Source organism: Pinus tabuliformis, chromosome 9, assembly GCF_031772625.1.
Source record: "Pinus tabuliformis cultivar Carrire ecotype Pingquan chromosome 9, CPIR1, whole genome shotgun sequence".
Classification (NCBI taxonomy): domain Eukaryota; kingdom Viridiplantae; phylum Streptophyta; class Pinopsida; order Pinales; family Pinaceae; genus Pinus; species Pinus tabuliformis.
Genome location: NC_142307.1, coordinates 1,220,571,754 through 1,220,643,842, shown reverse-complemented (window position 1 = coordinate 1,220,643,842; position 72,089 = coordinate 1,220,571,754).

The following is a 72,089-nucleotide window of genomic DNA, read 5'->3' as shown; positions in this document are numbered from 1 at the left end:
AATTTGGTGAGCTAGATATTCCTTCTTAAAGAAATTTTGCAATATATCCCAATCTATCAGCTTTCGAGGATGGAAACACCAAAAAACGCATGCGTAGATATGGTGGAAATGTTTAAGAAGTTTGTATGGGGAGGAGCCAGGAAAATCAAAAAATGGGCACTGGTATCCTGGCCAAGATTAACAAAGTAAAATGTGGATGGAGGCCTAGGCCTATGAGATTCATATATCCTAAATCAAGTAATGGGGGCTAAACTCTGGTGGCATTGGATGGGAGGTGGGACCGATCTTTGGAAACAAATATGGATGTGCAAATATAATATGCCTGTCAGAACAAAATATATATCAAGATATCGAGAGGCCCCCAAAGGATCGATGATATGGAAGTTGGCAGCCCAAAACGCACCTTATTGAACAACACATATTTTGGGAAATCACGATGGGAAAATGGCTCTAGTTTGGCAAGAATCTTGGAAACAACGGGACAAGCTTCTAAGAAAACAAGACCTAAGAGATGTATTTCCATATACAACTAGGAGGAAGTTTTATATGGTGGAACAATTCTGGAAAGAAGACCAAGCACAGGAAGGCTAGCAAAGATGGAAGGAGAAGACAGACTGACCACAGGCCATGGAATCGAATCAATAAGATTAGTTAAATGAGGAGTTAGCATCAAGGAAAATAATTATCCTAAATGGACTAGATATTCTCAAATGGGGTATACTACCAAAGGGACATTCACTATCAATGAAGCATATAATCTAAGGGTAGGTCAAGAGCTAGAAGACCAAAATAAGATTTGGAAGAAGATATGGGGATGTATATGGTGGCCAAAGGTGGCCTATTTCCTTTTTCTTGTGTGTAGAGGTTGCATTCTCACCTGGGATTAGCTCCAAACAAGAGGCTTCCATGGGTCATTGTTATGCAAGCTATTCAATGAGAATAGTCAGGACCTTGAACATATGCTTAACACATGCCCACTTAGTGAACAAAAATGGAGACATATGGAGGACCTCTTTAAAATAATGGGTCGGGACTGGCAAAGCATTTGATAAACCATCCTCTTATGGAGAAAAAATATTTTGTCTAGCCTAGTCATAAATATGGCTTAGGGACTAGCACTGGGACTAACACTCTCGACCATCTGGAAAGAGATAAATCATCGAATATTAAAGGATTAGCTTATTCCTTAGGAGGTGGTATAGGAAGGGGTCATACAGAATATCAGAGAAACAATTCTAGCAGAGAAGTGGTATCCGAAGCACTAGCAAGTTCCACCCCATAAGGCTAGAATAATGAAGAGATTGAACATAGCTCCAACAATGATAATGCAGTCTTCCTAGAAGGTAATCTTGAGGGGAACAACTTCCGTTAACTATTACACAGACCCACTAGAGGGATTCATGAAGTTAATTTTCCATGGGTCCTCAAAAGGAAATTCGCACCCAACAGACATAGGATGATTGTTTCAAGGCCACAAAGGCAACACCACTCTTATATATGTGGAGCACTGTGGATTTGATAGCAACAACAAAGCAAACTTTGTAGCTATAAGGCAAGGCCTTCAAATAGAAACACAAATTGGATACAAGAATATTGCAGTGGAAGGTGATTCGAGGTTAGTAATCAATGCGGTGAAAAAATTAAATCAAGGAACTAAATGGGAAAAGTTGAGCCACAGCTGGAGAATGGTAAGGCTAATACAGGAGATATGAACCCCCATCGGCAACTTCACATATATAATTACGAATGACATCAAGAGGGATGGTAATAAAGCAACAAATTTTCTTGAAAATTGGGGTTGTAGTTATCAAAATTCACCTCTTGAGCAAGTATGGTCGACGCAACTAGAAAAGGATCGATTTTGGCCCTTGAAGGAGATCCTAGAGAACGGCCAGAGAAAGAACGTTTAAATCATACATACCCCCAATCAGGGTGTGAGCTAGCGGACAAATCCATTAATGTTGTCATACTAATAAGGACAAGAAGGGATGGTGCCACCGCCTCCCACATGCTTGACGCGTAGGGCATGGTGGCCATCGACAGGCTTAAGGCAAGTAGGAGGAGGGAAGGTGGCATTTGCATGTAGTTTAGTTTACTGACCACAAAGAGAGAGAAAATTTTGGAGGGTGTAAGCACAAAGGTCATGACGATGAAAGAGGAGCGGCGACGTTGAGAAGGCGAGGAGATACGATGTATTCAAACGTGGATAATCAGGTATGTTAACTGGCTCAACCTACATTCCATTATACTTTCTTATCTCTGGTCTAGTAGTTGGGGCTTGCATGGAGGCACAATGTTTGTGTGGGTGAGTAACTTCGATGGGGGATAAGCTTGGAGGAGGTGGTTAGTGGGAACAATCCCAGGTCCAGGGGGTTCGCTCAGGTGTCTCTTAAGTTTGACATTTTGTTATCTCGCATGGGGATTATATGGATGGGATGGGAGGGAGTCTCATTGAGTGAACTATTGTTTATGGTATGCTTGGAAAACCAAAGAGTTGAGGGTAAGGAAGTGGTAATTATGGTTGCAGTCAGACCACTCCAAATACTAAAATGTTCTAATGCCAAGCCCCTAAGGAGCGTTAGATGGGGGAATACTGTTGAGAGTTGAGGTCTTCTCAAATACGGGAATTGGCACGTAGGGGATGTTTGTCGGGCTAGCTTAAGCCATTCACTGGGAATGGGGGTGGTGACTAAGCTATGGGCAAGGTGCCTTGTGGGTGCTAGGGTTTAGATGGTAGGTCACGGGGAGGATATGAACCATGCTAAGTAGAGGCTAAGTCAGGGGGAATGAGGGCAGAGGTAGTTAGTGAGGACTAAATGAGATGAGGAGCGTGGTTCCTACGGGCTTGACCTCTGGGTTACAAGTTTGGTGGGTGGCCATGCACCTCGCCTTCAAGATCATGTCGCAGCCCAAGCAAGGAAGGGGTCATGCAGGGGTGTCTTGGGAGTCTCAGGTAGATTGAATTTTATGAGCATAAATCGTGGGTGATGGATTTGTTTCATTATCAGAACCGTGGGATGAAGGCAATTCTTAAATTAACATTTTGGAAATTATGGTTTCTTGCCCCCACAACAGGTCAGCTAGGAGGTAACATTCCTTGGCTAAGAAAAGCACAGAGGTTTGTTTCTTAATAATGTTTGAAGATGGCTAGAAGGTACAGGGTATTGAGGCTATGGGTCTAGTAGCGACTGCCAAGGGCCACGGGAAGAGACCGTGAGGGAGCGAGGCCGAGGCTGAGACGAGCACCGTGAGGAAGCATAGGGGAAGGAAGTCCATCACCACCCTAATCCAAGAAGAAGCAGATGTGTATGCGGGGGGCACCAGAGGGGAAATGAAATGGGTCATAAGTGAATGGGAGGAAAATATAAATCGTCAAGCGAGTGTGGAGGCAACAGAAATGGAGGATTGGAAGATCCTGATTCTAGACCCAGGACACACCAGAGGTCAAGAGAGGCAATACAAATAGTCCATTTATCTATATTGGCTCATGAAATACCTCCTCAGCAAGGTCTTGGAGAAAATATGGATGACTATTGTCTAGGACTTTCCAAATTATAAATAAGACTTTCAAAAATTGCAATTTCAATTGCAGAAGTAGGATGGTCACCTAGATCCTATAGAGAAACATTTCCCATGCCTATTCGTGTTGACTGAGGTGCCAAGATCCAACACAAAAGATCTGGCCCTGGTGGCTTAAACTCCACTAAATAGGAGGAATATAATGCTGACTCAGTCCTTTTCTTATTTTTTTCATGCGGATAGTTTTTAATTTACACTTTGCAGTCATATATATGTATAGACAACTAGAATATGGTTCTGGACATGACAATCAAGTTTATATAGCTTGGATAGATAAACTAAGTATTTTTTCTACTGGACAATTTATAATGTGGTTAGGTGGTCAACAAAACTCGTTTTCTGCTGGGCAAGTTGAGACCACCTAACCAAGATCTATATGTTTGTACTTTGCTTACTTATTTTATAATGAAAAAGAAGGATCTACCAAGCTTAACAAAAAAAAAAAGTATACTATATGGCATAATTAAAAAATTACATATGAATCAAAAAGGAATTCATTGTACCATATAAAAATAAACATCAATTAAAGATCCAATATACATTCTATGCCTCGTTTTCCTTTTATCTTGAAATCACTTAGGGTACAACATATTTTTATTGATTCAAATATTTTAGAGAAGAATATTCACATTTTTCTTTCATCATTATGTGTACCCATCTGTACCCAAGTTGCTTCAATGATATATGATTCATATAAATTTGCTTGTTCATATAAAATAAAATTGTACTTTGCGAAGGAATTGTTGAGTAAACATTGAAAGAACATATTTAAGAAACTAGATTTTGAGGCAAAATGCAATTTCACAAAAAAACTTGTTTAACAATGGTAATAGGAAATTATTAAGACATAAAATATAATAATTCATTTGTATACAATTGAAACAATGTCATCCCTTGAGAAAACATTGAAAGAACATATATTTCAGCTTGCCTCCTCCGTGGAGTCCTTCCATTTACTAACACAAGGCAAAGAAATTGAATATGCTCAGTAGAAACAAAAAATTGTAGTTCGGTGAAGATCCACATCAATGAGATTGAGATATCCCCACATTGAAACACTTGACTCAGGGAAGTCCAAGTGTTCATGTAAATAAGACAAACAATTTGAAAATGGAAATATTGCCACTCAGGTAGAAGGAAATGAACAAATAGAGAAGGGAAACATGGCGAAGCAATAATTGATAGAGAAGGTGAAAGAGTTTGATGCTACTGAATGTAACGAGATTGATGTTAATGGTGAGAAACCATGTTAATAGATTAATGCTACAGATATTAAGGAGATCAATACTATGAGTGAGATGTAGGATGTAAATACAGGGATGTTGGATATGAATGAACCTAGAGGAATAATAAGCAATACAAACTCAGGGATTCATCCAAAATTAGATAACTCAAACCACAAGATTGAAATTTCAAAAAGTATGAACTTTATTATACTCCTATATTAAACAAATCAGGTGTTGGAAAGTTTGGTGGGTCCACCATATGATTGTTGAAGATCAGTGTTGGCCAAATCAATGGTCCATAGCCATCATAGGTTTCCAACTAGTCTGGTCTTTAATGCCTTTTCCAAAACCCACATTCACCAGGAATCATTGCGTCGCTTTTGCAAATTCCGTGCAGGATAGTCTTGGTGATTAACGGTCCTTCACTTTGTAGTTTCCACACTAATACCAAATGTTGGATTGATTCATCCATCTATCTAATATGAATATGGGCATAGAGTTAAATGTCGATCAGGCCCGCTAAATCATTTCCCCATCATGACTGACAGTGACGTCACCTCTGAATCTTGATAGGATCACATCAGTAATAGATATTATTACACCAACAGGATTAGAGGAACACACGACACAACAAAAAACAAATGAACGAAAACAATGCATGGACCTCATGGGAGGCACTCTTCCCTTATCTATGTGTTGGTGAAAAAAACTACTCAACCAAAACAATCCATCCTATCTATTAAAAGAAAATAGGGTGTGCCTTTTTTTTATCTACACAGAAAGGACCAAATCGAGACTAAAGCATCCAAAATTTTCCATCCATCCATACCACCAATTGACAGACCAGACTAGGACTACAACCCAAATCCCAATGCATGATATGAATGCTCAATCGATCACAAAGTTGATACACTCTATCCATTATCCAAGTTTCCTCATGCGAGATGCTCCTCCATTAACTATTTTTTGTTTATTTTGATGGATTATTTTTTTAGTGTAGATATCATACAAATTTATACAAGGGAATGAGACTATAAATGTAACAAAACCCCTTAAATATTGGATGAATTCAACTATAACCGCAAGAGAAATAGTGCCTAAGAAATGCCATTTCTAGAAATTGGGGACTGATTGGAAGTAAATGAATATCCCACCCGCATCGTTGTGCATGTAAATGATTTTTTCAAGGCAAATCGAGGCTTGGAATGAGTTATGAGCAATTCCTAGAAATCCAAGGGGGGTGATTGGAAGAAAATCCCACCCACAAACAATTTTTTCAAGGCGAATCAAGGCTTGGAACGAAAAATTGGAGACCAGAACTATGTTTATCTCTAACTGTTTCCATAATATTGGTGGTTAATTGTTTTTATCTCTAAATATTTCCATAATTTATGGGTGAACGATAGAAAAAGGGTGTAATTTAAAAAATTCGCCCATCGAAAATAGAAAAACCCTTAAATTTCTTCCATGGGTGAAGATCCACCCCTAAAATTTTCTATGTTGCAAAGACTAGGGGAAGAAAACTAGAGAGAGGAAAGCGTCCAAGAAATTGCAGTAAGTCAAGGAAAGGTAGATCCAAAACTAGATCAGGGATAATGAGCTAGAAACACAGGAGGAAAGGACACCTGAAGAAAGATTGTAAATCTTGGAACTGAAAAGAAGGATATGGAAAACAAGATAATAATCAGGAAGTGAATATGATAGATTATGTGTTATAAGATGCTTTTATTTTTTTATTAGAAAATATTATTGATGTCTAGGTTGTATATTCAGGGTCTTCATTCCACACTACACCCCATTAGAAACATTTTCATGATTATGTTCAAGGAGATTTTGGACAGGTTCATGTAGGTGATGATAAACCTTGTAAAACCATTGGGATGGGTAAGGTTCTTATTAAGAAATAGAATGGAAGCAAATGTATATTAATGGAGGTAAGGCATGCTCCAGATCTAAAGAATAATATAATTTCAATAAGGCAGTTGGGAAGTGAATGTTGTGTAACTACATTTACAGACAAAACTTGGAAGGTCACTAAGCGATCCCTGGTAATAGTAAAAGGAGAAAAGATTGGTACGTTATATTTATGCAATGGTATTTATGATTCAGTTATTGATTTAACCTCCAAAATAAAATATATGACATTGTGGCATCATAGGCTTGAGCACATGAGTGAGAAGGGGATGCAAATACTTCACTCAATAAATTTGTTGCTAGCTTTGAAGGTTTGAAGCAGATGCAAATATTTCACTCCCTTTGGTTCTTATCGGGAAGGAACTCCAAGATGAGCTATCCCGTGGGATCTCCTCTCAATATAATTACACCAATGAAAATTATTGTTGCTTGCTCCACTATTATGTGGATTGTCCATGCAATCTCGCCGGTTAGTCACGTCAAAACCTAGCTCTTGTCCGTCCATTTGAACCTTCTAGGATAACCTTCATCGCAATTATATGTTAAAAGGGGTTCGCCAGTGACTAAAAAAAAACGCTATCTGCCACTATGTTGTCTACCCATATCTACCCACTCCTTCACTTAGCTACTCCACTTGAACAAATTGCCAACATTGGCTGGCTGCTAGACTTGGTCACCACCACAATGCCACTCCATATGTATTTCTACAACTTTGAACTTTGGGGGTACCCAAATTTGACCATCAATAACTTTCTATCTAGGATGTCATTTGTGGACTTCAATTTACCATTGGAAAGCTCTTTCCAAGCACCATCCAACTATGCCATGATCAGGTAATCACATTTTAGTTCAAAACTGAAAGTGCCCAGAAATTCTTGAGACTGACGTCAAGTTGAGGTTCTCATTGTTCTGAATCCAACGACGTTTGTATCACCTCAATTTGACACCGTATGCTCAAGTTATCATGTGTTGAACGTTTGGACCAAAAACTAAAATTTTAGCAGGTTTGTTGACTGGGTAGTTGATTGGGTGACTGTACCGTTGAGTCAGAATGGTGACCATGTAGGGTACAAAGAACTAGTTCTTGACACATTTCCTTCTCTGGTTATTTGATTGGAGATTGATTTTGATTGGTTGTTGTGATTTTGTGTGGACCAATGAAATGGTGCCATGTGGCCTAGTCATGGGTTACCACGTGGCATCCGGTTGCATGTTAAAATTTTGGCATGGTAGGAATAAGATCTAGGATGTTTGAACCACGCACCTCATAGAGATCAATGGAGGGCATTACCAATAGGCTACATGGTGGGTCTTTTCATACAAAGGCCGAAAGTGTTATTTTTACGTTAACACATTATATGTTGGGGAAAGAGTCTGGGCTATTTCCCTAGCCTTGCATGCAATGGCACCCAACATGACCGCAGAGCTAATACGAAAGGGCCCGGGGCCTAGCCTCGGCCCATGGTCATCATACAAGGCACGTGACCAGAGTTGGAAAGGTTGGTGCTACAAGAGAGGGGTTTGGGTTAAAGCACTAGCCTCTAGTTCCATTCTATACCACAGAACTAACAGAAAAAGGAAAGGAGCTAGAAGAGAAGGAATTCGATGGAAGTGCTAGACCTAGGCATATGCCACACCATGAAACCACGACATATGGAGTTAAGGCAGTAGGTGATAGGCGCTTTCAGTGGGGGTCAACCTAGGGTCCTTTGGATAAACCATGTGACCGGTGCACAAGAGTTAAGGAGGTCGATGGGAAGGTGGGGGGGTTAGCTCGACCCATGGTCCCATGGCAACCGATAAGACCACATGCCTGATGTTTAAGAGGTAGGTCGGCAGTGGTGAGCCTTAACGCCCATCCTGAAGCCTTATGTGGCCATATGACCTGATTTTACGCCCTTAAGGGGTTATTAGCTAATTTAAGTTTCCTACAAAATACACTGGTGGAGGGAAAATTTGTCACTCTATTACCGAAAAATAGGGTGGATTTGTAGGACAGTTAGATTGTTGGTGTAATTTATGGACATTTAATAGTCAAACTCAGGGGGGAGCTTGGAGAGCGATATATTTTTGGCTTTTCGACCAAATTGAGCTCAAGAGGAATCTACCTAGATGTTTTTGGATTATATAGATCCAATTGTGACCTCTAATTTCTTATTTGAGGATATCTAAGGAGCCTTTTTTCAAGTTGAAGACAAAGGGTATATGTATCAATTAGGTTTTTGAAGTAGTTCTGGAAATTGTTTGCACATGGAGAAGGCCTTGTAGGGGTTTTCTCACCTTCATAAGTCCACTACACTAGTTGTTACTTGCATGGTTCATCTCAGGTTTACTTTTCCCATTATGTCATGTTGAGGGAAGTTTTGTTTATGCTCTTCAATGTGGAATTGAAGTGCTCATATGCTCATGTGAGCTCATTTTAGTTGGAGTATAGGATATTTGTAGGAGATGCCTTGTCTCCTTTATGTGAGAGTTCTTTGCAGGAGAACATTACCTTATAGGGGTGATAGCCACATGTTTTCACAACCAAAATTTTATGTACTCCTTTTTACACTAAATATATGTGGTGGTCTATTTATGTTGGTAGGCTCAGAGATGTAGCTCGGGAGGGGTGAAATTCGTCAACAAATCATTTGTTATTCTCTTCATGATGCCTATATGAGTTATGTGATATTATGTTGCTTATGTTAAGTTTACATGTGAAGATTAACTCATGACTTGAAGAGACCTTAAGAACAAGGTCGTTTTTTGTTAGGACCCATTATTATCTTGCAAAGTGTCGAAACGGTCCTTGTTTATTTTTCTGTTTGATTTTGGAGAAGAGGAAACAGACACTTCCTCCATTTTTAGATCAAATTGGTATAAGAGCTTCATCTGACCAAGTTGCAAGAATGGGAAAAAAGATCCTCCAAGAGATAGAGGAGTATAATTTAGCTCTTCGTATGGAGAACAAGAGGTGGCAAAGAGGACTCATAGCAATCCTAAGAAACATCCATGGAAAATATGATGCAAAAAAGAACCCATAAGCCTAAGTGAGGCAGAGATTGGATAGACTTCTTTGTAAAGTTTCTTTGTAAATTTGTAATTGCTTGTTGTTGTTTACTTGTTTAGGTACTTTTGTAAAGTGAACAATAATTGTCACTATGTGTAACAAGTATGTGTTTTTCGTTGATGTTATGTATTCTATTTCCTATATGTCCACATGTCCAAGGACGTTTGGAATGTACAAGTTTGATGTTCAAGTTTTTCTACACGTTTCTCATGTAATCAACGATGCACGTATTTGAGATGAAACTTGTGTGAATAGAATATTTGTTTTTAAGATTGTACAAGATGGATACGTTGTTGTAGGAAAAACCAATCGTATCATTGAAATTTTGCAACAATGTACTTTTAATGTACAATCACAGCTTGAGGATGCTAAAGCAAGTTTATGTTGCTTTTGAATTCCAAGATGCAGTCAAGTTTGTCTTCAACAGTTTAAATTGAAGATGAAGTTGTTTTTGAGCCTTGCAAATATGAGATTAAAGAGAACGTTCAGATTCCACTCATCATTATTTTATTCATGCATCAATGATAAGAATGTTGGATCAATTCTTAATAAAACAATAGGCCTTCATGAAGAAGAAAGGTGAAGTGCCTTGATTGGCGCTTGAAGGGAACCAACCAAAAAGTAATCATTTTGGATTGATGTTTTGGATGATTTTGAGTTTCAACCTCATTTTATTAACTAGTGAGATAAACTTTTGGATTCCAAAAGTTCCTAGTGGGGAGGTGTGATTAGGTGATAAAATTTTAGCTCAAAACTAAAATTTCCCAAAAAGTCTTGAAAAAACCGTCTAGTTGAAGCGCTCATCATTCTAAATCCAAATACATTTGTTTCAACTCAATCCAACACTGTATGCTCAAGTTATTGCATGCTGACTATTTGGCCCAACAACAAAACTTTTAGCAGGTCTATTGACTAGGCAATTGACTTGGTGACCATACTGTTGAGTTAGTAGGATGACCATGTAGGGTACAAGTCAACTAGGTGTTGACACTTGTCCTTCTCTATTTTTTTTAGTCGAGGTCAGTTTTGATTAGTTGTGATGTTTTTCAATGGACAAAGGAAATGGTGGCACCCCGGTGGCATGTTAAAATTTTGGCATTGTAGGACTAAGATATGGGAGGTTTGAACCCCTAACCTCATGGACATCAATGATGGGCTTTACAAATAGGCTACATGGTGGGTCTTATTATACAAAGGTCAAAATTGTTATTTGAATGTTAAGACATTATACGTTGTTGAAAGGGTCGATGCTAAGCCCCTAGCCCTCTATTCAATGACACCAAATGTGACCACGGAGCCAAGACTGGAGGGCCCTAGGCTTAGCCCTGACCCATGGTCATCATACAAGGCACGCGACCTGAGTTGGAAAGGTTGGCACTATGGGTGAGGGGTTGGGTCAGAGCCCTAGCCCCTAGTCCCATGCTATACCATAGAATCGATGGACAGAGGAAAGGACCCTGCGGAGAAGGTATTTGACAGAAGCCCTTGACCTGGGCATATCCCACACCATGAGACCACAATGTACGGAGTTAAGGCACTAGGCAGTAGGCACTTTTGGTGGGGCCCAACCTAGGGTCCTTTGGACCACCCATGTGACTGACATGCAAGAGTTAAGGGGCCCGATGGGATGGATAGGTAGTTAGCTTGGCCCATGGTCCCGTGGCACATGATAAGACTACATGCCCAATTTTTAAGGGCTAGGCTGGTGGGGGCGGGTGTTAAGGCCCAACTCGTAGCCTTATCATGCCATATGACCTCATTTTCACCCTTAACGGTTATTGGCTACTTTAAGTTTCCTACAAAATGCACCAAAGAAGCGTGAAAATGTCACCCTATTAGCGAAAAATATGTGGATTTGTAGGATAACTAGATTGTTGGTCCAATTTGTAGCACAATTAATAGTAAAACTTGAGGGGGGTCTTGGAGAGCAATACCTTTTTGAGTTTTTGATCAAATTGAGATCGGGAAGAGTCTACCTAGAGGTTTTCAGATATCCTGGATCCGATAGTGACCTCTAGTTTATGATTTGAGCACATCTAAAGAGACATTTTGCAGAATGAAGAACAAGGGTGTATAGATCAATCAAGTTTTTAAAGCAGTTCTGGAAGGTGCTTGAGCATGGAGAAGGCCTTCTAGGGGTTTTCTCACCTTCAGAAATCTATTGCAGCAGTTGTTACTTGCAAGCTTCAGCTCAGGTTTACTTTTCCCATTATGTCATGTTGAGGGAAGTTTTGTTTATGCTCTTCAATGTGGAAATGAAGTGCTCAAATGCTCATGTAAGCTCATTTTAGTTGGAGTATAGGATCTTTATAGGAGATGCCTTATATTGATGCTTTATGTGAGAGTTCTTTACAAGAGAACATTACCTTGTAGGGGTAATAGCCACATGTTTTCTCCAGCAAAATTTTATGTACTCCTTTGTACACTGAATATATAGGGTGGTCTAGATATGTGGGCAAGCTCAGAGATGTATCCCAGGAGGGGTGAACTCCATCAAAAAATCTTTTTTTATGCTCTTCATGATGCTTATATGAGTTATGTAATATTATGTTGCTTATGTTAAGTTTACACGTGAAGACTAAATCATGACTTGAAGAGACCTTAAAAAGAAGGATGTTTTGTGTTAAGATCCATTATTATCTTGTAAAGTGTCATAACGGTCCTTGTTTATTTGTTCGTTTGATTTTGGAGAAGAGGAAAAAGACACCTCCTCCATTTTCAGATAAGGTTGGTATCATAGATTCATCTAACCAAATTGAAAGAATGGGAAAAAGGAATCTTGAAGAGCTAGAGGAGTAGAATTTGGCTCTTTGTATGGTGAACAAGAGGTGGCAAAGAGGACTCGCAACAATCCTAAGAAACCTTCAAGGAAAATATGATGTAAGAAGAGAACCCATAAGCCTAGGAGAGGTAGAGATTAGGTAGACTTGTTTGTAAAGTTTCTTTGTAAATTTGTAATTACTCGTTGTTGTTTTGCCTATTTAGGTACTTCTGTAAAGTGAAAAATAATTTTCACTATGTGCAACAAGTATGTATTTTTCATCGATGCTATGTATTGGCTTGTTTATAAGTCCACATGTTCAAGGACTTTTGGAATGTACAAGTTTGTCGTTCAAGTTTTCCATGTACTCACAAATGCAAGTATTTGAGATGAAACTTGTGTGAATAGAATCTTTGTTTTTAAGATTGTACAAGATGACTATGTTGTTGTAGGCAAAGCCTATTATATAATTGAAATTTGGAAGCAATGTACTTTTTCTGTACAAGTTCAGCTTGAGTAAAGTAAAGCAAGTTTATGTTCCTTTTGATTTCCAGGATGGAGTCAAGTTTGTCTTTAACAGTTTAACTTCAAGATGATTTTTTTTTAAGCCGTCCAAAGACGAGATTAAAGAGAAATTCCATATTCCATTCATCATTATTTTGTTCTTTCTTCAGCGATAGGAATGTTGGCTCAATTCTTAACAGGACAGTAGGTCTTCACGAAGAAGATAGGTGAAGTGCCTTAATTGGGGTTTGAAGGGAATCAATTGAAAAATTAGCATTTTAGATTGAGTTTTTGGGTGATTTTGAGTTTCAGACTCATTTTATTAACTAGGGAAGTAAATTTTTGGACTTGGATTCCAAAAGTTCCTAGTGGAGAGGTGTCATCAGGTGATCAAATTTTAGCTCAAAAATGAAAGTTCCTGAAAAGTCTTGAAACTAGCATCAAGTCGAAGTGCTCATAATTTTGAATCCAATGATGTTAATTTCACCTCAACCCGACACCATATGGTCAAGTTATCGCATGATGAGCATTTGGCCCAACAACTAAAATTTTAGCAGGTCTCTTAACTGGGCAGTTGACTGGGTGACCATACCGTTTAGTCAATGGGGTGATCATGCAGGGTACGAGCCAACTAGGTGCTGACACTTTTCCTTCTTTGGTTCATCGATTGGAGGTCAATTTTGATTGGTTGTGGTGTTTCTATGTGGAACAATGAAATGGTGCCACATGGTTGAGTCATGGGCTACCACGTGGTAGCCTGATGGAATGTTAAAATTTTGGCATGGTAGGACTGAGGCTTGAGAGTTTCAAGCCCCTAACCTCATGGACATCAATGCATGGCTTTACCAACTTGCTACATGGTGGGTCTTGTTATACAAACGCCATAATTGTTATTTAAACGTTAACGCATTAGATGTTGGGGAAAGAGTCGGGGCTAAGCCCCTAGCTCTCAGTCCAATGGCACCCAACTTGATTGTAGAGCCAAGGCCAGATGGAACAGGGCTTAGTCCCGGCCCATGGTCATCATACAAGGCACAAGACCAGAGTGGGAAAGGTTGGCACTACAAGTGAGTGGGTTGGGTCAGAGCCCTAGCCCCGAGTCCCATGCTATACCATAGAATGGATGGACATAGGAAAGGAGCTGACATAGAAGGAATTTGGTGGAAACCCTCAGCTTAGGCATATGCAATACCATGAGACCATGACATATGGAGTTAAGGCATTAGGCAGTAGGTGCTTTCGGTGGGGGTCATACCAGGGTCCTTTGGACCACCCATGTGAGTGACGCACAAGAGTTAACGGGCCTGGTGGGAAGGGAGGGAAGTTAGATTGGTGCATGGTCCTATGGCACACGATAAGACCACACGCCTGATGTTCAAGGGCTAGGCCTGCGGGGGTGGGCGTTAAGTTCCAACTCGTGACCTTATTTGGCCATATGACCTGATTTTTCACCCTTAAGGGCTTATTGGATAATTTAATTTTCCTACAAAATGCATCGGCGAAGGGTGAGAATATCACTCTATTAGAAAAAAATGGGGCAAATTTAGAGGAAAGTTACATTTTTGGTCCAATTTGTAGGACATCTAATAATAAAACTCGGGGGGAGCTTGGAGAGCAATATTGTTTTTGCGTTTTTGACCATATTGAGCTCAAGAAGAGTCTACCTAGAGGTTTTTGGATATTCTGGATCCAATGGTGACCTCTTTTTTTTTATTTGAGAACATATAAGGAGTCCTTTTATAGGTTTAGTACCAAGGGTGTATGGATCAACCAGGTTTTTAAAGCAACTCTGGAAGGTGTTTGAGCATGGAGAAGGCCTTGTAGGGGTTTTCTCACCTTTACAAGTCTACTATAATAATTGTTACCTGCAGGGTTCAGCTCAGGTTTACTTTTCTCATTATGTCAAGTTGAGGGAAGTTTTGTTTATGTTGTTCAATGTGGAATTGAAGTGCCCATATGCTCATGTAAGCTCATTTTAGTTGGAGTATAGGATCTTTGTAGGAGATGACTTGTATTGTTGTTTTATGTGAGAGTTATTTGTAGGAGAGAATTACCTTATAGGGGTAATAGCCACATGTTTTCACGACCCAAATTTTATGTACTCCTTTTTACACTAAATAGATGTAGTGGTCTAGCTATGTTGGCAGGTCCAAGATGTAGCCGAGGAGGGGTGAAATCCATCAACAAATCCTTTGTTATGCTCTTCATGATGCCTGTATGAATTATGTGATATTATGCTTCTTATGTTAAGCTTACATATGAAGACTAATTCATGAGTTGAAGAGACCTTAAAAATAAGGATTTTTTGTGTGAAGACCCATTATTGTCTTGCAAAGCATTGGAATGGTCCTTGTTTATTTGTTTGTTTGATTTTGGAGAAGAGGAAAAAGACACCTCCTTCATTTTCAAATTAGATTGGTATGAGAGCTTCATCCGACCAAGTTGCAAGAATGGTAAAAAAGAGTCTCCAAGAGCTAGAGGAGCAGAATTTGGCTCTTTGTATGCAGAACAAGAGGTGTCGAAGAGGGCTCATAACAATCCTAAGCAACCTCCAAGGCAGATGATGCAAAAAGAGAACCCATAAACCTAGGAGAGGCAGAGATTGGGTAGACTTGTTTGTAGATTTGCTTTGTAAATTTGTAATTACTTGTTGTTGTTTACCTGTTTAGGTACTTTTTTAAAGTGAGCAATAATTGTCACTATGTGCAACAAGTATGTGTTTTTCATTGTTGTTATGTATTGGCTTGTTTATAAGTTCACATGTTCAAGGACTTTTGGAATGTACAAGTTTGTTGTTCAAGTTTGTAATGTACTCACTCATGCACGTATTCGATATGAAACTTGTGTGAATTGAATATTTGTTTTTAAGATTGTACAAGATGACTATATTGTTGTAGGGAAAGCCAATTATATCATTTAAATTTTGAAGCAGTGTACTTTTTATGTACAAACTGAGTTTGAGTATAGTAAAGCAAGTTTATGTTTGTTCTAATTTCCAAGATGGAGTCAAGTTTGTTTTCAACAATTTAACTTCAAGATGAAGTTTTTTTTTGAGCCGTGCGAACATGAGATTAAAGAGAATGTTCATATTCCACTCATCATTATTTTGTTCCTACGTCAGCGATAGGAATGTTGGCTTACTTCTTAACAGGACAGTAGGTCTTCACAAAGAAGATAGGTGAAGTGCCTTGATTGGGGTTTGAAGGGAACCAATTGAAAAATAAGCCTTTTAGATTGATTTTTTGAGTGATTTTGAGTTTCAGCCTCATTTTATTTATGAGGGAAGTAAACGTTTGGAGTCCAAAAGTTCCTAGTGGCGAGGTGTGATCAGGTGATCAAATTTTAGCTCAAAGCTGAAGATGCCCAAAAATTCTTGAAACTAGCATTAAGGCAAATTTCTCATCGTTTTGAATCCAACGACATTTGTTTCACCTCAATCCGACATTGTATGCTCAAGTTATCGTGTGCTAACTGTTTGGCCCAACAACTAAAATTTTAGCAGGTCTGTTGATTGGGAAGTTGACTAGGTGATCATACCATTTAGTCAAAAGGGTGACTATGCAGGGTACGAGCCAACCAAGTGCTGACACATTTCTTATTCTAGTTTGTTGATTGCAGGTCAGTTATGATTAGTTGTGATTTTTCTACATGGACCAATGAAATGGTTCTACGTGGCCCAGTCATGGGTTGCCACGTGGCACCCTGGTGGCATGTTAAAGTTTTGACATGGCAGGACTAAGGTTCGGGTGGTTCGAACCCCTGACCTCATGGTCATCAACATAAGGCTTTACCAACAGGCTACATGGTGGATCTTGTTATACAAAGGCTGAAACTGTTATTTAAGGATTAACACATTATACATTGGGGAATAGGTTAGGGCTAAGCCCCTAGCCCTCGTTTCGATGACACCCAACATGAATAGTGAGCCAAGACCGTAAGCCCTAGTGCTTATCGCAGGACCATAGCCATCATACAAGGAATGCGACTGTAGTTAGAAAGGTTGGTGCTACATGTGAGGGGGTTGGGTTAGAGCCCTATCCCCCAATCCCATGTTATACCAACAGAACCGACAAATAAAAGGAAGGAGCTGACAGAGAAGGCATTCAATGGAATCCCTAGACTTGCGCATATGCCACACCATGAGACCACGATGTATGGAGTCAAGGTGCTAAGTGGTAGGCGCTTCAATGGGGGCTAGCCAAGGGTCCTTTGGATCCCATGTGACTAACACACAAGAGTTACGGGGCCTGGTCGGAAGAGCAAGCAATCTTCTAGACCTATGTTCCTGTGGTACCCGATAAGACCGCACACCCAATGTTTAAGGGCTAGGTTGGTGGGAGTGGGTGTTAAGGCCCATATCGCGGCCTTGTGTGGCCATATGACCTGATTTTTCTCTGTTGAGGGGTTATTGATTAATTTAAGTTTCCTACAAAATGAAGTGGTGGATGGTGAAAATGTCACTCCGTTAGCGAAAACCAGGGCATATTTGTAGGACAATTAGACTATTGGTCCAGTTTGTAGGACACTTAACAGTAAAACTTAGGGGGGGGGGCTTGGAGAGCAATATCATTTTTACTTTTTGAACAAATTCAACTCAACAAGAGTCTACCTAGAGGTTTTTGGATATTTTGGATCCAATGACGACCTCTAATTTCTAATTTGAGAACATATAAGGAGTATTTTTTGAGGTTGAATACCAAGGATGTATGGATCAATCAGGTTTTTGAAGTGGTTCTGGAAGGTGTTTGATCATGGAGAAGGCCTTGTAGGGGTTTCCTCACCTTTGAAAGACTACTGCAACAATTGTTACTTGTAGGGTTCATCTAAGGTTTACTTTTCTCATTATGTAATGTTGAGGGAAATTTTGTTTATGCTCTTCAATGTGGAATTGAAGTGCCCATATGCTCATGTAAGCTCATTTCAAATGGAGTATAGGATATTTGTAGGATATGCCTTGTATTGCTACTTTATGTGAGAGTTCTTTCTAGGATAACATTACCTTTTAGAGGTAATAGCAACATGTTTTCACCAAAAAACCTTTATGTACTCCTTTTTACATTGAATATATCGAGTCGTCTAGCTATGTTGGCAGGCCTGGAGATGTAGCCCATGAGGGGTGAACTCCATCAACAAATCCTTTTCTATGCTCTTCATGATGCCTATATGAGTTATGTGATATTATGTTGCTCATGTTAATTTTACATGTTAAGACTAACTCACAAGTTGGAAAGAGCTTAAAAAGAAGGTTGTTTTGTGTCAATACCCATTATTATCTTGCAAAGCATTGGAGCGGTCCTTGTTTATTTGTTTGTTTTATTTTGGAGAAGAGGAAAAAGACACCTCCTCCATTTTAAGATCATGCAACTTCCACGAGCCTTTGAGCTAAACTCCCGAGGAAAAATATCCTTCAAATCCTGAGCCAATAAACTATCATATCTATAAGATTTATAGCTTCTTTGCATATTCTTCTACTATGATGATTCTCTACAAAATATTACAACAACCATGGAACTCCCCTTGTGCTTGACAGTTCATGTTCATCAATATTAGCTCTGTTGCCATCAATTCTAGCCTCGTTGACATCTGTTCTAGCCTATTTGACATCAATGCTAACCCACTTGCTACCACCAACCAACCTAACAAGGCCAATTGTGCAACATGGAATAATGTTTTCCTTGAAGGAAATATGTAGAAGTACCTTAGCCTTGGTCTATCTGTGCTCCCAATCGTGAACTAAATTTGTTTTTTCTATTGGTTCGGTTTCATCTCCTCGTACTATTAACCATAGCATGTAGCTTTCCATTAACGTCCACAACTTAATTTTCCAATTTGTGTAATTTTCTCGATCTAGATTTGTGGATTCATTTAAATATGAATCAACAAGTGTATCTTCCATTTTCTTTAAAATACCAAATACCCCAATTCTAAACAATAAATATCCCTTTGATAGGAATTTTAAAGTGAGCAGCAAGCGATTACACACAACACATATCACACATTGTATATTATTAAGCACATAACAAATTACATATATAGTTGTAAATCACCAACTTTTAGATGATAAGATCTAAAGAGGATGGATCTATGACTCATAATGACTCAGAGATGACTCACACACATAGGAAAATAACTACTTCTAAAATAATGCCTCAAGACTCACAAACACAGCCTGTAAATCACATGACACACATGTGTTATAGGTCAAATACCCTTTAAATCTAAGGGTCCATAAAATATCCAAACCTCCATCTTAATGCAAATAAAATATAAAATAATATGTATAATGTTCCATAATAATGTTAAAAAAATCAAAATTCTCACGCAACTACACTTAAAACAACTGTTTGACCTTTCACGAATTTTTAAAGGGGATTCTTTCTTCACCTTTAAACATTCTTGGTAAGATTTTTTTATTTTTTAATTAAAGAAATCTTGTCGAGAACATATGTTAGGCATACATAGTCCTCCCACGGTAATTTGGACTATAAAGCCTGGAGGGACTAAACCTCCCCACCTAACCATTGGACCACATCCTCAGGACTTAACTTTCTTGGTAGGCTTACGTTGAACTCTTATAGAAAAATTTTGTTGCTCATGTACTTTCATCAAATATGCAGCAAGTCAATCGAAAAACACCGAACGAAGGTCCAAGTAAAAATAATTACACGCGAGACTATATTGAACATCGAAACCCATAAGATAGCTTAAATGATGACCTAAAACACTCAAGAAACTGAAAATGATGGCTCAAAACATAAGAATCACCCAAACAAATGCTAAAAACTTCAATATAGTTTGAAATTAACCCCTCAAATCTCAAAACAGGCCAATATTGTTATAGAAGAAAGAAATCACAAGACACCACTCACTAGTCTACACATCCAAAATAACAAGGAAACTCTTGCTTCCATGCACAACCTATGAATCCACACAAGCTTCAACGTAGAGCATATGTTGATAGATTACTCCATAGTGAAGATTATATAGATATTTCAACTCCATCACTCACATTGGCACATCACTACCAAAATACATGACATTGTCTACTTATAAATCATAATGACTCCTACTCAATGACAACTCACTATTTCTCTATTAGCTCTAAGTGCTCCTTGCGTCTGTGTTTTATGGAGTATGTCTTTCACAATAAAACCTGCAATTCAATTCTGCTATCCGGTTATGTTATGAAGAGGTTGGAAGTACCACTTCTACCTATATTTCCTCCGCTAATACCGTCTTACCCTACTATATTTACAACTAGATCAAATGGTGGCCACTTCATGACCTTGGATTTTTCTCAGTTTCATGCAAAACTCTCGCACTAGATCATCGTCTCTTTCTCACCCTATAATCATGTCCCACCTCTATCAATGACTCTCATTCTCCTGTTTCAATCAACAATGTAAGCTTCATAATGTACAACGAGCCCATTTCTTCAACGTTAGCACTTTGATTGTCATTGAATTTCTTGATAAGTCTCCCATGCCTTTCAATTTGGTCATGCTTGTTAGCGCTTTGATTGCCATTGAATTTCTTGATAAGCCTCCCATGCCTTTCAATTTGGTCATGCTTATGTGTGTAACCGATGCAACCGTATTTATAGTATCGATTTTAGATATATCATAATAACAAAAATTCAATCCATTTATTCCTTTTTTTAGAGGAAAGACCAAATGAATAAGCAAGAGTTGAGATGTACCACGGATAGAGTGAAAATTCCATGGTGTCGCCTACCACGGATGGAATGAAAACTCCCTCGGGCATCGTACTCCTTGAACCTAATGAATACATGCTTACAACATGCATGGAAAGACTTGAACCTAGGTGGGTGGGGTGACATGCTACAATCCCAACCACTTGAGCTAAGAACCATTCACATGAGTTGTTAATACTACATGTTTAAACAACCATAAAACATATACATATGACATATTTTAATTTATTAATTAATTTAATTAAAATTATAAAAAACCTATTTCAACATTTAATTTGTAACTATTTTTTAAAATATTGTAAAATATTCACAAAATAAATTTTTTAACATTTACTTAATAATTAATAATAATTAAATTAAAATTTAAAAACTCTATTGCAAAATTAATATACCTACACTTATATTAAATTCTATAAAACACTTGCTAATATAATAAAAAATATAAATACGTATAATTTATACCGTATCATTACACACCACTTATAAGCTAATCTTTTGAAAAACGAGATAGACTTCCCCAATTGAACCCATATTGTTTCCTTACCAAGATCTCCCGAAGTGGATAAGATCGCACCATGCTTGCTGAACCAGATTTAAATATCTTTTATCTACCGACTCAAAACTTTGTTAATCATATTGCGAAAATGCAAATGTTTTTTACTTTATTTACAAAAGTTTTTCATCATTCAATAAAATCAAATTGTTTTCAATGTTTAGGGTTAAATTGAAATTATTTATTGAGTTTAAAGTTTATTTTACAATTTAGTATGATGTGTTGTCTGTTCATCATTAAAATTGAATTGAAAATAATCTAATATGATGTACTGTTTTTGAATTGAAAATAATCTAATATGATGTATTGTTTTTCATTAAAAATAAACTGAAATTTGCTGTCTTCCAAAATAAAAATTATAAAAAATTAAAAAATAATTAAATAACTGTATACAATTTAAGTAATGTTAAAAAAAAACTTAAATTAACTCTACATGTGAAAAAATTAGATCCCTGGTTCATATTAGATCTATATTTGTTTAACAATTTTATTACTGAAAGCATTTTGCATTTTTCATTACTTTATTTGCTGTTTTAAATTGCGCAGGAGGTTAGGAACAAAGAGCAGTCCTGCTCACTCTACTTTATGGAATAGGATTTGACCTAGGAAGGGTGGCTCTCATCTCTCGGCCGCGTTGATCATTTCTCGACCACAAAATATGTATTTAAAATAACATAATCATGCGCGGTCTTAAAGGTGTCAGCAGCTGACGTCAATTAGATGACGGAAGGTTACGATGTTGAGCCCACCCCGGGAATCAGGTGCGTCGATATGCAAGAAGCCATTTCTTTATTTTGCCTTTTATTCATTCCACAACGCTTAATCATTGAATTATATGCTTCTATTGTACATTTTCTTTAATATCTCGACTCAATCTACGGTGGAAGTGCTGGTTAGTTTACCCTCTTATTTATTTGTTCAACCCAATTTCCCTATAAATAGAAGTGAGACGTGTTACAGCCGCAAGCACATGAGCATGGAAATTTTCAGTTTCCATTTGCCTTTCAAATCGAATCAGTTGTAGCAATACTCTGGTGAGATCTAAATTACGAAAGATCCATGTCCTTTGCCTACATATCGACTGTACTTTGTTAATTGCTTAGATTGATTAATTCATTGCGCTATAGGATTTCCTGCTGTGGAAATGAATTCTAAAATTCCGAAATGGATGCCGCTGGAACCAGCAGTATGCTTCCCAAACCAATCAGAGGAAGCTTCAAAAAAGAAAACTGAAGAAGAAGAGGAGGAAGAAATGGAGAGATGCAAACGCCCCCGCACAACATTGGACAGTGAAGGAGGCGTGGAGGAATTTCTGGCTTTGTTGGACAGAATCGAAGAATCGAAGAAACTCTCGAAAAGACAGAGCGTGAATTTCAGTGGTAGTAGTATTAATGGAGTAGAAGGAGATCAGATGTTGATGGCGATGGCGATGCCCGGTATGCAGCAGGCACAAGGCTCGTCAGATGCTGTTGCCGCGACTGCATATAATAAAAGCAGTACATCGCCCTGGAAACCCTCCTTCCAATGGGAGGACTTCAATAAAACTAATTCCCTTTCTGCACAAACAGATTTATGCGGTCCTGCAGCTACTGAAAAGAATAAAGACGCAGAAGAAAGCGTTCAAAAGGGTAACGTCCTTTTTAAAACGAGAAGTTTTCTGGATAGGGTTGCGCCCGCTGAATGCTCGCAAGGTCACGGCGATGATGTAAACAACAAGAAGGAAGAGGACGTAGATGCCCCTCCAGATCAGTTAGAGCTACAGCTATTTCCCTGTCTCTGATCTGATCTAACTGTCTACTGTGTCTGCCGGCAGACGCTTCCCATCATCCATCACTGCCCTGCTGTGTTACGTTGGCGATATGATATATCATTGAAACAAGTTGTGGAGAATTCCTGCTGGAACTCCGCTCCTTAACTCGTGTTTTAGCAAATTCCTTCTTCTCGTCTGGTTTGGTAGGTACGCACTTGGATTGGGTGCTTCGTTAAACCTTTCTTTTCTTTTGGGTTTCAATAGCAACAATTGTATTCCAAAATCTATTAGAGTAAGTTAGTGGGATTAGTTAGATGGATTAGCTGAAAGCATCCTTTTTAGTGCAGTTTTACTTTCCATATCTATATAACAAATAAAAGAAACACGGTTAAGAGTGATTGTATGCTAAGCTTTATTTATATGTTTTTATGATGGTGGGCTAAGACTTATTTTTTCATTTCTACAATATAAAAATATCAAATAATAATAATTTTATTTGTATATTAATAATTGGACAAAAGTACATATTTTTTAAAAGAGTTTACATTTAAAGAACCTCAGGTTTGTTAAAAGGAAAATTAAAGATGTGACTAAGATAATTTATAAAATTAAGAGGGAAGGATTCCCAATGAAGTGATTATTTCAAATTGGGCTTGTTATGTTTGAAAGCCTTGTAGATGGAACAAAACGCATGTATGCCCACACAACATTACTATGGGATTCTTCCTGTTCCAATGCAATCCTTTACATTAAATTAAATATTGAATTGTGTTCCATGGAGAAGAAAAAATAGCCATGTGGTCCTTAAATAATGGATACATGATTTCTTACTTGATAAATAATGCAACTTTCTCTTTGTTGATAAATAATGCAACGTTCTTAACAAGTGTGGGTATATTTTTGAGGCATGGATATGCAATTTTGGTTTTCCATCCAATCAATCATGACCCCTTTAATAGGAATCATTTATGAATAAGTAGAACATTTCTGTTGAAATTCTAAGGTAAGTGTAGTAGAATAATGTTTTTTGTCTGATAATTACTTTCTAATGATTTTCAAGCAGTGATTTTTATGCCATTTATATTATTGAATAATTATACTCAGAAAATCTCAATAGTAAATGTAGCATAAATATTAAAGATCATAGAAATATAGGCTTGCACAATAGGTACAAATTTTTTTTCACCTGATAAACCCAACCTTGCGAGAAAATCCAACAATCTTTTCTTGAGGAGAAATTTCCTTTTAGCATGTCTTACAAATTAGATATTTGTCTAAAAATTTGTGCCAATATACAAGTCAAAATGCGAGTCAAACCTGGCCAAATAGTAGCAAGTCAACGTTGGTCTATTGGTTTCTTTCAAAACTCCTACACTATAACAAGGTTGGTTAACGTTGATCAAGGTCTCTCTATTGGTCAAGGTTTCTCCGTTTCTTGAAAAACTCCTGCACTAGATCATTTTCCTTTTCTAACCTTGGAATCGTGTCCCACCTCTTTCAATCACTCTCGTTCTCCTATTTAAATCAACAACATAAGCTTCTTTATCCCACACAAGTCCATTTCTTCAACATTACATCTTTGTTTTATGCAATCTTCTTTATAGACCTCCCATGTCTTTCAATTATATAGAATCCACACCAAAAGACCTAATGACATTCAAAGACACCATACTCGACGAAGCATTTGGTATTTCCATGACATGAGAATGCTGGTAGTCGAAAATCATCTTGTCCATCTTCATGGTTTCAATTTCAATTTGGTCAAGCTTGTGAATGTGACACAATGCAACAAAAAGATTTTAAAAGGTTTTTTACCATTTTCATTATTTAGAGCATCATGTCCATATTCATGGTTTCAATTTGAATGTCATGCTTATGAATGTAACACAATGCAACAAGCGCATTTTAAAATATTTTTTCCATTTTGAGTATTAATTTCATATCTATCATGATAATAAAAACTAGTGAAAAATCATTTTATTCAATATGTATGATATTTTCTTTTAAGTTAAAAAAAAATTATAATTCTAAGAAAAATGAAATTTTGGATTAATTAGTTTGAATCTTATTAATGTATGATAAATTTACAATTAAAAATGAATTACGTTGATTATATATGTGTGCATAACTTCATATTAAATACTTAAAAAAAAACTAAATGTGTTTTCAAATCTTAAAGAACACCATTAAAAATAATTTTTGAATATAAAAAATATTTTTTTAAATATTACATATGAACTCAATTATTAAAAAATGTATACATTTCTTCAGATTAAGATTTAAATTAAATGTGATATCCATTCGTTGCTGTAATGTTGGCTCTTTTTTCACACTGAATGATGTTAGTAGGAATGGTGGTAAATCCATAAAGTACATTGAAATGTTACGTTAATAAATAAGTAATTGTATTAATAAATAAATAAAAGGAATTGAAGTACGTGGGAATGAAACACTTGAATATGAGGCTCTTTCCAAAGAAAGAAAAACATGAAAATCTCATTGGTAAATGAGATTACGATAGTTCTTTCATGATATAGATTCTAGATAACATTCTAGATAAGGTTAATGGATAGGAGAAAAAATACATTAAATCTCTTAGCTAGGGAAAGATTCCAAGCTTATATAACTATAAAGGGTCGTAGGAGAGAAAGGCAAGGTTTTAAGGAAAATCCTAGGCAAGTGGATAAAAAGGACCACAAAAGTGGGTCACCACTAAAGGAAATTAATCATGAAAGAAAGGTATTAAATACCTATTAAAGGGATCAATAGAGGTTGTTGATACCCTGGCAAGTTCATCTGAGCTCAGGGGAAAACTAGAGGAACTCAGTTCATGGTTGGGTGGAAAACAAAAGTGTAAAATTCTCAAGTGAATTACTAACAACGATACTGGTTAGACAATTTTCTGAATTATCGTATTTCTTTGTGCGCTATTATTCTAACTACTATGTCATGTTAATCCTCTTGTTAGTGTTACACTATCTGCCATGATTATCTTATTCTTTGTAGAGGGATAGAGAATATGTGGAAAATGAAGCTATGTCCTATTTTCCTATATGTAAGGGGTATAGGTAATTATTGTATGTAGAAGGTTGGTACTAGACATTCGAGTGACATAGTAACTATTTTGGTAGTCAAGGGAGTGGAATATTGGGAACATAGTTTTATTAATTAGCGTTTGTACGCTTTATGTGATTTTAGAGTTGGCATGTTCCTTGAAATTTTAATATTGCATACTTTGTCTAAGCTTTCTTATTATAGATTAAATTCTACAATTATAATGCATGTTTTGTTGGGAGAACATAATATGCAACATTGAAAGCCTGGTATGAATATTTTGAGTTATGATTACTGTAACTATTAACTTAGTGAATTTATAAATAGGTAGGGTGTTAGTAGACCATAATTAAGCATATTAGGTTAATATTGTAGGAATGGAAAGTAGAGTTAAAATTCTAACGTGTTATCAGATATAACAAAAAAATCTATTGCAAATAGGAGCAGGGAGAATAAATATATGGGAGTTGAAATTTTGTTGCAATAGAAACATAGAAACTAGGCAAGAGATATGAACATAATCAAGACCTTAGAAGAAATAAATATAATAATTAAGATAAATATGGGAAGGAAGAGAGATCATAGAGAAAATCTCTTTAAGCGAAGACCACTGTAAGTAAACTATTGGAATTCAAAACAGAATCATGGATTCCTGGGAATGATGATTTAACTATATTAAGAAGTGAATTAATTGTTGGTGTGGAAATAATAATAACATGCCAAGTTAAATCATTACCTTAGCTCAAAGACCGATTGTATGTTTATTGTTATAATTTATAATCAAATATGATTGTAATTCTATTATAGCCAAAAGAGAGACACACAGCCATAGTACATAACACATGTGAGGAAACAAATGTAAATTATGGTAGAGATGTTATTAACCAGTAATATGCACAAACCATGATAAGGAAAAAAATATTTATTTCATCTTGACACAAATACCTATGGTGAATTGAAGAAAATAAAACAATCAATGCTATGGTAAAAATATAATATGAAAATTAAAATGAAACCATGCATAGATCAATTGATAGATGAAGCGAAATGAAAGAATAGAATTCTATGAATACATGTACACTTGTATTACATAAAATTTAGTACAAAAGAAATAACATTTGGAACAATAGACAGTTTAGAATAGCACTATTGGAAAATTTTCATAAATCCACATAAGTCTTTTACAACATGAGCGAATGGAAGCCCAAACCTAGTAATCGGGGATCTGTACCCTCAATCATTAGGGCCTTCTAATTTGAACCAATTAGAAGGATGCATATATAGAATGGAAGCCATGCACAAGAGTGGAAGCCATGCATTGGTAGATGACTCCAGAGTAGGTTTGTTGAATCACCAAAAAGACAAGACGGCGAAGAGCACAACATAACAACCAAGGACCTACCAAATTGAATGAGTAGGGTTAGCACATCAGATCTCAACCCTTGAGTTACGCAAGTCCATCGCCACCATTGAAAAATGAGCTAAGTGATCACATGCACTCATGTGAAAGTCGACAACATGGAAACTGTTGAGTGAACTCTTCAACACCTAAGGCAGAGCGCGACAAGCTACATTAAATGAAAAGCACATAGTTTGCATAACCTCATAATACGAATGGTTAAGGCACGTCAAGAGTTATTATGAGAGGAAAGGTATTAGTAAGAACAATTCCAAACTATGTATGGAGGTACCCAAACAAATGGAAAAGCAACTATTAAATCTCTAAATCAAATACCATGGATTTATTCCTATATAATAATAACTCGATGACAATATTGTAAAAGTAGTATTCTAATGTTACTTCGGGTTAAATCAAACTAAACATAAGGTGAATAGTTGCTTACATTGCAATCACTAAGCCATTACTATACATAATTCGATTCATCTTACTAAGGATATATACTCCTTAACTTTTGAACAAGCAAGATGATTAAGAGTTCAAGATCAAATCTTTGTTTACTATATTTTCAGTACTATAACAAAAGAGACACTGCGAGATGATATAAGTACTATAGTTAAGGAAAATTTAGGTGGTAAATAAAAAAATATATATATCTTTCCATTGTGATTTAGTTATTAGAGATGTGAGAGATGCTATTAGAGCCTTAGGTTCAAGCCTCAGACCTAATGGGCTTTATTGTAAAACTAAGTATGATTGCATATCATTAGTGTTATGCTATCAAGTTGGTATGAGAATATCATAGTGGATAAGGAGGTGGATCTTTTTTTTTTTTTTAATTTGTGTATATTCATAGTAGTAGTTGGACAGATATAGTTATCGCTAAATAATTGTTGTGATTTGAAATAGTATTGCTTGGTGGGGAATATGTTTTTCAGTCGTTCTATGTATTATGTCATTTCTTCCGAAGCAAGGGAAATATTATTGGATCAACCTACATATGTGAGGAAAAATATCCTCTTCGCTAGTAAAGCAACAAGAAAGAGTAGATGAATGATGCACAATTACTATTCAACAATCCATGATTTTATTAGTTCACAAAAGAACTGGAAATAACAAAGTTGAGGGAATGCATATTATGTAGTTGTTATGTATCCACTCTAGTTATGTCTAACCAAGGTAGTTTAGGTGATCACAATCAGTTCTGACCAACTAATCATCGGTTTGTTTGGTAGAATGTCATGTGGGAGTATATATATGAATTAGTAAAGATTTTGTTCTTTTGTTGCAATTTGCATGAAAGGTTCAGTTCCATTTTTTTATGTTTATGATTCAACTCTATAGAAAAGTTTGAATTTCTAGGTACCATTTTCCTAGATCTTAATATCGGTGTACTAGAGTGGAGATTGGTCCATTTATCCACTAGAGAGGCATGTTAGTTTACAGACTTCTATTGTGTCAACTAGGCTTTAGAATTTAAATTTTATTATGAGAACTGCCCTGAAATCAACCGCCTTTTGGAAACGGTCAAAGTTATATTTAGATAAGATCTTGAAATTCCTTAGGAAAAAAGATAAAAAATTGAGTACCAATTATTAAGCCAACCCCACTTATGTTTAAACTAAACTGCTCACAAAGCGATCCTTACTTCTCGAGGAATGAGACACTGAGTACTCTATAATTTAATAGAAAGAATGTCTGGCACTATTGTCTGTGTAGAAAATTAAGATTTGATTGTGATCTCTTTTAAGCCTAACAACCTAGGCTAATGGAATGTTGTTTCTAAGAGCTGTTCATTATTGATGCTATAAAATAATTGGTACGAGTAAGTTATATCACATTAATTGTACTAAACATATTTAGTTTGTACCAATGGATTGTGACAATTGTGGAATAGTTGGCAACATAAACAACCTACTTTTGTGTGTGTGAATAGGAGTTGGGGAAATAATTTTGGCAATCAACAAATTTCACATCATTTTCCACTATAAATAACAAATTGAGTTTCAAATTAACCCAACAGGACAGGGTATCCACATATTGGTAAGAAGAATTTGACATGGATTGGTAGCATATCTATTTTAAATATATTTAGTCAAGGTTTGAGTTTCTTCTATCACAAATGTCTTACAAGAAAGTTGAAACATATAGATTAGATAGTGTAACATAAAAAAATTATGATGTTAAAATTTGCCTACAACTTTTTTCATTGGTGATTTCTAAAAGTAGAAATCCACTCAACTCCTTAAACTAGTAATTGATGCAGACACGAGAGGGAGTGGACACTGTGGATAAGCACTTTGATCTTTCCTTAATAACCTTCGAAAAATTGATTTGAAAAGCAAAGATACTCATTTCTAGTTAGGAAACAAAATAGGTTGGTTATGGGAGAAATTTATGCATCTCAACATGCTCTCTGTAATGAGGTAGTTACAATGATACGAATGGAAGCATGGGATGTGATACTAAAGAAAAACACAAAAATAAAAATAAAAATTATGAGGAACTCTGTAAAGAATATTATATTCATGAGCATATCCAAAAATATATGTAAGGGAACAAGAATCAAATAGAGAATGAAAAGAAAAGTGGGCAAGAAGTTCCTCCAAATTGAGTGCATCAACGTAAATCAAAGATTTATTGACTAATAATTAAGTTCATGCAACCGGTAACAAAACAAACAAACATGACTAGTTGAATAGGTAAATCAATGTTATCTTATTTTTGCTCATAAAAGACAGAGGCACTACCTAAGAAAATAAGTGGATCATGTGATAATGGAAAAAAAAAACCTAAATATAAGTATGGGATTCAAACCTATTAGATAAATAATTATTGTGAGGTTTCTTGAAAATGTATACATGGAATATAATATAAACAATTTATAACCAAGAAATTATTTTACAATAAGAGACCGTAGGGACATGCGGTAGTAGATTCTACAAAACGGGGAAGCCTTGCATCTAACATGTAGTTTGTACAAGATGGGGAAAGATTCAATAAGAATAAACACATATGTGAAAGATCCACTAAATAAGTGGTATATATGTGAGACAATATAGAACATCACTGAAAATTTTGGGTAATACTTAAAGTAATCACAAAAATAAGAAAATAGATCAATCACAGACCATCATGTTGAGAATAGTTGTAATATTGGTATTTCAAGAAAACCAAGAAACTAGAAAAATAGTATGGCACTGGAAGAAAGTGCCAAAATGATGAATAAATCATAAGCCTTACATAGAAATGAATAAGGTACAGTAGACCAAAGCAAGATATTGTTTAGGTGAAATTGAATGGACCATGAAAAAGGTGAATAATTATTGATTAGGCATCAATTTCCAATATAAAAATTTTGTAGGATTAGAGATCAATATTCTGATTTCATCATAAACTTCATAAATTAGATATCTAATGAACTAAAAATGACTATAAATAGATGGATTGTAATTATATCACGAGGAAAATTTGGAATTTTGATAAGAATCATTGAAGCAACTTAACAAATCCTAAAATGAAAATTGCAGAATGATGCAGGCAAAATAGTATAATTCCACTGAGTGAATTAAAAGATAATAGTGGATAGGAGGTAGAAAAAAAAGGGGGAAAAGAATGTTATAGGTTTGGTAAAATTGAACTTTTCACTTAAACCATGAAACTTAAGTGTACCAACATACTCTTTAATTAACTATGTTGGCATTATGAATTCCCAATTTATGATCTCATACTTTTATCAGTTATGAATGAATATGGAAGTAAGTGGCAGCACCATAAGAATAGACTTAATTAGGTTCACCGTGAAATGAAACTGGAAGGATATACCCATAGAAGTGGTTGAGATAGTAAGTTGTATTACACCTACGTAATGGATGATAGATGTAAATTTGATACAATACTATTAAAATAACAATATAAGATAAAAAGATGCAAGTAATCCATTAATTATTATTTTCCTCTCTGTAAGAAATATGAAAGGAAAAGCGTCAATTTCATATTTCAAATGTTTCATTAAATCATGAACATGCCATTTGGTATAATTTTGAACAAATGTATGAAAATGATCTATGAGTAACACTTTCCTCCCACATACACCCAGGTAAACATGCCAACTAAGGTAAACATGAGACGAGAGGCTACCATGATCACATTTGACCTCCTATCCCACCTTAAGGAAGTGGAATTGATGGAACATCACACACAATCATCCAAAATCATCAATGGAACCCTTAGGAGACAAGTCAACCACTCAGATAGCCTATCCCTGGCCCGTACTGTTGTTCTAGAACTCTTAGGTTACAGTCGCTCTCATGGTATGGGCAATTGATTGACCAAAAATCAAAAGTCGCTCTAATAGGCTTGCCTTCCAATGACTAGAGACCAAACTTGCCAGTTCTGTGCCAACGACCCTGGCATTTAAGCCACTTTTTGAAGCCCAAAGCCTAATTCACTACCAAGAATGGAGTGATGGATTGAAATCAATAAAAGTACAAGGAAACAATGATGCAAAAGAAATAAGTTAAACAACACCATAACCAAACCCCTACTAGCCATGACACACATTTCGCGAAACGTATCATCAACATGTAACCTACAGGTGTAAACAACAAAATTAAGTGTAGGGATCTCATACTTATCTTAGAATCACTATGAACTATTGTTCCCTTATGTAATTTGTTGCATTATCATCTATTAGGTCATAGAAACATTATCCATTCATGTACAAGTAAATACATGTTGAGACCAATACATAGTTGTTGTCATAAAATATACATATAACTAGCGTAATAGGAACATAAATACCATAAACATATCAACCATCAAAATCCACATGTAAATCAATACATTTATGCAAAAAAGTCAAGGGAATGAATTTCTCATTAATGAATGCAATGCACCAACTAGGGATGGGACTACCACTTTCCACCTAACCATGGATTCGCTGAGCCAAGACTCTCTTCAGCCAATCAATCCCATTCCTTATTCGGAACATGAATGTGGGACTTGTAGAACACACCCAAAAAACCAATAAACATGGATGCCACCAGATTTCTGTGCCTAAACCGTGAGGAATTTGAGTGCCTCCTAGTCTCTTAGGCTTTACGTGCATCTAGAGTCCGATTGAGGGATCATTAGTCTCTACACCAAGACATTCTATCAAGGTTTTATCGTGCATCCCATCCTGAGACCACTAGGCCCAACAGAGATAAAATCCACCTCTTGGCTTTACCGTATATCCCTCCATTCACCAGAATGTATTCCTGGGCCTACGAAGGCACACAATATGGCTTTACCACAACCCATAGTCTGTTTCAGGGAATATGGCTTTACCACAACCCACAGTCTGTTTCAGGGATTACTAGGTGAGTGGTTGTGTGATCCTCATTCTGATTCAGGAACATCTCAGACCATGTGTTTGTCAATTTGTAGATCCATTCCATTCAGCTTCGAATCTAATCGGACCATGCCACATAAACCGAATGAGAGAACCCATCTCATCAAGACTATTAAGAAATAGCAAGCAGGGAAAATTTTAAGAATCCCCCCTAAATTTATAAATATAATAAATGGGTGAATCTCCATGGTATATAGGAAAAATGGAAGGCAATTTTATCAATAATATAATATGTATATATAATTTTTTGGCGAATCTCTCACCAGGCATGGCGAATATTTTACTCAATTATAAAACATTGTAAGATCTTGGCGAGTCTTTCACTAAATAATAAAACTTTGTAATGTCCTAGTGAATCTTAGCATAGGCTACATGCTGGTTTAATTCCCCCATTTAAATAGGCTACATTCGAGGTGAATACCATGGGTCAATACCATGTGGCATTTTGGTGAATACCATGGGTCAATACCATGTGCCATTTTTGTTTTTATTAATTCTAATATTAGGGTTAATAATGGTTTTTTGCATGGTATTAATAACAATCTAGTCCATGGTATTTGTCCCATAGTATTTTGGCCATAGGTTTCACCTAAATATAACCCATTTTTTGAGTGTTCGTAAATATAAGGTGACTTATGTAGTAAATATAAAAAAATGTTTTATTTGTTTACCATACCTCTCGTTTATTTATATTTTTATTAATTTACCATACCTCTTTTACAAATATGGTATTTGGCCCATAAGATTCACTTAAATAAAACCTCTTTCTTGAGCCTTCATAAATAGAACGAGGGTTATGGACTAAATATAAAAAAAGGTTTTATTTATTTACGATACGTCTAGTTTATTTATATTTTTATTTATTTACCATACCTTTTGAGTAAGTATAAAAAGACGTTTTATTTATTTACCATACCTTCACTTTACTTATATTTTTATTTGTTTACACCCTTACATGTATATAAGGTGACTTATGGAGTAAATATAATAAACGTTTTATTTATTTACCATACCTCCACTTATATTTTTATTTGTTTACACCCTTACATGTATATAAGGTGACTTATGGAGTAAATATAAAAAATGTTTTATTTGTTTACCATACCTCTCATTTATTTATATTTTTATTAATTTTCCATACCTCTTTTATAAATATGGTATTTGGCCCACAGGATTCACTTAAATAAAACCTGTTCTTGAAAATGGGCGAATGGATTCACTTAAATAAAACCTATTCTTGAAAATGGGCGAATGGAAGGTTGTAAGTCCTAATTTCAAGGGCTAAATTTACCTTTTTTACCCTCTCCCTCAAAATAAGGTGGGCTATTTGAGGTGATTTGTAAAAATGTACTATGATACAAAATATTCGCCCACTAAAAATTTAAAACGCCTTAATTTCGCCAAAAGGCGAACATTCGCCCCTAAAATTATCCTTGATAGCAAGGTTAGGCTAAAAATAGTGTCACACCTAGAAAAACCCATGCCATGGTAGAAAATAAACACATGCAATCCCATGCATGCCAAATCTAGCAAGGAAAATACACATGCACGTTGATACCTGCAATGGAGCCTGTTGTAGCTCCTACGTTGATCCTACCTTTCCCTACTTGATCTTTGCTTTCTCTTGCATTCTTTTCCTTTCTTGCTCCAATGCCAAATTTCTCTAAGAAATTCTAAGTGTCTAAGATTGAGAGAGAGAGAGAGAGAGAATAATGAGAGAGCTGCAAAACTCAACTGACAAAGGTTACATTGACCAAGATTTCCAACTGATTCCCAGAAGCCTTTTTAACAATGAGGCCTCTATTTTATTCATTTTCCATTATTTTCCTCCATTTTCCTTCTCACATGCAACCTGTGACCTTTCTCCTTCATTTTCTCCTATTTTCCATTATTTTCATAAATAAATGTGCCAAAAATTCCATTTTTCCTTTCCAAAACCTTAGCCCTTGCCTTTCCCAATTTCCTTAGCCATAAAAAAACAAATGAACACCCACTAGGATGTCCTGCCCAACATTAAGCTTAAAATACATGTCCCATCAACCGTGGTCTTATATATTTTACATGGAATTTTAACTAGGGTTGTTACAGAAGTCTCCCCCTTGAGGGAACAACATATTTGGTGTTCAACGACACCTATAACCAATAAAATTGTTGAAAAAAAACATATTTCCTATGGAGATTTATAACGTAGCTTGTTGCAGTATTGACAATGAATGACCAGCTCAAATGAACAGCATAATGACAACATGACCAAATAAGAACCATACCAAATACTAGAACTTTATTACACACCCCATTACAGTATTTACAATAACCACATATACACATATGCATATTTTCTAAGCTAGAAAATAAAAGCATATGATGCCTGTATCAATCAACAAAGGAATCTAGAGGATCACACCTCCACCCTCAAAGTAATACTAGGATTCACCTCCTTCCTAGGAAGTCCAGAATCCACTGCAAAGTAAAATCTGCATTCAATGTCCAACGCTATAATGCTGCACCACTTTTCCTGTCAATGAACAGTTATCGACACATTGTTCCATGGTGCAGTCCCAATGTGCATTTGATTACATCTGGCAATGCTAATGACCAAAAAAATCCATCCCTGACCTTCCCTTCTCTGCTACATAGTCCCTCGGGCAATCCGGTGAATGCCTTCTGTGCAATCACTCACCTTCCATGCTCCGCTGGTAACCCCATCCCGGGCATTCCATCCATTCACAAGGCTTCCTCTCATCAGAAGATATAAAAACCAAGGCATATCATTGCCTAAAAACCATCATATCAGTCATAGCATGCTAATGGAAATCAATGGACACTATTGGGTACCTAATCCAGATCTTGGGGGAGGCCCCCAAGATCTAAAAGATTGAAATGGATTTTGGGGGAGAAGCCCCCAAGATCTAAAAAATTTAAATGTGAGAAGAAAAAGAGGAGAATGCCCAATAAACAAAACCACAAATAATTTTTTTATTTAAAACGAAGAATGATTGTCAAGGCGACATTATAGCAGACCCACTGTCCTTTTAGAAAATGTGACTTGTTAATTATAGTACTTTTCAGTTACAATACCACGCGTCAATTCCATGGGTGGATGTCACAATACCATGGGAAAATACCATGGGTGAATGAATACCATGGGTGGATGTCACTTACAATACCATGGGTGGATAAATACGCTAGGTGGATGCCACTTACAATACCACGGGTAAATTCCAAGGGTGGATGAGTAACATGGGTGGATGAATACCATGGGTTGATGCCATTTTCTATTTGGATCATACCTCCCTCAAGAAGAAATGGTCCCCATTCCATGAAGTTTCCTCCTGTGAAACCTTTGTTAAATATGAGGAGCCACTGAAGAGAAGGGTTTTATGTGGTTAACCCCATAACCATGATGAATGAAGATTTGAGGATAGAGATACCATATAATGCTTGTGACCAACTATGATACTGATAGTGTGTGGCCTAGCAAATGGACTTAGATGAAGTGTGGGTTTATGGATGACCCATAAACATGATGAATGGAAATCCGAGGATAGATATACCCTATAATGCCTGTGACTGACTATGATACTAACAGTGTGCAGCCTAGGGAATGTACTTCGATGAAGTGTGGGTTTGTGTATGACCTGTAACCATGAAAAATGAATATCCGAGGATAGATATACCATGTAATGCTTGTGACCAACTGTGATACCAACAATGTGTGACCTAGCAAATGGACTTTGATGACAAGGATTTTCTGCGGTTAACCCATAACCGTGATGTTGGTTGTTGATAAAGTAGCAGGTGCCTACATAGTCTGGGGTGGGAGGGCACATCTCCAAAGAACCCAAGAGGAATGTTGCTATGCTGAAACTAATGAATGTGAAGGAAGTGCCTACTAAAGCGGGGTGGGAGGGCACATCTCCAAAGGGAACCCACTCTCAATGCTGCTCCAGAATTAAAATGGACATAACTCGGTCAATATAACTCTGAATATTTATTATAACCTATTTTTGGAAATATAAGGGCCATTTTGCATCTTCCCATGTGTTGGAAATCCTTATCTGGACACTCTAGAATCTCAGATTCATGCTGCAACTTTTCCACCGCAACAAAAGTTCTCAAAAAATAACTGATTTTAAATGAGCAATATCTCCCACCTATGAACTCCGATTCAACCCCTTTTTTTGAAATTGAGTTTTTTCTCCAGAGGAGATCAAATATATAATCAATTTTATGAATTATGCATCGAAATTGTAAAAACAAAGGTAGGAGAGCCATCATCCATGAATTATTGTCAGAAACATTTCTGCAACATAACTGATTTTCAATCAGCGATATCTTCCTCATCTAGACTTTGATTCAACCGATTGTTTTTTTGAATTTGGGTATTTTTTCAGAAGGAGTATAGATATGTTATTTATTTTTTTTAAATTTTCACCAAAAATTTCAGATCTGGTCTACAAATTGACCGCCCAAAAACATTTCTGCAAAAAAAAAAAAAAAAAAAATTCTTTCTGTTTGGCCCAAGAAAATGCTCTATGGAGGATGTAACACATACCTAAAGTTTATTGAATATTTCTGCAAAATTTGAAACTAAAATATGCATCAAACCCTCATTCCCATGGAATCATAACTTGCTCTGATACCACTGATCCAGATCTTGTGGGGAGGCCCCCAAGATCTAAAAGATTGAAATGGATTTTGGGGGAGAAGCCCCCCAGATTTGAAAAATTTAAATTTCAGAAGAAAAAGAGGAGAATGCCCAATAAACAAAACCACAAAGTTTTTTTTTTTATTTAAAACGAAGAATAATTGTAAAATCTACATTATGGTGGACCCACTGTCCTTTTACAAAATGTTACTTTTTACTTATAGTATTTTTTAGTTACAATACCACTGGTCAATTCCATGGGTGAATGAATACCATCGGTGGATGTCACAATACAATGGGAAAATACTATGGGTGAATGAATACCATGGGTGGGTGTCACTTACAATACCATGGGTAAATTCCATGGGTGGATGAATACCATGGGTTCATGCCATTTTCTATTCGGATTAGTATCAGTTTCCCACAATGGCCCTTCTCCTCAAGGCCTTTAATAACATACTATTACATGTTCCAATTTGTTTCATTGTTGTTGCTAATTCTTTTAGTCGATTTCAAACACTCAACCGAGCATGTTCATGAATTCCTATTCCAATCAAATAATTTCCATTTGATTAAAATAAATTGAAATAACTTCAAATCATACCTCATTGGTACCTCATCAATAAGGTATATTTGCAGTCTTGTTTGCTTCATGTCACAACAAGTCAAACTAGCATATTTGATGAAATCAACATGTATAAAGATATCACATCAAGTCAGCTCAAAATATAACCATCAAATTCATAAATAACATGTAACCATCATAGACTAGAATCATAAATCACATGCATAATAAAATTGAAATACAATATTGATACTTGTCCTTCATCGATCCTTACTTCTGCCTTTTTTCTTTCTGTCCACACACCAGATCGATTACAACACCCGACAACACTCGATGTCTTCTCGTCAACCATGTGCGCACACACATAGTGTACATCTGACACATACAACCACACATGGCATACCACACCATACAATACATGCATCTACACTTGACATACAACACATACACCTACACCCAATGTACAACACAACATAATACATACGTCTGCACCCATGTACAACACAACACGTATACGTACACAACGTACAACACAAGACATGCATCCACACACAACGTGTGACACCAAAAAATGCATACACATACATCCAATATACAACACAACTTATACATCCATACCCAATGTACAACGCCACACGATACATGTACCCACATAGAGTACAACACAACAAGTACGCATGGCATGACACCACAACTACACAATAGACATACATAGTACCGCATGCCTGCAAAGAAACATGTGTGACATTCACTCAATCCCACATGTACACCAATACCATAGTACAACACGTAAACAATACCACCTATACAAAGCACCACCTACACAATGTGTGTATTGCATCACATGTACACGTCAACACCTACACAATGTGTACACAATGCCACATGTACACGACACCACCTGTATAATATGCACACAATACCACATGTACATATTTCCACATACATGAAATGAACGCGACACCACATGTACACAGAGCCACGTGCACGACATGTACACAACACCACCTGCACACAACACCACTTGTACAACATGTACTCGACACCACATGCACACAACACGACTTGTACAATCATGAACACAACATCATATCGACATAGCATCACATGTACAACATGCATGCAACACCACATGTACATAGCATCATATGTACACAACATCGCATATCCAACATGCGTAGAGCACCATATGCACACAACACTATTTGTAACACCTTTACATAATCATTGCATAGCAACATGTAAACACTCTATATATATACAACACTTCATGCACACAACATCACAAATGAAATATGTACAACATATACAACATATGCACAACAATAGTACCTCACATCCAAAAGAACATTGTCTCTACCAAGAAACCTTTCTTCTAGTGTCTTATGCCTGCTTGTCCCAACATGGCGCAATCATACTGGTTCATTTCGCTGATATATCCCTTAGTGTTACCTATCATAACATAAACATAGGCATAATAGAAGCATACAATATCAATTAATATCCACTTGATACTGACCTCATATATTTGTCATGACTACTTTTCCCAACTACTTTCTTCATAAGACAAGGAAGCTCGCCATTCCATTGACCTGTATAAGAAATCATTCCTACATAAGAACGATTCCTTACAATCCCTGTAAAAAAGTGACATAGATACATAAATACATGCATACATATAAACAAAAAGATAAAATAGTAATGATCTCATCAGTGAGCAACATACATACATACATATGTACCTATAAACATTAGCCTAAAATACTCATGGTCCTGTAAAAAAAAACATACATACATACATACATACATTGTATACGTCTATAAACATCGGCATAATCATGATCACAACATAATTACCAGATAACATAAGGACTAGGTTGAGAGAACTTCCTTATTTGTGCACAACTTGCACCTCATCGAGAAGAATAGTTCCCAACATAGCCAAGGCATTCGACACCTCAGATCCATTTAATTTACCTTTTTTGGTTACCTTTCTCATGTTTTCTCTCTCATCACCCATTTACACTAGTGGGCCCAAGCAGTCCAACTAGCTGTCATAGGCTTACCTTCAATTGCACTTACTCATGCACCGAGCCTCATCACTATCTTACATTACCTGTTGGCTACCCCACATCTCTCCCTGAGATCCATTAACTTTCTCCTTTCCCAACCAATCCCAAGATTCAAAACATAGAAGGAAAGCGAGAAAACAAACAAGGAGGATCATGAAAACCAATAACAACAATACGGCACCAAAACCAAAGTGGCAAGACCTTGCACCAGACATTAAAAAAACCACAAATCATGCTCAAAAAATCATAGATGACCAAAAGCACAAGGCTAGCAACAAACACCATGACTCAATCCCATGGTTCCCAATGAAAGCTCAACATGAGCCTTCTTCAATATTTCATGGAAACCTCTCTTGCCAAGAAACTCCCTATATCATGTTGTCACTAACACATAAATGCTAGTGCAGAAATAAACATAATAATACACCAGTTATGTCATCTTGTTGTTCCAAGCACGTTGCTTTCAATTGAACACATCCATGCCACCTCCCAAGGGACTCCAATCCTTTAACAGATCTACTTATAACGAGAGAGTAGCTAATATACATGTAAAGTACATGTTCATGAATATAACATGTATCAATGTAAAGTCAAATAAAATCAAGGTGAGGAAGACTCCTTGTATGCAAAGCGCTCATTTGTTTGGAATTATGGTTTACAACCATAGCCAAAGAAGTTCTTTCCCAATTCCTTTATTTTACATTCTTACCTTGCTCCAATCGCGGTTCACTATGCACTGTCACATCACCCAACTGTTAGTTATATAAACACATCAACTATTACCTTTTCACACTAATACCAAGGATGTTTCCTACGACTTCTCACACACGTCAACCACACGTTCCAAATATCAAGACTGTCATATATATCAATTTGAAATCAACCTAACAATCATGTCAAAATCCATTGTCAACTCATAGTCCTTCGACACAAGGCTACAACTATCACCTAGTATACTCAAGTCCATATAAACTGTGTTAACACATATGTATTACTACAATCATCTTTGAATAAGATCATTTATTCATGCAATCCTATACACTCATACTCATATCATGTAATTAATCACACATTCAAGAATGATATGAATGCATCATGTGAGATAAATAAACTAGACGACATAATAGGCACCAAACACTCAAACACGAAATAGACGACATAATCAACAAGGAAGCACCTAGTATACTACATGAGAAAACTCATAACTTAGTGTATTTCAGGGGAGGCTATCTAGTTTGCACAATCAATCTAGGTTAGCATGATACAACTTCACAATATATCGACTCAAACATAAATCATGATATCCATAACATTAACTAACTAACACTTTCACATCTTAAGCTCATAAGCATTTGTTGTTCATGCATAACAACCACATATGTACAATCAGTCCAGATTAGTACGACACCATATCACCAATACATCGGATCATACCTGAATATCACAACCATAACCATTTACATAAGTCAAACCAGGTTAGCACAATACATATAACATGAAGATCTTCAATGCAGTGAACATAACCATCACGCATATAACCAATCCAAATTACAACATCAAGATCTAAATGAAATAACCCTAGTCATCAATTTAATAACATATAACAAAAACAATCTCTATATCATGCTCATCAACAACATATGCATAATCATCAAGTTATCTAACATAAAACAACAATATCAATGCATAGAACCATAGGTTATCATAATCTATGACCATCTCACACATGCACATATAACTACACTAATCAACTAACATCTATCATGAATGTAACCATAACATCAAAAGACATGTACATAAACCTAATGTATATAAACCTAATGCATATAACAATCCTTAACCTACATACCTGCATGCCCTACATATGAACCTATATGATGACATGCTCTTACTTCGAGGTCTAATGCTGCAACTTCACTTTGATGATATGCATCTCCTGCTCTACCTCACTCAATACATTAGCTTCATGAGATACCAATAGCACCATGATGGCCTAAATTGCATACCATGACTTCAAAAGGAATGTTTGACTTTCTATTCATGCATAAATATAACCAAGACCATACATGCATCACAACTAAATCTAGACATATAATACATGAACACCAAACCATATACACATCATTCTAGCTAGAGTCCAGTCATCGATGCATGACCATATCAACTACCTAAACTAGGTCCTCATGTATGAAAAAAAATATTACTCCATTGTAGACATTCCCACATGCAACCATCAACATGCATAAAAAATTCCGAATCAACTACACATATGCATGAACGCATGTAATCAAGCATAAGAGATCAATTCTCGTTACCAACCTACAAGAATGATACTTGTATTCAAAATATTCCAGAATGTAACCTACCATACAAGGATGTAAGTAGGTGATCTAAAAGCAACATGTAAGTGAGATATAACCATATACAACTAGCCATATACTCATGAAAAATGCATTCCTCAAAATCAATATCTAACTTTCCATGGCAACATTACTACAACCATAATCAATCATCAAACAAATGCAACAAGAACATGAAATGCAAGTGTAAGAGACACATATGAAACTAACATGCATGAACAACACACTCCGCCAATCCAGCTCGAGCGTTGAACCATGCTTTAATATCACTCTATAACACCCTCCTCCCACATATACCCGAGTGACCATGCCAATCAGGGTAAACATGAGACGAGAGGATATTATGATTAGATTCCACCTCCTATGTGACCTTAAGGAAGTGGAATCGATGGAACATCACACACAGTAATCAAAACTTATCAAAAGAACCCCCAGGAGACAAGTCAACCGCTCAGGAAACCTATCCCTAGGTCCCACTATTGTTCTTGATGTCTTAGGCCACAATCTCTCTCATGCTATGGGCAAGGGAGTGACTGGAAACATGAAGTCACTCTCATATGCTTTCCTCTAAGTGACTAGAGACCAAATTTTCTAGTCCTGTGCGAGTGAATGTGGGATTTGAGCTACCTTTTTAGGCCCAGATCACTGGTCACCGCCTTGAATGGAGTGATAGGTTGAAATTAGTAAAATTATAGGGAAATAATGATGCAAAAGTAATAAGCTGAACAAGACAATAACCAGACCCCTACTAGCCTTGACAGGCATTTCGTCAAACATATCATCAACATGTAACTTACAAGTGTAAACAACAGAATTAAGCATAGGGATCTCATACTTACCTAAGAATCACTATGAACCATTGTTCCCTCATGTCATTTGCTACATTATCATCTATTAGTTCATAGACACATTATCCATCCATGTACAAGTAAAACCATGTTGAGAGACATACATAGGTGCTGTCATAAAATATCCATATAACCATCATAATAGGAATAGAAATACCATAAAAATATCAGCCATCAAAATCCACATATACATCAATACATTTACACATGAAAATCAAGGGAATTAATTTCTCATTAATGAATGCAATGAACCAATGAGAGATCAGACTACCACATTTCACTCGACCATAGTTTGGCTGAGGTAATTCTCTCTTCATCCAATCACCCCCATGCCATATTACAAGCATGATGCGGGACTCATAGAACACACCAAAAACACCAATCAACATGGATGCCACTAGATTTCTACACCTACACCATGACGAATTTGAGTGCCTCCTAGTGTCTCAAGATTTATCGTGTATCCACAGTCTGATCTAAGGCTCACTAAGCCCTACATAGAGACATACTCTCAAGGTTTTACCGTGCATCCCATCCTAAGACCACTAGGCCCAACAGAGAAAAAATCCACCACTTGGCTTTACCGTATATCTTTCCATTCACTGGAAAGGATTCCTAGGCCAACCGAGGCACACAATATCACTTTACTGCAACCCAGAGCATGGTTCAGGGGTTACTAGGCGAGTGACTTTGTGATCGTCATTTCGGTTCAGGGACCACTAAGACCATGTGTTTTTCAATTCGAAGATCCAGTCCACTCAACTTCGAATCTAATCCGACCATCCCACATATGCTGAATGAGAGAACCCATCTCATCAAGGCTATGAGGAAATGACAAGGCTACGCTGAAAATACTATCACAGCTGGCAAAACCCATGTCATGGTAGAAAAGAAACACATGCAATCCCATGCATGCCAAATCTAGCAAGGAAAATACACATGCAAGTTGATAACTTCAATGAAGCCTATTGTAGTTGCTTGTTGTTTCCTTTCCCTGCTTGATCTTTGATTTCTCTTGCTTTCGTTGCCTTTCTTGCTCCAATGCCAAAGTGCTCCAAGAAACTCAATGTGTCCAAGAGTGAGTGAGAGAGAGAGAGAATAATGAGGGAGTTCCAAAACTCAACTGACAAAGGTTACACTAACCAAGATTTCCAACTGATTCTCATAAGCATTTTTATCAATGAGGCCTCTATTTTATTCATTTTCCATTATTTTCCTCCATTTTCCTCCTTACATGAAACATTTGACCTTTGACCTTCCTTTTCTCCTATTTTCCATTATTTTCATAAATAAATGTGCCAAAAATGCCATTTTTCCTTTCCAAAGCCTTCGTCATTTCCTTTGGCAATTTCCTTAGACATAAACAACCAAATGAACATCCACTAGGATGTCCCATGTAACATTCAACTTGAAATTCATGTCCCATCAACCGTGGTCTTCTATGCTTTACATGGAATTTTCACGAGGAATGTTACACTATGTTATTATTGTGATTTTATATTGAGGATACTAACTTTGTGTAGATGCATGTGGATAGTTGTTAGGATGCAGATGAAATGAATGAAGCGCTTGTGTAGTATGTATAAAAAAAATACTAGAAAAGGAGTGTGAAATAAAGGTAAGAATATGTGTGATTCAAAGTTGGGTCATTGTATAAAAAAATTTGAAGTGGGAACACTTGGTACTGAAGTGATGGTTGTAGGAATGAAAGAGAGGAGGCATGTCCTTTGTATTTTTAGAAAAGATGGAATTTTTCTTATAGTATGGAGGATTCAAAATAATATTAAAACTACCCAGGATCGACAGGAAATAAATGCAAACAAAAAGAGAACACACAAGGAATTAAAAAATTGGGAATCATATTTATTTGAGGGTAAAATCAAGGACAAGTACTTTAAGAACAAGAACCTGTCCAAGGTTAGCACCACAAGGTTTTTGGTTGTTCGCAATTCTAGAGAGAATAAACCCGTATCTTATCAGTTAACATTATCCAGTCATGTTAAAGTTCATTATGTTTTTTTATTATATCACTACTTAAGAAATATGTACATGATAGATCTCACATAGTTGATTGGAAAATGTTACAGGTTAAACCCGAAGGAGATTGTATGGCATAACCTCTCTATATCCTAGACCAGAAAGAGATCCAAAATTAACCCGTTGTTTGGGTTGAAGTGCAATTGAAGCATTTTAATTCCGAACAGGCTACATATGAGTGGGAAGATGAGATGGAGAAGAATTACGCGATATTGTTCCCAAGGGAAGTAATCAGGGAATAAACACATAGGGTGGTGTAAATTAAAAAGGGGGGGAGAATGTAATATCCCTTCATTGTTGTAATGTTGTCTCTTAGTTCAGACTAAATGATTTTAGTAGGAATGGCAGTAAAGCCATGAAGTACATTGAAATGTTATGTAAATAAATAAAAAATTGTATTAATAAATAAATAAAAGGAATTGAAGTACTTGGGAATGAAGCACTTGAATATGAGATGAATGTTAAAGAATGAAAAACAAGAAAATCTCATAGGTAAATGAGTTTAGGATAATTCTTTCATGATACATATTCTTGATAAGATTCTAGATAAGGTTATTGGATAGGAGAAAACATCCATTAAATCACTTACCTAGGGAAAGTTTCTAAGCTTATATAAGCATAAAGCGTCGCAGGAGAGAAAGGTCGGCTTTTAAGGAAAAGCCTATGAAAGTGGATAAAAAGGACCACAAAAGGAGGACACTTCTAAAGGAAATTAATCATGAAAGAAATGTATTAAATACCTATTGAATGAACCAATATAGGTTGTTGCTACCCTGCCAAGTTCATCTCATCTTGGGGGCAAACTGGAGGAACTCACTTCATGGTTGGGCAGAAAACGTAAGTGTAAAATTATCAAGTGAATTCCTAACAACAATACTGGTAAGACAATTGGTTGTATTATCCTATCTCTCTTTGCCCTATTATTCTATCTGCTATGCCATTTTAATCCTGTGTTCATTGTTAAACTATTTTCCATGATTATCTTCTTTTCCTGTATGTAAGGTGTATAGGTAATGATTGTAACTAGAAGGTTGGGACTAGATGTTTGGGTGATATAGTAACTGGTTTGGTAGTCAAGCAAGTGGGATCTTGGGAACATAGTTTTATTAACTAGCATTTTCACGCTCTATGTGATTTTAGAGTTGCAATGTTCCTTGAAATTTCAATATTACATAATTTCTCTCAAAATTTCTTATTACATATTAAATTCTACAATTATAATGGATGTTTTGTTGGGAGAACAAAGTAGACAACCTTGAAAGCCTAGTATGAATATTTTAAGTTATGATTACTGCAACTATTAACTTAGTGAATCTGGAAATAGATAGGGTGTTAGTAGACCATAATTAATCATATTAGGTTAATATTGTAGGAATGGAAAGTAGATTTAAAACAATAACATGTTATCATATATACCACAAAACTGTGAATAGGAGTAGGGAGAATAAATATATATTAGTTAATTTTTTTTTTTGAGTAGAAAAGATAAAAACCAAATAAGAGAAATGAGCATAATTAGGAACTTACAAGCAGTAAACATAATAGTTAAGATAAATATGGGAAGGAAGAGTGATCAGAGAGAAAATCTCTTTAAGAAAATACAACTGTAAGTAAACTATTGGAGTTTAAAAAATAATCATGGATTTCAGGGAATGATGATTTAACTATATTATGAGGCGAATTAATTTTTGAGGTAGAAATAGTAATAACATGCCAATTTAAATCATTATCTTATCTCAAAGACCGATTGTATGTTTACTGTTATAACTTACCAAAAAATATGATTGTAATTTTAGTATAACCAAAAGAGAGATATTGTACATAGTCATAGAACTTATCCCATCTGAGCAAACAAATGTAAATTCCAGTAGAGATGATATTAACGAATAATATGCAAAACAATCATAAGGAAACAATTATTTAGTTCATATTGACACAAATACAGATGGTGAATTGAAGAAAATAACACAATGAATGCTATGGTAAAAATATAATATGAAAAATAAAGTGAAACCATTCATAGATCAATTGATAGTTGAAGCAAAATGAAATAAGATAATTCTATGAATACACGTACACTTGTATTACCTAAGATTCAGTACAAAAGAAATAACATTTTAAATGATAAACAATATAGAATAACATTGTTGGAAAATTTTCATAAATCCACATAATTCTTTTACAGCATGAGCTAACCTAGTAATGAGGGTCTATGTCCTCAATCTTTAGGGCCTTCTGAGCTTAACTAGTTAACAGCATGAGCGAATTGAAGGCCATAACCTAGTAACTGAGGGTCTATGTCCTCAATCTTTAGGGCCCTCTGAGCTTAATTAGTTAGAATATATATATATATATATATATATATATATATATATATATAACAAGAGAAGCACTGACAAGGAGTTACAAAGTAGAAGAGAAGAATTCGAGGACAAGAATTCTCTCAACTTTAGGAGCTAACACTTTAGGAAAAGAAAAGAAAATCATAAGGCTTGTATTATGGAGGAAACCGTTAAATGATAGCCCACCAACAGAACTCGGTACAAAATCCAAACCCCAATAGGGTAAATGTCACCGACCTAGACCAAACATCTGTGAGGGGAAACATGAGTGTTAATTGCAAGGATTCGCTATCATCGGGATGTGATCGTAAGAAGATCACAGCTAAGTAAATACCTGCCAAACAAAAATGGAATGGTATGAATTAATATATAACAAATTTTGAGGGTGGTATTCATGAAGTAAAAACCAATTAATTTTGAAAAAAAGAAGCTAAACCTTACATGTTTGGTCCTTGGGAACAAATTTGTGGTTGTCTATGCCTTCTGAACTGCATTATGAAGAAAGAGCACTATGTTTAAACGCTGACAACAGAACAAGTGCTGATAATAAGACAAAAACATTATAATTGCAAGAATTTGGACAAAGAGGGACGAACAAGAAAAATTGCAAAATTGAACCCTAATTAAATTACCAATGAGGGATAATGCCGGATCATTATTGTAAAGGGTATATGAAGCAGGTTGTCGGCCTTCTATCAAAGTTCCTGTATAATTAGTAAACCCATTACAGATTTAAAAACCTCAAATTGAGGAACGACAGTCCTGTCGATACAAAACAAGAACATAGCATGAAAATAGTTAACCAAATCACAAGTAAATACCTATAATAAGTGAAAACTGAACTGGGAAAGAACGTAGTTTTAAAGCCATCGAACAGGAAGCTAGAGAGCCATCAACCAGAGAAAGGAAGTAACCTAGAAAAAAAAAATAACGGAGTGCTAAAATAATCTAACATTTCTCGGTGGTGTGCCATATAAGCATAACACCATGATTAAATGAGTAAAGGCATGCAATGTGACCTGAAGGGTTGAAAGCCAGTGGGAGTGAGGTTCATCTACCTCCATAAAATTTGTAAGCTGTCTGGAAGACATGTGCCTACAAATGACTCCAGAAAAAGGTTGCTCAGGAACGACTTAAACAAGGCGGTGAAAGCGCAACATAATAACCAAGGCACCTCCCGAATTGAATGAGTAGAGTTAGGACATCAGATCACAACCCTTAAGTTACCCAAGTCCATTGTCGCCGTTGAAAAATGAGGCAAGTGATCACATGCACTCACGTGAGTTGCCAACGTGGGAATTGCTCATTGAACTCTTCAACACCCAAGGCAGAGAGCGCCAAGATAAATTAAAGGAAAAGCTTGGAGCTCACATAAGCTCATAACCCTGATGGTTAAGGCAAGTCTAGAGTTATTATGAGAGGTAAGGTATTAGTAATAACATCACCACACTATGTATAGAGGTACGCAAACACATGGAAAAGTGAAACTATTAAATACCTAAATCAAATAACATGGCTTTATTTCTATACAATAATAACTACAAGACAATATTGTAAAAGGAGTATTCTAATGTTAGTTTGGGTTAAATTGAAGTAAACATAAGGTGAAAAGGTAATAGTTGGTTAAATTGAAATCACTAAGCCATTACCGTACATAATTTGATTTAGCTTACTAAGGAGATATACTATGTAACTTTTGAACAAGTAAGATGACTAAGGGTTGAAGATCAAATATGTGTTTACTGTATTATCAATACTATAACGAAAGAGACACTACGAGATATTATAAGTGATATACGTGAGGCAAATTTAGGTGGTAAAATATAAAGAAAAAAAAAGTGTTGCCATTTTGCTTGATTTATTACGGACATGGCATTAAATGGCTATAAAAATCTATAGACATAAAAAAACGTTTTTCATAATATGTTTCCCCATTGCTAAAAGAATGTAAAATAAATTATAGTTTTATTTTAAATTTTTATTAGTATTACTACTACTACTCATAACACATATATAAACAATATTCTTATTCATGGAGATTTATCACCTCAAGTTTACCATGTATATTTTTAATGTGTAAATAAGTTTTGTGACAATGCCATAGCTAGAAAGATAAGCTATTAATACCACACTCTAAAAACCATAACTCATTTTCCTATAACACTATTTTTAATTAATTAATTTTTCTAAAAGGATAGGGTGTTAGTAAAGTATAATTAATAATATTAGGTTAATATTTTAGAAATGGAAAGTGGAGTTAAAACAATAAGGCATTATCAGATATAACACAAAACTCTACTGCAAATAGGAGTAGGGAGAATAAATATATAGGAGTTGAACTTTTCTTACAGTAGAAAACATACAAACCAGATAAGAGATCTGAGCATAATCAGGAACTTACATGAAATGGTTATAATAGTTAAGATAAATATGGGATGGAAGAGTGACCAGAGAGAAATATCTTTAAGCAGTAACAACTGTAAGTAAACTATTGGAATTCAAAACAACAGATATGATTCTAATCCTGGTATAACCAAAAGAGAGATATTGTACACAACCGCAAAACTTATCCCATGTGAGAAAACAAATGTAAATTCGAGTATACATTTTATTAAACAGTAATATGCAAAAGCATGATGCAGAGACAATTATTTAGTTCATATTGACACAAATACCTATGGCAAATTGAAGAAAATAAAACAACGAATGCTACGGTTAAAACACAATATGAAAACTAAAGTGAAACCATTCATAGATCAATTGACAGTTGAAGTGAAATGAAAGAAGAGGATTCTATGAATACACATACACTTGTATTGACTAAAATTTAGTACTAAAGAAATAAAATTTGAAACGATAGACCATTTAGAATAACACTCTTGACAAATTTTCATAAATACACATAAGCCTTTTACATCTCGAGCGAATCGAACCCAATAAACTGGTAACCGGGGGTCTGCGCCCTCCATGATTAAGGCCATCCGAGCTTAAATAGTTAGAATATATATATATATATATATATATATATATATATATATATATATATATATATAATGCTCATGTGTTACCATTTGAGGGTTCCCTCCATAATACAAGCCTTATTTTTTTCTTTCTTTTTCTTGAAAGTGGGAGCTCCTAAAGTTGAGATAATTCATGTCCTGGAATTCTCATATATATATAGAGAGGGGAAAGTATGGCAAGGGGTTACAAAGTAGAAGAGGAGAATTTGAAGACATGAATTATCTCGACTTTAGGAGCTCCCACTTTCAGGAAAAAAAGAAAAACATAAGGCTTGTATTATGGAGGAAACACTCAAATGATAACCCACAAGTAGAACTGGGTACAAAATCCAAATCCCAACAGGTTAAATGTAACCAACCTGGAACAAACATCCGCGAGGGGAAGTGTGAGTGTCAATTGCAAGGATTCACTCTCACCGAGATGTAATTGTAGGAAGATCACTGCTAAGTAAATACATTACAGAAAAAAGGGAATGGTATGAATGAATATATAACAAATTTCGAGGGAAATATTCATGAAGTAAAAACCAAATAATTTTGAAAAAAAATAAACCTTACTTGTTCGGTCCTAGGGAAGGAATCTGTGGCTGTCTCTGCCTTTCGAAGTTCATTATGAAGAAGGAGCACTATGTTTAAATTCTAACAATAGAAGAAGTGTTTATAAGAAGGAAAAAATATTATAATTGCAAGAATTTGGAGAGAGAGAGAGACGGACAAGCCAAATTTTGAAAATTGAACCCTAATTAAATTACGAGTGAGGGATAAAGCTGAATCATTATTGTAAAGGTTTTATGAAGGAGGTTGTCGGACTCCTATCAAAATTCTTGTATTATCAGTAGACCTATTAAAGAGTTAAAACTATCAGATTGGGGCACGACATTCCTTGGAAAAAAACAGCAACATAGCACAGAAATAGTTGACCAAATCACAAGTAAATACTTGTAATAAGTGGAAATCGAACTAGGAAAGGGAGCACCATTACGAGACGTAGTTCCAAAGCCTTCGAATAGGAATCTAGAGAGCCATCAACTAGATAAAGGAAGTTACCCATAGTAGAGAAAACAAATAGAGTGCTAAAAGAATCTAACATTTCTTGACAATGTGCCATATAAGCAGAGCACCATGATTAAACGAGTAAAGACATACAATATGATGTGAAGGGTTGTGTTGAAATTATAATTCCAATAGCCGCGTCGTTTAATTTAGAAAACCGCCTATTTTTCCCTTGCGATGCAATCAGATTGCAGATCGCAAATCGCATTCATGCTCACTGCCTCCGTTTGCTCCCTTGAATTTCCCCGACGCAATGTTGCGATGCGATATTATCGCATATTGCAAATTGCGTCTGCACCCTGTTGCCTCCTCTACGTCCTATGTTTTTCTGTGATTGCGATCTTGCGATGCGATCACAGATCACACATCGCAACTTTCGCCCATTAAGCGTTAAGCCCTCCGCTTTTGTATTCGTCGATTGCGTTAATGTGATACGATATCATCGCACATCACACATCGCAACTTCTCACGTCGCCTCATCCCCCAATAACGTTGTCTTTTGCGATGCGATCCCGCCCTTCATTTGTAGATCCGACGGCTGAGATTTGTTCTGGCTTGTGTTCGCCACCACCATGCCTTATTTATGCTTTAACCTACTTTTTGTGTTCCCAGAGAAGAAAGAAGGCTTTGCGCCATAACTTCTCACCAACAGCATTAAAGAAGAGAATGGCCGAGAACAAGAGGGACGAGCCTCGAGCAGCCAAAAGCATTAAAAGGTTATGGGCTTCATTTACTTTTTACTGCGTCTACCCCAACAGAGCACCAGAAAGGGCCGATTTGTATCAGAGGCCCATGTTAGATTGTAAATGTGGTTGGTGGTCCATTATGACACCTCCACGCATAACTTAGAAGAGATTTTTTTTTTATATACAGATTACATATATACCGAGAACAACAATGTAACAAGTAAGTTAGTGGTGAGTTGATGAGAGTTAGAGCACAATAGTGTAGAACGCAGCAGCGTAAAGAAAATTTTACACAGTAGTGTTGTTGTAATCCCTTTGATAGAGGAAGAAAAATCTTTTGTAACAGCAGTCTCTTAATGAATACAAGTTTTTATGTATGTTGTTGAAAACTTTGTTCTCCAACAAAACAATTTTTTTAGTTTCCGCTATGTTAAGATCCTGTGTTTAAAGAAAAGCTTTTTGTTATGTTCATTTCTTTGTTTGGAATTACCAGAAATTCCCGACGTGGTATCAGAGCTTGTCCAGGCTTTTTGAAGGTGTCAAAGAAGCTGAAGGAAGGTTCTTTGGCTGTAGCAGCTTCTCCCGTAGAGTGAAGACTCAGTCAAGAAAGAATCTAGGTATTTTTCAAGTCAGTTTTTGTGTTACTGTTGAAGACAGTCAGTGATTTTTAAATACACAGTCAAGTATTTGAAGCATAGTTTAGAGTGCAAGAATGGCTAGCTCCAGCACCAGCACCAGCACTAGCATGGGTATCTTTAATACTCAATTCCACAATTTGATGGAAAAAATTATGGCTATTGGGCAATAACAATGAAAGCCTTGTTTGCTTCCCAAGACTTATGGGAAATAGTTGAAGATGGTTTTAAAGAACCAACAGATGAAAATGAGTTTAATAATCTAACTCAGGCAGAGAAGGATCTGTTGAAGAGCTACAAGAAGAAGGATTCAAAAGCCCTCTTCTTCTTGTATCAAACAGTGCATGGAAGCGTGTTTCCAAGGTTAGCAGCAGCTAAGACATCCAAAGAAGCATGGAAAACTCTTAAAACAACCTATCAAGGTATGGAGAAAGTGAAGACAGCAAAACCACAGTTGCTGAGGAGAGATTTTGAGAATCTATGCATGAAGGAGGCAGACAATATTGACTCATTCTTCACACATGTGATTGCTATGGTCACACAAATAAGATCTCATGGAGAAACTCTTGAAGAAAGGAGGATTGTGGAGAAACTGTTGAGGATCCTACCCTCAAAGTTCGATGTGAATGTCACCACCATAGAAGAGACAAAGGATCTAACAAACTTTTCAGTTGATGAACTTCATGCACCACTGATAACACATGAACAGAGGTTGAGTAGAAATAAAAACTCATCTCTAGAGCAAGCCTTCAAGACCCAGATGTCCTTTGGAAGAGGAAGAGGTCAAGGCAGAGGAAACAAGAGAGGAAGAGGCAGAATCCAAAACAGAGGTGGAAGGAACAGTCCAACAAATGCTCAAGGAAGAGGCAGCAATCCAAATCAGAACCAAGGCCAAGTCAGCAGCCAACAAAGTGGACAACATCATGCTCAAGGACAAAGGTATGATAAATCCAATTACCAATGTCACTATTGTAAAAAATATGGGCATTATGAAAATGAATGTAGGAAGAAGCAGCATGATATGAGTAATATATCTAGTGCAAATATCATTAGAGAAAATATCTGCCAAGATAATGTGATGTTAGCTTGTAATATGGTTGAAACAAACAGTGATGATATATGGTTTCTAGATTCCAGTTGTAGTAACCATATGACATGAAACATAGCCCTGTTTTCTGCTTTAGATCAAAATGTGAAATCACAAGTCACACTTGGGACTGATAGTAAAGTTTCTGTTATGGGAAAAGGAGAAGTAAAAATATTTACAAAGAAAGGTGAAAAGAAAACCATAGCAGATGTCTATTATGTTCCTGGAATGAAGTGTAACCTCTTAAGTATTGGGCAGCTTGTTCAAAAGGGTTACAATGTTTTCTTCGTGAATGATGTATGCACCATCATGGATAGAGCACCGAGCAAAAGATGTATTGCTGAAGTGAAGATGACGAGGAACAGGATGTTCCCTCTCAGAATAAGGGCAGATTTGAAAAACAAATAAGTAATAGCAGCAGTGACACAAGAGGCTTTCCAAAGCGTACCAAAGGATGAAAATTGGTTGTGGCACTTGAGATTTGGACATCTCAACTTTCGAGGTCTTAACTTGTTGAGTAGAAAAGGAATGGTAAGAGGATTACCATTGATAGAGAAACCAGACAGCCTTTGTGAAGGTTGTATCTTGGGGAAACAACACAGAGAAAGTTTTCCATCAGGGAAAAGCATAAGGGCAAAAGCACCCTTAGAGATTGTCCACTTAGATTTATGTGGACCGATGCAAACTCCATCAGTAGCAGGTAGCCAATATTTTCTAACATTCATTGATGATTTTACTAGAAAGACTTGGGTTTATTTCTTGAAGAACAAAAGTGAAGTGTTTGAAAATTTTCGAAATTTCAAAGCACTTGTAGAAAACCAAAGCGGGCTGCATATCAAAGTTTTAAGAACTGACAGAGGAGGTGAGTATATCTCCAAAGAATTTCTACGGTTTTGTAGAGAAAATGGAATTCACAAACAGTTTACCACTAGGTACACTTCGCAACAAAATGGAGTAGCTGAAAGAAAGAATAGGACCATCATGGATATGGCGAGGAGTATGTTAAAGGCAAAGCATTTTCCAAATGATTATTGGGCTGAAGCTATACACTGTGCATCGTATATTTTGAATAGATGCCCTACAAAAGCAGTGATGAACAGAGTGCCGAAAGAAGCATGGAGTGGGAGAAAGCAAGGAGTCACCCACATGAAATTTTTTGGTTGTGTGGCTTATGCATACGTTCTAGATCAGCTAAGGAGGAAGTTGGACAACAAAGGGGAGAAATGCATTTTCATTGGTTACAGTGAGGAATCTAAAGATTACAGGTTGTATATCCCATCTACCAAGAAGTTTTTTGTGAGTAGAGATGTTCAATTCATTGAGGAGGAAGCTTGGGATGGAAGCATAGAGAAAACAGTGAATGTTAAAAACTATTTATCTCATGATGAAGATGATGAGGAGATGGATGAAATACATCCCCAAACAGCAGCGCCAACACAAGGGCAGCAAGGGACACCCTTGAGGAGAAATGAAAGTGCTTCTCCAAGCACACCACAAGGAGGAAATTCAAGTGCATCTTCAGGCACTTGTACACCAAATGAAAGAGGTAAGAAGTTCAGAAATTTAAGTGACATTTATGATGAAGGTATGAATTCTCTGTTTGCTTTATATTGTCATGTTGATGACCCTATTCATTTGGAAGATGCAACTAAGGATAAGAAATGGATAGAAGCTATGGATGAGAAGATCAATGCCATAGAAAGAAACAAGACATGGGATTTGGTTGAATTACCAAAAGGAAAAGAAGTCATTGGAGTTAAATGGGTTTACAAGACCAAGAGTAATGTTGAAGGAAAAATAGAAAGACACAAGGCAAGACGTGTTTTCAAAGGATATAAGCAGCAGTATGGAAGAGACTATGAGGAAACTTTCGCACCGGTTGCAAGAATGGAAACCGTGAGAGCAGTGCTATCCATAGCAGCACAAAACAAGTGGATAGTTTACCAAATGGACGTGAAGTCATCATCTTAAATGGAGTGTTAATGGAAGAGGTTTACATTGAACAACCTCTAGGCTATGAAAAGAAAGGCCAAGCACACAAACTGTGCAGATTGAAGAAAGCTCTTTATGGGCTGAAGCAAGCACCAAGAGCATGGTACAGTAGGATAGATTCCTATCTACTGGAAAATGAATTTGCAAAGTGTGAGGGAGAACCCACCCTCTACATCAGAGAAAAGGATGGTAAAATTCTAATTGTTGTGTTATATGTTGATGATGTTATTTTTACAGGTAATGATGTTTGTCTTATTGAAAATTTCAAAGCAGGCATGAAAGAGGAATTTGAAATGACTGACATGGGTTTGCTGAGATACTTCTTAGGAATAGAAGTAGATCAAAATGAAAATGGGATTTTTATCTCACAAGCAAAATATGTTAATGAAGTGTTGGAGAGATTCAATATGCAGGACAGCAAGGCAAGAATCACTCCCACAGTGATGGGATTAAAACTGAGCATAGAGGACAGCAGCAAGGATTTTGATCCTAGTTTGTACAAGAGCATAGTTGGCAGCCTCATGTATTTGGTTGCAACTAGGCTGGATATAACGTTTGATGTTAGTTTAATTTCCAAATTCATGGAGAGCCCAAAAGAAGCACATTGGGAGGAAGCAAAAAGAATTCTGAGGTATGTTAAAGGTACTAAAAGATTTGGCATTTTATATACTGCTTCAGAATTTTCAGATTTAATTGGATACACTGATAGTGATTGGGCTAGAAGTGTAGATGATCGGAAAAGCACATCCGGTTATGTTTTTTACATGGGGTCAGGAGCCATTTCATGGGATTCTAAAAAACAGTCTATTGTAGCATTGTCTACAGCAGAGGCAGAATATGTGGCAGCTACAGCAGCAGCATGTCAAGAAATTTGGATGAGAAGAATGCTAAAAAGCTTATGCTAAGAGAAAGCAAAAGGAACAATGATCTTTTGTGAAAATAGCTCAGTTATTGCCTTGTCCAAGAATTCTGTGTTTCATAAGAGAACGAAACACGTTGACACAAAGTTTCATTACATAAGGGAAATGGTAAGCAATGGAGAAATTGTTTTAAAACATTGCAGGACTCGGGAATAGGTTGTAGACATTCTGACCAAGCCTTTGGGACATAAAACTTTTGAATTTTTGAGGAAATGTCTGGATATGACTGATAACCCACCAGTTGAAATTAAAGGGGAGTGTTGAAATTATAATTCCAATTGCCGCATCGTTTATTTTAGAAAACCGCCTGTTTTTCCCTTGAGATGTGATCAGATCGCAGATCGCAAATCGCATTCATGCTCACTGCCTCCGTTTTTTCCCTTGAATTTCCCCGACGCGATGTTGCGATGCGATATTATCGCATATTGCAAATCGCGTCCACGCCTTGTTGCCTCCGCTACGTCCTGTGTTTTTCTGCGATTGTGATCTTGTGATGCGATCGCACATTGCACATCGTAACTTTCGCCCATTGAGCGTTAATCCCTCCGCTTTTGTATCTGCCGATTATGATACTGCGATACGATATCATCGCACATTGCACATCGCCGCTTCTCACCTCGCCTCATCCCCCGATAACGTTTTCTTTTGCGATGCGATCCCGCCGTTCATCTGTAGATCCGACGGCTGAGATTTGTTCTGGCTTGTGTTCGCCACCGCCATGCCTTATTTATGCTTTAACCTACTTTTTGTGTTCCCGAAGAAGAAAGAAGGCTTTGCGCCATAACTGCTCACCAACAGCATTAAAGAAGAGAATGGCCGAGAACAAGAGGGACGAGCCTCGAGCAGCCAAAAGCATTAAAAGGTTATGGGCTTCATTTACTTTTTACTGCGTCTACCCCAGCAGAGCACCAGAAAGGGCCGATTTGTATCAGAGGCCCATGTTAGATTGTAAATGTGGTTGGTGGTCCATTATGACACCTCCACGCATAACCTAGAAGAGATATTTTTTTTTATACAGATTACATATATACCCAGAACAACAATGTAACAAGTAAGTTAGTGGTGAGTTGATGAGAGTTAGAGCACAGCAGTGCAGAACGCAACAGCGTAAAGAAAATTTTACACAGTAGTGTTGTTGTAATCCCTCTGATAGAGGAAGACAAATCTTTTGTAATAGCAGTCTCTTAATGAATACAAGTTTTTATGTGTGTTGTTGAAAACTTTGTTCTCCAGCAAAACAATTTTTAGTTTCCGCTGTGTTAAGATCCTGTGTTTAAAATAGAGCTTTCTGTTCTGTTCATTTCTTTGTTTGGAATTACCAGAAATTCTCGATAGGTTGAAGGACACTAGGAGTGAGGTTCATCTACCTCAATAAAATTTGTTGTTGTCTCAAAGCTATGTGTCAAGAGATGACTACATAACAGAGTTGCTGAGGCATCGGGAAAGCAAGGCGATGAAGAACGCAACATAATAACCAAGGACCTACCAAATTGAATGAGTAGGGTTAGGACATGAGATCTCAACCCTTGAGTTACCCAAGTCCATCGCCACCATTGAAAAATGAGCCAAGTGATCACATGCACTCATGTGAAAGTCACGAACATGGCAACTGTTGAGTGAACTCTTCAACACTCAAAGGAGAGTGCGACAGGCTACATTAAAGGGAAAACATGGAGTTCGCATAACCTCATAACCCGAATGGTTAAGGCACATCTAGAGTTATTATGAGAGGTGAGGTATTAGTAAGAACATTACCACACTATGTATAGATGTACCCAAAGACATGGAAAAGAGAAACTATTAAATTTCTAAATCAAATACCATGGCTTTATTTCTATACAATATAACTCCACGACAATATTGTAAAAGGAATATTCTATTGTTAGTTTGGGTTGAATTGAAGTAAACATAAGGTGAAATGGTAATAGTTGATTACATTGCAATCATTAAGCCATTACCGTACATAATTAGATTAAGCTTACTAAGGAGATATACTCCTTAACTTTTGAACATGTAAGATGTCTAAGGGTTGAAGATCAAATCTGGGTTTACTGGATTATGAATACTATAACAAAATAGACATTGTGGGATAATAGAAGTACTATAGGTGAGGCAAATATAGGTGAGGCAAATTTAAGCGGTAACCAAAAAAAAAAAAAAAAATTACAGCCATTGTGCTTGATTTATTAGAGATGTGACATTAAATGGCTATAAAAATCGATAGACATCAAAACACTTTTTTCATAATACATTTCTCATTGCTAAAAAAATTTATAAAATTTAAACTAAATTATAGTTTTATTTTAAATTAATAATAATAATAATAATAGTATATAAGTTAAACATACACATATATAAACAATATTCTTAATTATAGAGATTTATCGCCTCAAGTTTACCATATAGATTTTTAATGTGTAAATAAGTTTTGCTACGATACCATAGCTAGGAAGATAAGTTATTAATACCACATACTCTAAAGGCCATAACTCATATTCCTATAACAATGTTTTTAATTAATTAATTTGTCTAGAAGGATAGAAAGGGTGTAACTTCTTTTGAGAATATTATTAATCTTTAATTTGCTACTATTATAAAAAATATTCTAGAATATTCCATTGAGATTAAACCATACAATCCATTTATTAATTATTGATAACTAAATTAAAATTATATAAATCCTATTCCAAAATAAACACCCTCAATAATAAGATTTTTTTATTTTTTTATTTTTATTTTTCATTTCTTTTAATTAACTAAACAAAATAGGAAACAGATTATATATATAATGATATAAAACATCACTTCAACATAATAAAAAAATGATATTAAAGTTATAATTATAAGTGTGTCAAAAAAGTATAATTTCTTTTTTCCCAAAATATCTTAAATAATAGTGATGAATCAGCCTATATGATATAACAAAAATTGATAACCATTATTCCATTACTAATTTAATAACTAAATTATAATAAATTTCCTTATTGCTAAAAAAAAATGTAATATTTTGAAAACCACCCTAAATTTAACCCATTCCAGCTATATTATATCCTCACCAATCTGCCCACGTCAACAAGATGTCCCAACGTGCTCGTAGAACCAGATTTAAAAAAATTCATCTCTGACTCAAAATTCTGTTGATTATATTTCCCAAGTGAAAATATTCTTGACTTTATCTCCAAAAGTTTTTCTACCATTCATGAATCAGAGAAATAAATCAAATTGAAATTGTTCATATATTATATATTTGTTTAACCATTTTATTACCTAAAGTGTTTTAAATATGGAATAGGATTTGACATCCGAAGAGTGGCTCTAATATGTCGGCCGCGTTTATCATCTCTCAACCACAAAATATGTATTTAAATTAACATCGACGGGGACGACATAATCATGTCCGCTCTCAAAGGTGTCGGCAGCTGACGTCAACGACGTCAATTAGATGACTGAAGGTTTGAGCCCACTGAGGGAATTTGGTGCGACTGAGAGATGTTGGATATTTTTCAATGGGGAAAATACCAAAAACCAAATAAACAAACACACAGAGACAATGCTCTGTTTCTTTTGCTCCAAGATCTTTTGTGCACACAGAAGACTTAAAAGAAATTTCACTGAGAGACAGAGTATTTCACTACCATTAAAAGATTTCTATTCATTAAAACCTGATGCAAAGATGTACCACTGTAAAATCCCTTTTTATATTCACTGGTGTGAAAAACAACTTACTGCTGTAATAAAAAGATTTACATAAGTTTACTGCTGTGAAAAGAAATTTACACAGAGTTACAAAAATCGCTCCACCATTTCCTTTCTGCACTGCTGTGCAAAACCACACATGGTTTTTCCTATTCCAAAAATTACATCACCTGGTTCACACACTGCTGTGTGATTTTCTTTTACTGCTCCATCATTCTTTTTCACTGCTGTGAAGAATCATCTTGCAAATAAACAAAGTTCAACAACAAGCTTGCGCTCCACCATTTTTGTATTTCATTTTTCTTCACAACCCGTAAAAAAAACTTACATACATATTTTATATATGTGCTCCCACGTTTTTCATTCAAGCATTATGCACTGCTGTGCGTTCATGGGAGTCAACCCATTTTTTTTTCGCTCCAACAAAACTACCAATACTCTAAAAAAATGCGCTCGCTCTACATAACTAAATATATAAAAAAACATATTAAAAAATAACGTGTGCCCATAACGATATTAAAGGGCCTCACCTAATATATTAAAACGTGCCCATAACAAAGTTTATGACATACACCTGAAACTACGACAAACACATAAATTCCATTTAATTCCTCCTACGGCGGTCAACGCACAAAATTTTGTTTACTCCACGTAAACATTGATTTGACCCATGCCCGTATGCAGCTTCGGAGATCGACGGCGGAGAAAGATGAGGGCAATCGGACAGCTCACAAAAATATCGGAACCCAGTTTGCTGCCCAACTTTAACGCCCGAGAAAATGACGTTGCGTTACGTCAGGGCTGAACCACGTGTCAGCTCCAAATTTTCTCGGGTTCAAGTATCGGAAAATCCCTTTGACGGAAATCTGGCCCGAGAGCTTTCCGGCTGGTTGGCTGAACGGTTTCTGGCAATGGTCGACTGCAGTTTGAAATTACAAATTTAACACTCCCCTTTAATTTCAACAGCTGGGCATTCAGTCATACCCAGACACTTTCTCAAAAATTCAAAGCTCTTCTGATCCAGCGGCTTTGTCAAGATGTCCGCAACCTGTTCTTGAGTCCTGCAATGTTCCAAGACAATTTCTCCATTGTTCACCAATTCTCTGATGTAGTGAAACCTTGTATCAATGTGTTTCGTTCTCTTATGAAACACTGAATTCTTTGACAATGCAATAGCTGAGCTATTGTCACAAAAAATCACTGTCGCTTTTGCCTGCTCTTGGCCTAAGCTTCTCAACATTCTTCTCATCCACACTGCTTGACATGCTGCTGCTGTAGCTGCCACATATTCAGCCTCTGCTGTAGACAATGCTACAATGGACTGCTTCTTAGAAGCCCATGAAATGGCTCCTGAACCCATATTAAAAACATAACCGGAAGTGCTCTTCCGATCATCTACACTTCCAGCCCAATCGCTGTCTGTGTATCCAACCAAATCTGAATGTTCTGAGGCATGATATAAAATTCCAAACATTTTGGTGCCTTTGACATACCTCAAAATTCTCTTTGCTGCCTGCCAATGTGCCTCCTTTGGCCTCTCCATGAACCTGGAAATTAAACTAACAGCATACATTAAATCAGGCCTAGTAGCTGTTAAATACATAAGGCTACCCACAATACTTTTATACAAACTAGGATCAAAATCCTTGCTGCTGTCCTCTCTGCTGAGCTTTAATCCCATCACTGTGGGAGTGATTGCTGCCTTGCATTCTTCCATCTTAAATCTGCTCAAAATTTGATTTACATATCTTGCTTGAGATATAAAAATTCCTTTTTCATTTTGATCTACTTCTATGCCTAAGAAGTATCTCAAGAAACCCATGTCAGTCATTTCAAATTCATCCTTCATGACTGATTTAAAATTTTTAATGAGCTGATCATCATTACCTGTGAAAATAACATCATCAACATATAAGACCACAATCAAAATCTTACCATCCTTTTCTTTGATGTAGACTGTGGGTTCTCCTTCACATTTGTCAAATTCATTATCCAATAGATATGAATCTATCCTGCTGTACCATGCTCTTGGCGCTTGCTTCAGCCCATAAAGAGCTTTCTTCAATTTGCACACTTTGTGCTCTTCACCTTTCTTCTCATATCCGAGAGGCTGTTCCACATAGACCTCTTCCATTAACACTCCATTTAGGAATGCTGATTTCACATCCATTTGGTAGACTTTCCATTTGTTTTGTGCTGCTATGGACAGCACTGCTCTTACGGTTTCCATCCTTGCAACCGGTGCGAAAGTCTCCTCATAATCTCTCCCATACTGCTGCTTGTAGCCTTTGACAACCAGTCTTGCCTTGTGCCTTTCAATCTTGCCTTCAGCATTGCTTTTGGTCTTGTAGACCCATTTCACACCAATGACTTCTTTGCCTTTTGGTAGCTCAACCAAATCCCATGTTTTGTTTCTCTCTATGGCATTCATCTCCTCATCCATAGCTTCTATCCATTTCCTATCTTTAATTGCTTCCTCGAAATGAATAGGATCATCAACATGACAATATAATGCAAACAAGGAATTCATTCCTTCATCATAAATGTCACTTAGATTTCTAAACTTCTTACCTCGTTCACTTGGTGTGCAAGTGCTTGAAGATGCACTTGAATTTCCTCCTTGTGGTGTGCTTGGAGAAGCACTCTCATTGATCCTCAATGGTGTACCTTGCTGTCCTTGTGTTGTCCTCAATGGTGTCCCTTGCTGTCCTTGTGTTGGCGCTGCTGTTTGGGGATGTATCTCAGCCACCTCCTCTTCATCTTCATCATGAGACAAACAGCTCTTGACATTCACTGTTTTCTCTATGCTTCCATCCCAAGCTTCCTCTTCAATGAATTGAACATCCCTGCTGACAAAGAACTTCTTGGTAGATGGAATGTACAGCCTGTAGGCTTTGGATTCATCACTGTATCCAATGAAGATGCATTTCTCCCCTTTGCTGTCCAACTTCCTCCTTAGCTGATCTGGTATGTGTGCATAGGCCACACACCCAAAAACTCTCATGTGGGTGACTCCTTGCTTTCTCCCACTCCATGCCTCTTCTGGCACCTTGTTCATGACTGCTTTTGTAGGACACCTGTTCAATATATAAACTGCACAATGTACAGCTTCAGCCCAATACTCATTTGGCAAATGCTTTGCCTTTAGCATGCTCCTCGCCATATCCATGATGGTCCTGTTCTTCCTTTCAGCAACTCCATTTTGCTGTGGGGTGTACCGAGTTGTGAACTGTTTATGTATTCCATTTTCTCTACAAAACTTTAGGAATTCATTGGAGATATACTCACCTCCTCTATCAGTTCTCAATACTTTTATGTGCAGCCCGCTTTGGTTCTCCACAAGTGCTTTGAAATTTTGGAATTTCACAAACACTTCACTTTTGTTCTTGAGGAAATATATCCATGTCTTTCTTGTAAAATCATCAATGAATGTCAAGAAATATAGGCTGCCAGCTAATGATGGAGCTTGCATTGGTCCACACAAATCTGAGTGGATGATCTCTAAGGGTGCCTTTGCCCTTATGCTCTTACCTGATGGAAAACTTTCTCTATGTTGTTTTCCCAAAATGCAGCCTTCACATAGGCTGTCCGGTTTCTCTATCAATGGTAATCCCTTTACCATTCCTTTCCTACTCAACAAATTTAGACCTCCAAAATTGAGATGACCAAATCTCAAGTGCCACAACCAATTCTCATCCTTTGGCACGCTTTGGAAAGCCTCTTGGGTAATTGCTGCAATTTCATTTTTGTTTTTCAAATCTGCCCTGATCCTCAAGGGGAACATCCTGTTCCTTGTCATCTTCACTTCAGCAATGCATCTTTTGCTGGGTGGTATATCCATGATGGTGCATACATCATTTTTAAAGAAAACATTGTACCCCTTATGGACAAGCTGTCCAACACTCAAGAGGTTACATCTCATTCCGGGGACATAGTATACATCTGCTATGGTTTTCTTTTCTCCTTGCTTTGAAAGTATTTTTATTTCTCCTTTTCCCATAACAGACACTTTACTATCAGTTCCTAGTGTGACTTCTGATTTCACATTTTTATCTAGGGCAGAAAAGAAGGCTATGTTTCCGGTCATATGGTTGCTGCAACCTGAGTCTAAAAACCATATGTCCTCACTATGTGTTTCAGCCATGTTACAAGCTAACAGGACATTTTCTTGACTGCTGTTTTCTCTTGTAACATTTGCATTTTGTCTGCTGTTCATATCATGCTGTTTCTTTCTACAATCACTAGCATAATGTCCATACTTTTTGCAATAATAGCATTGAACATTAGATTTATCATACCTTTGTCCTTGAGCATGATGTTGTCCTCCTTGTTGGCTGCTGCCTTGGCCTTGGTTCTGATTTGGATTGTTGCCTCTTCCTTGTGCATTTGATGAGTTGTTCCTTCCACCTCTATTCTGGCTTCTGCCTCTTCCTCTTTTGTTTCCTCTGCCTTGACCTCTGCCTCTTCCAAAGGACATCTGGGTCTTGAAGGCTTGCTCAAGAGATGAGTTTTCATTCCTACTCAACCTCTGCTCATGTGTTATCAGTGATGCATGCAGCTCATCAACTGAATAGCTTGAGAGATCCTTTGTCTCTTCAATGGTGGTGACTATGGCATCAAACCTTGAGGGTAAGACCCTCAATATTTTCTCCACAATTCTTCTGTCTTCAATGGTTTCTCCATGAGTTCTCATTTGTGTGATTACACCAATCACATGAGTGAAGAATGAGTCAATGTTATCTGACTCCTTCATGTTCAAGTTCTCAAAATCCTTTCTCAGCAATTGTAGCTTTGCTGTCTTCACTCTCTCCATGCCTTGATAGGCTGTCTTGAGGGTTTGCCATGCTTCATTGGCTGTCTTAGCTGCTGCTAACCTTGGAAACATACTCTGGTCTACTGCTAGATACAACAACACACGGGCTTTTGAATCTTTCTTCCTATTGTTCTTCAGCAGATCCTTCTCTCCTTGAGTTAATGCATTGAACTCAGTTTCATCTGCTGGTTCTTCAAAGCCATCTTCAACTATTTCCCATAAGTCTTGGGAGGCAAGCAGGGCTGTCATAGTTATTGACCAGTAGTCATAGTTCTTCCCATTAAACTGTGGGAGCTGGGTGTTAAACAAACCCATACCAGTGCTTGTGCTAGCCATTCCTTGACTGTGTATTTAAAACAAATCACTGCTTCTTCAGCAACACAAAAAAAACTTTTGAAATACCTGAGTCCTTTGATGTCTGAGTCTTCTGTCTGGCTAAGAAGTTTTGCTGCTGCAACAACCTTCTCCCTTCAGCTTCTTTGTCTCCTACAAAGAGCCTAAACCTGCTCTGATACCACTGTTGGATATTTTTCAATGGGGAAAATACCAAAAACCAAATAAACAAACACACAGAGACAATGCTCTGTTTCTTTTGCTCCAAGATCTTTTGTGCACACAGAAGACTTAAAAGAAATTTCACTGAGAGACAGAGTATTTCACTACCATTAAAAGATTTCTATTCATTAAAACCTGATGCAAAGATTTACCACTGTAAAATCCCTTTTTATATTCACTGGTGTGAAAAACAACTTACTGCTGTAATAAAAAGATTTACATAAGTTTACTGCTGTGAAAAGAAATTTACACAGAGTTACAAAAATCGCTCCACCATTTCCTTTCTGCACTGCTGTGCAAAACCACACATGGTTTTTCCTATTCCAAAAATTACATCACCTGGTTCACACACTGCTGTGTGATTTTCTTTTACTGCTCCATCATTCTTTTTCACTGCTGTGAAGAATCATCTTGCAAATAAACAAAGTTCAACAACAAGCTTGCGCTCCACCATTTTTGTATTTCATTTTTCTTCACAACCCGTAAAAAAAACTTACATACATATTTTATATATGTGCTCCCACGTTTTTCATTCAAGCATTATGCACTGCTGTGCGTTCATGGGAGTCAACCCATTTTTTTTTCGCTCCAACAAAACTACCAATACTCTAAAAAAATGCGCTCGCTCTACATAACTAAATATATAAAAAAACATATTAAAAAATAACGTGTGCCCATAACGATATTAAAGGGCCTCACCTAATATATTAAAACGTGCCCATAACAAAGTTTATGACATACACCTGAAACTACGACAAACACATAAATTCCATTTAATTCCTCCTACGGCGGTCAACGCACAAAATTTTGTTTACTCCACGTAAACATTGATTTGACCCATGCCCGTATGCAGCTTCGGAGATCGACGGCGGAGAAAGATGAGGGCAATCGGACAGCTCACAAAAATATCGGAACCCAGTTTGCTGCCCAACTTTAACGCCCGAGAAAATGACGTTGCGTTACGTCAGGGCTGAACCACGTGTCAGCTCCAAATTTTCTCGGGTTCAAGTATCGGAAAATCCCTTTGACGGAAATCTGGCCCGAGAGCTTTCCGGCTGGTTGGCTGAACGGTTTCTGGCAATGGTCGACTGCAGTTTGAAATTACAAATTTAACAAGAGATGTCGACAACTGCAAGAAGCCATTTCATTATTCTACTTCTTATTTATTCCGCAGCTCTTCATCATTGAATTATGTAGTGTAATACGACTCTTATAAGACCCGCGAGTACCTGCCGGTATTGCCGGCATTGATGCCATTCTGCCGGTCTTGATGGGATTTATAGTGAGACAGGTCACTTGTATAAAACTTGCCGTCCGTTTCGATTTGTATTATTTGCATAAAACTCGGCTACTCTAGGATTGAACGCGTGAAGAACTGCATAAGACCAGTGGATTCCCTCCAAATTTGGATTTTTTAATTTCTTTTAATTTTTAATTGATATCATTTAAAAGAAAAAAAATAGAAAGAAAATTTTACTGGTCTTACACTGATCCTTCGATACTAGCCAAATCAATAGCCAAACAAATCTTATACAAATATGAGTAGTGTAACATTGATATATACACCTCTACTTTCCCAAATTTTTCTAAATTGTCACTTCCTGTTCCTCATAAAAGTAGTTGCAGCCTTAACTCATGTGGTAGAAAATATAGTCTTCTCGTTTGGTTTGGTACATACGCAATCGGATTGGGTTGCTCCAATAAACAATTTATTTTTTATTGCTTTTTGAATACCAATACTTGCATTCCAAAATCTTTCGGAATAAGTTAGTGGAATTAGGTGAGAGCATCCTTTCGAAAGAGGTTCTGGTTAACTTTGACTCGATAATCCACAGAAGTGGAATCCAGCAGCAAGTTCTGATTGGCTGTACCTGCCCACTCTGATCGCACTGGATTGTAATTGAAACCAGATGCATCGTTATTGATATTTAAACTATATACATCATTATTGCTATTTAAGCTATATACATCATTTTTTGGTGTAGTGCTAAGAAATTTTAAAATATTGGAAAAGACAAAAATGTTATCCAAGTTCATTTAATTTTATGATGTGTTTTATGTGCAGTTTTACTTTCAATATCTATATGATAAAAAAAAAAAACATGGTTATGAGATTCTTGGCTGAGTTTGATTTATTTGATTTTATGATAGTTGGCTCAATTTTATTTTTTCATTTTTATAATATAAAAATATAAAACAATTATATTATTTTTCCGATGATTGGAGGGAAAACATATTATATACATAAAAGTATAATCCCAAAAGAGTAAGGTTGGTTAAAAAATATTTGTATTGAGTTTAATTAAAAAATTAAAAAATTTATATAGTTTGATTTTTTTTGGGTTTATGAAGGTTTAAAGATGCAAAGAGATGAACAAAATATTAGGTAATCATATAATATAAAAAAATTATGAACAAGGTTCAAGGGGAGAGTTAGTTATATAAGAAATTTTTTAGTTTTCTTTGAAATAAGAATGTTGTCCATCTTTTTTATCCTCAATATTGATGGATTAGAATTGGTGCCCTCTCAAGTAGTAGAATCCACGAATTCAATTGCTTCCTCTTTTCCAATGCCAACATGATAAATTTTGAAGTTGAGACCATTTACCACTTTGTAGAAAAAAATGAATTTGGCCTCAAGTTTCTTCAAATGGTATAGACTCGTGGATGTTGTCTTTGCTATTCTCAACAACAACCACTGAAGTTTTAGCCAATGAGTAAAACTCCATAGTATGGAACACCTTTGTATCTAAGGACCTTAAAACTCCATATCCTCCACCTAATCTTGGAATATGGCCATAGTTTGATTGGCAAAGGTATGTTGGAAAATATGCTTAACATGTTAACTGTCTTGCCAACAATTACTTGAGAATCATGGGAGGTGGAATATAGATACATTTGTTTGTATTTGTAGTTGTCCCTCTTAGCCTTAGAGCCATGGGAGCACTGAAAGGCACCTTAATAGAAGGGCCTATGCCACTTCAAATTGTGGTAAACACTAGAATGTTTGGAGAGAAAAGAAGGTGCAAACCTCTGTGAAGTTTGTTATTGTAATTAATGATCATGATGGGGAAAATCTATGGAGAGAACCCCCTTACACCTCCCGGTTGCACCTTCTAGCGACTCTAGGATCCTTGATTAAAATGATTTCATTTTCTAGTGGAGAGTAGGTGAAGGCATTGTCTTGCAATATGATATTTCTACTTCTACTGATAGTCAAGGTCTCATTCCTAATATTTCTCGTATTCTTTGTCAAGACAAGTCCACAGCCTATGTGGTAAGGATAGGTACATTGGAGAGCCTAGGCGACCATCGGGTGTAAAGGTTTTGTGTCTTGTAATGTTTCAGGTATGCATGATGCTATGTTTCATCCTCTTTATTGAGTGGAGCCTATGGAATTTGTGGCACAATATAGTATAGCACAGTGGCAACAATATATTTCATCTTTTTTTATTTCCTTTGAAGCTAAATTTCTTTTCGTGGAATTTTTCCAATATTTTCTCCCTTCTTTTAGAGGCCTCAGTCATAGCCCGATGCAATAGTCTAATCACTCCAGACCTTGTTGGGCTATTATTTCTTGAATTTAACAAGGATGGTGGCCTTTTCTCTTTGCATTTTGGGATAAGTAAGTTTTCCATCAAGCTCTTGATTTCCTTGGGGTGCATTGAGTATCATTATGGACACCTAAGTTGTCAATATGTTATTTTAGTCATTTGGTAGGGGGTAGCACACTGGAATTCTATTAACATTATGGGGAGACCCTCTTCTCATCTATGTTTAAGATTCTGTGTCCCACTTCCTAAGAGTGAACTCTTGAAGAGATTCAAGAGGAAATATTGTAGTTGCAACTCAAATATAATCATTTAAATTATACAATCTCAACCACTATAGACATCCTAATTCATCAAATATTGATACCTCAATAAGAAAATGATGAGATTGACAAGATATAGCTCCAAATTGACAATATGTGACTCACTATTACTGGGAAAACACTTCCCTACATTAGTTAATAATTATGTCAATGCAAATACATTTCCTCTACTAGACTTAAACGTCCCAACAATAGTTGTGATGTAGGTCCCCTTAATGTTTAAAAGTATTGTTTGTACTAAATTTTTTGTTTGCTTCATTTTAGGGGCCTTTTATCACATATACACAAATGGATTATTTAGCGTAGTGTTTTTGTTAATAATGTTATTCTAGTTCTATAAACGTGAACAATGTGTAAAAGATGGCAATATAAGCCCTTTTTTTACATTTGATATAATAATGTCTCAAACATAAACTTTAATAAAATGTTAAATAATAATAATAATAATAATTATAATAATAATAATAATAATAATAATAATTATTATTATTATTATTATTATTTTACATAAAATTATCACATAAATATGAATTAGCGAATAAAATATTAGTAATAATATGCATTTTTAATAATTTTAAATTAAGTTATTACATCATGTTAGTATAATATAAATATTGTAATATAATATAATATAATATAATAGAAGTAATCTGGATCTTACATAAATATGAAGTGATGAATACAATATTACATAATAATATATATATTTCATAATTTTAAATTAAGTTATTACATAATCTTAGTATAATAAAAATATTGTAATGTAATATAATATAAGTAATCTGGATCTTAGAGGATATGTTATATGATAATTTTATGTTATGTACTCTATGCGAGTGAGGCTTTTTTGTTTAAATATGATTTTTTTTCTATTTAACAAAATTATACGACAAATGAGGTTCATGAATTCAACATGTCAATTGTAGAAATTAAATTTATATAGGGAAAATAAAATCATTCCTCTCAACCCAAAATCACTCCTTATGATAGATCACTGGTTTAAATCCCCATAGATCTTACTTTCTAAAAAAACAATCATTTGTGTCGACTACTTAAAATAAACCTAATTAATATAAATAATATTAATATATTTATTCATTAAAAATAAATATAAATATAATGTTATCATTTTCATATTCATTCATTCATTATGGAGAATGTTTCCATTATAAAGAACTAATCTAATTATCTATTTCTTACCACAAAAGTAATGAGAATGATCATAATATGTGGGAGTAATAAAAATAAATATGAAATTTAATCTTATACGTAAAATGCAAGATTCCATAAGGGTCAACCTTTTGTATTTCTCATTTTAATTTTAATATATTTCATTTTCATATATATATGTCTGTATTTATTTGCTTAAGCCATTTTAGATATTAATGACACATTATACTTTGTTATTTACTTTTAAGTATTTGTATTTATTTGCTTAAGCCATTTTAGATATTAATGACACATTATACTTAGTTATTTACTTTTAAGTATTTATAAAGTAAGAGATATTTCTAAAGTAATTATTCGACATCATAGTTATATATAAATTAGTATTTATTTATTTGTTGAATTTATTGAAGTATTAAAAATGTATTATACTTAATTTAATATTGTAAGGTATATATACCTTAGAAAGGACATCTATAAGGTGATTAATTTATATTTTAATTATACAATAATAATATGTCATATTCTAAAATATTAATATAAACATAAAAAGTCCTCAAAATGTTAGAGGAATAAACATATAAACATATTATTATGTAAACTATATTAACATATAGAATATTATTGAGATAAAATGATTTTGTTCATTTAACTGAGTAAAAAGAAAATAGGAAAAAAATTTTCATACAAAACAAGGATAAAAGAGTGTGAACTTCAGATATAAAACATTATAGCCTAACCATCTTTTGTTATTTCCTTTCCAGCTAAATTTCTTTTCTTGAAATTTTTCCAATATCTTCTCCCTTCTATTAGAGGTG